This window comes from Nothobranchius furzeri, chromosome 6 (genome assembly GCF_043380555.1).
Source record: "Nothobranchius furzeri strain GRZ-AD chromosome 6, NfurGRZ-RIMD1, whole genome shotgun sequence".
NCBI lineage: Eukaryota > Metazoa > Chordata > Actinopteri > Cyprinodontiformes > Nothobranchiidae > Nothobranchius > Nothobranchius furzeri.
This window is the reverse complement of record NC_091746.1, coordinates 35,571,359-35,637,179: the sequence shown is the minus strand read 5'-3', so window position 1 is coordinate 35,637,179 and position 65,821 is coordinate 35,571,359. Positions and strand designations below refer to the sequence as shown.

Genomic DNA, 65,821 nt, shown 5'->3' with positions numbered 1-65,821 from the left:
TTGGGGAGCGGTAGTTGACTTGCCCCATTCGACACTCACCCTGGGAATGCTGACGGTGGAACTCCAACCTGGTCAAAAAAAGAAAAGACCAAGAGTGCGAAAGTGCCCAAGTCGCTCCGACCCAGCCACCAGATCGGCCCCAACCATCTCCTGGAACCAAGAGTGTATTGCCAGCGGCCCCATCAACGGAGACAGCAGAAGCCATTTGGGAGCTTTGGTGGTGAAGCTGTGAAGGCCTGGATCAAGTCCAAAGTGACCAAGTTAAGTCCCTGCTAGGCAGATATGTGAACATATTTGCTGCCAAGGATAAGGACTGTACCCAGACGGCTCTGGTGCAACACCCGATTGATGCCGACTGCAGCTCCTATCTGCCTGCGACCTCACCAGCTGGCAATGGCTAAGAGACAGGCGGCAGCAGAGATGGTTCAACAGATGTTGAGCACTGGAATCATCGAGAGAGTCTGACAGCCCCTGGGCAGTGCTGGTTGTCCTGGTCCGAAAGAAGTCGGGTGGATGGAGGTTTTTTGTGGACTATCGTCGCCTTAATGCAGTCACAAATAAGGGCTCTTACCCACTTCTCCGCATCGACGATGCATTGGATTACATCAGCGGCTCCAGCTGGTTTAGCTCCCTCGACCTACGCAGCGGATACTGGCAGGTGGAGCTGCACCCTGATGCAAGGCCCAAGACAACATTCACCTTTGGACGAGGGCTGTGGCAGTCTAACATAACAATGACCCGCACTTGTATAGCGTCTCTCAGAGTAAGGACTCCAAAGCGCTTTACACTACAGTGTATCATTCATCCATTCACACACACATTCACACACTGATGGTGATGAGCTACGATTGTAGCCACAGCAGCCCTGGGGCACACTGACAGAGACAAAGTTGCAAAGCACAGGCACCACCGGTCCCTCCGACCACCACCAGCAGGCAAGGTGGGTTAAGTGTCTTGCCCAAGGACACAACAGCAGAAATCTCTGTCCGGAGCCAGGATCGAACCTGCAACCTTCCGATTGCTGGACAACCCGCTCAACCTGTTGAGTTACTGCTGCACCAATATAGTTTTCATTTTCTCTCACTAATAATAATAACAGTAATAAAGAATATTGCATGAATATTTGCATGAAGAAACTGAAAGTGAATCCTCCGGTGCTGTAATGGCATCAACTGCTTAGAGGAGGGAAGATGTACTGTTTGGCGGGTTCGTGAGTCATCAAAATAATCGTAGTGGTGTGTGTGTGTGTCTGAAGTTTGTAGTGGGTGTGTGATGTGTGTAGGATGTGTTTGCCTAAATGTATTATTGTGAAAAAGCACAAGAAAAAGCCGAAAGTCCAGGACACTACAAAGAACTACAATTTGCGGGAAAATGACGTCAAAGCAGGTGATTGGGTGAGTGATAATCATGTGACAGTTCACGCTGGCAACGTGATGACGTTTATTCTAGCGTGCGAAACCCTGTGAGCTGCAGATCTGAGCTAGTGATAGAAATTCCGGCTCTTAAGGGTTGAATCAAACAGGAATGTTCTGGAATTTCTGCTGAAAGGTTTGTGAAATTGTGTAGTCTTTTATGGGTGATGATATTTTTGCCTGTGGGTGCATTCAGTCCTCCAACCCTCAACCCATTCCCACCTTCTCAGCTCAGCATCTGTTATATGTTATAGTGTTGTGTGTGCTTGAAGGATTATAACTTCAATGGTTAAATTATTCATTATAGTCATTTCCTCTGTTCCTCATGGGCCTATCATAGGTGTAAAACCTGGTTTAAATGCTTACATTTATTTGTTAAAGCCCATTCGTTAACTTTTATTTTTACTTACTATTTCACTACAGTCAAGCACAATTCTCTTTGACCACATCCAGCATACATTCAGTTTTGAGGGGTTGTTTTTTAGACAGCTCCATCTCCATCTGAATGTCTTTGAACAACTGATCCACCTCTTTATTTCCTGCAGACTCGATTACTGTGGGCTTGAACTGCCATCCATTCATCAACTACAGCTGCCCTTTGAGTCCCAGAAAGGTTGGAGTCCTAGCACTTGCTTCCTGTGTTTTAATGGTTAATGAAATCTAGAATCTTTCTAAAAGACTAAGATAGAAATTATAACTATTGAAACCCATCATTGGTCTGAATGTGAAACAAATGATGCTAAAATCTATTGAGTTTATAAACAACAAAACCCTAGAAAAGTGAACACAACAAAGGACATTTACAAAGATATTCCAGATGTTGGTCACTGGCTGCAGCTGCTCCCTCCTGGGCTGCTGGACGCTGCAACAGAAAGATAAGAATACCATCAGTTCTGGGACTTTTAAAGGAAACACTTAGCTTCTACAGCCTTTTTTTTCCAGAACTGTGCTGCTCTGGGTGGCTGCATGTTGGAGTAGCTCTGTTGACTATATGTAAGTTTTGCATTTTCTTGGGCATTTTTTCTTCTAGTTTGTCAAGAAAAACTGTATTTTTTTGGACACTTTACTTTTCTGTTTCTGGTGCTGTGAAGCTTGGAGGATTTTTACTGCTATTTTTAAGCTTTTCTCACTGTTTGAGCATTTGTTATTATGCGTAACCATGGCAACAGTCTGGTTTACAATCGGGAGCTGCTGATTAACATTGGAAAGGCTGAAATGATACCTCAGCTGAAGCCACAAATCCCAAATGAGCTAAAACGCAAAAAGCGTGGATGCAGAGCGGGAGCAAAACGGAGATAGAGAAAGAGGAAATTCAAACCATCGTTTCCATCGATCATAATGGGCAATGTGAGATCACTGGCCAACAAGATGGAGGAACTCCAAGCCCTTTCAAGGACTCAGCCAGAGTTTCGGCAGTTTCGGAACCACTGGAGGAGATAATGCAAAGATGGATTCTCCAGAGAATCAAGAAAATGATGGACAACCCTGAGCATTCTCTTCACAAGACTATCCGACAACAGAAGAGTGTCTTCAGTCAGAGGGTTCTTCAGTTTCGCTGCAACACTGACCGCTACTGGAGATCCTGCCAACAGCCATTGTAATATACAATAACTCTTTGATGACTTGATTATTATTATTATTCTGAGCTACTACAGCAATCAATTTCCCTCTGGGATTAATAAAGTATTTTTGAATTGAATTGAATTGAATAAAACCAACACAAACATTCACATTAAGCATATGATCACACCTGTAAAGTTCATCTAAATCCATTCAATAATCAAGCTGTGGTGACATCATCACATCTAATCATCCACAGAAATGTTTCTTACCTGCAGAGCTGGCGGCCGGCTCCTTCTTAACGCGTTTTACCTTCTGGCCCCAAAAACACACACAAGACTTTGATATCAGTAAGTGTTCATTAGCTCCAGGTGTGTGAGGTCATGGTGTCTGAGCAGAAGGTACGTACGCGGTTGTAGTTGGGGACCCAGCCCGGATGCTGCTGCTCGTGGAGCCTCTGTTCCTTGTGAGCCTGGTCGAAGTAGACGTTCTGCTGCTCAGGAGACCTCTCCCTCCACTGTGAACAGAAGACAGTGAGACAAGCTGTTGGTGAACAATAATCCAAGGAAGCAAAACCATCATCAGTCTGTAGCAAACACACTTACCCTATGGCCCACGATGGCGTTGACAGCAGCGCTGTCTGTCACCAATGACAGACTGTCAAAAGCTATGGAATCTTGCGTTACCATAGTTACAGCTCAGGTGCATTGTTTAAAAAGCTTTATTATTGAGGCTAGAACCTTTCAGACTTCAGTATAAGTTCTATCTCGAGTGAGTAGGACCTTTTCTCTGCGGTCTCTGTGTTTGCTGACTTTAGTCTTCCAGAGAGCAGTTCTAGCAGGTAATAAAACTACCCACAAACAACCCAGCCCAACATCTGACATGTTTAGACTTTCAGATTTATCTGAAGTGTTTCCTGTGCTTTACTGGGAGACTTTAACATCCCTCAAGGTAAACTGGTTTTATCATTTATATAAAATACACCTGCTGGAAATAAACAACAACCCCTTAAGCAGGTCAGATTACAGATGAACAGTCAAGATAAAACTAATTTGAATCTGAAATATGAGTTATAAACGTACATTTCTATAACTAGATCTACATGCTATCTGCCATGTACAGTAGTGGTGTCTGGAGAAGAGACTGATCTTTATTTCTGCACCAGTTTGTCAGAATATAAATAAATGCCACTTTTTCATCAGTGAATAAGTTATAACTTTAATAACATTAAGTGAACAAACTATTTTGACTTGTTTACATTTAAAAATGGATCCATCAGCTAATAGAAGAGTCATTTGGCTTGATTAGCAAACAGAAAAGTCAAGAGGCTCAACTGCAGGTTATCTTTATGTATGTATTTAACTTCAAAGTAACTTATTGTTTTTGTCACATTGCTCTTTGATTAAACACAACCAGGAAAACTGAAATCTCTGTTCATATTTATAATCTTTACTGCTATATGAGCATCAAGACCAAAGAGAAATTTATTTGATGTCAAACGGTTTGTTATTTATCTGAAGAGGATTGTATCATCTTCTTTAAGTTCTGATATCTTTTTATTAAATATATTTCTACATCATCAAACATCTGGTCTGTGATCCGATCATTATTATGCATAAGAGGTACACCTGATGATGGCTCCTTTTATGTTAAATCATGTTTAGAGGGACAGGATGACAGAATTTAAAATGCAAACAAAAAATAAATATTTTAAAAAGTAATGAAGTTATTGAATATAATGTAATATGTAAAGCTTTCTTTATTTGTACTTTACTTATTTTCTTCAGGTGTACTTTTTACTTTTACTTCACTAATTGTTAAAGCCACTATCTGTACTTCCTACTTCACTACAATAGGGAGCCTCTCTTCCCTTCCCGGTCGGCTCATGGGTCCCTGGAAGAACGAAAACATGAATGCAAGTCAATGGGGCTAAACAAGCTATTTTCTAATCCGCTTTGCCTTACGTCCTGGATCATGCATATGTTGTACTTCAATTTAAATGTAATCCAACGATGGGTGTTTCAATTACGCCAGTCACGTACTTTGAAATTTAACATCTTGTAAAAGTTCGATGTTAGCATGACTACAAATCCGACATCGGCACGTTGCACCACAGAATCTGCCTTTTCTCTTCTTCCTTCTGTTTTTCTCCATGTCTGCTTCGACCAGACACCACTACTGTACAGGGCAGATAGTATGTAGGTCTAGTTATAAAAATGTACGTTTATAACTCATATTTCAGATTCAAATGAGTTTCATCTTGACTGTTTATCTGTAATCTGACCTGCTTAAGGGGTTGTTGGTTTGGTTCTAGCCTTGATAATAAAGCATTTTAAACGATGCACCTGAGCTGTAACTATGGTAACGCAAGATTCCATAGCTTTACCATAGCGACAGTCTGTCCTAGATGACATTCTAGCCTTGATAATAAAGCATTTTAAACGATGCACCTGAGCTGTAACTATGGTAACGCAAGATTCCATAGCTTTACCATAGCGACAGTCTGTCCTAGATGACAGACAGCGCTCCATAGGGAGCCTAAGTCACGCCCAGATCCTTTTGGGACCGCGGGTCCCCAGAAAAAAAAATGAATGCAAGTCAACGGTGCTAAAGATGCTATTTTCTAATTCTGCTTGTTATGTGTCATGGTCATGGATTTCACATATGATGTCCGTGAAGATGCATTTTAATACCAAGAACGCGCTTATTTTCGAAAGGAGGGGGGGGGGGGGGGGAACGTTATTTTAAGTTTTGTGTTATAAGTCCAGGACTACAAATGCGCTTTATGAAAGTAATATTATTCAAATTCAGTTCAAATTCAAAAATACTTCATTAATCCCAGAGGGAAATTGATTGCTGTTATAGCTCATAATAACAATAATAATCAAGTCATCAAAGAGTTATTGTATATTACAATCAAGCCCCACAATGCGGCTCTAAAATTGGTCCCAACCCGGAAGTACCAAAAATTGCAGTTCCACCCTCATCCGCTGGGGGCTGGTGTCAGAAGCGAGCAAATCCTCAATGACTCCCATGTTAAAAATACCAATTTCACAGCAGAAATAAGCATGTTTACAGCCTGGTATCAAAACATGTATTTGTTTAAATGATCTAGTTTACACTCATGACAACTCTGAGGGGGTTGAATTTTTTTTCTTACTCTTCTGTTTAAGTGTATTAAAAGCCTAAAATTCTGGATAATTAATGAGCATCCGACCCACGTGACCACAAAGCTAGCTCAGTGGAAAGGCCTCAGTAGAGCCTCGGTCTGGCCTGGAAACTGCTTCGGGATTTTGAGTCTCTGTGTTTGTGTATTCTTGTTTGGATATTATTTGTGCAATTGTTGGACAAATTGACTTGCTGTGGCATTAATTGCACTAATAGAGCATCCAAGGAGTCTCCACTTCATTTTTTTCAGTAAGTAAAATTATATTTATGTATTTTATGTCACAGCCGAGCTGAGCTTAGATTTTAACATGTACTGTTTAACCATGAAATTTAAATGTAATAGGGTAAAACCCAGTGCATTTAACATATTGCTGCACATTAGAAAATGGGTTGAAATATAACATGTTGGTGGAGCTGGGTTCCGACTATCGGCTTGTGGAGCTCTCGGGAGACCTCTGTTTTCCACCTGGAATGCCGGCTGCTTCTCCCCGCAGCCCGGTCCATCTCTGTCTGATCGCGACTTCAGTCAGCTGCGCGGGCTGACAGCTGGTTCTTATGGCAAGCCAGAACTGCCAAAATACGCCACTTCTCCCAGCAGCTCAGCGCATCTGTCTGATCGCGGCTTCTGTGTGCTGCGGCGGGCTGACGGCTTGTGAGCTCTGGGATGGAAACCTTTCCACCCGGTTCTCCCCAGCGGCAGCTCTGCGCAGCGGCACTTGTCTGCTGTGCAGCTGCCGGCTTGTGGAGGTCTTGGAGACCTCTGTGTTCCACCCGGTTTTACCCAGCGGTCAGCCCGGCGTATCTCTGACTCAGAAGCTCTGGTGTTGTGCACAGTTAACTCCGGTTGTAGCTAGGTTGCTACCTCCGTTAGCTTAGCTCCCACCTCCGTGTTAGCTTTGGGTTAGCTTCAGGTTAGCTTGTAGCTAGTTCGACCGGGTGTCGTCAGTTGATCCCAGCCTTACAGCCCCACCCTCAGCTCCTCCTCTCTTCCCTTTTATGGAATTGTCTGGGCTTGACGGAACCTGTGACACGGTCAAAATGGCGGTGGTGGCCACCTCCCATTTTAGCACAAAAACTTGTTATTGGAGCCTATGGAAACCCATTGTCCATATATTAATGTCGATGATTAATTCAACTCAATTCAATTCAAAAATACTTTATTAATCCCAGAGGGAAATTGATTAAAATTACAATGGCTGTTGGCAGGAAGGATCTCCAGTAGCGGTCAGTGTTGCAGTGAAACTGAAGAAGCCTCTGACTGAAGACACTCTTCTGTTGTCGGACAGTCTTGTGAAGAGAATGCTCAGGGTTATCCATAATTTTCTTGATTCTCTGGAGAATCCTTCTTTGCATTATCTCCTCCAGTGGTTCTACAGTCGTCCCCAGAACAGAACCAGCCTTTGTTATTAGGCTGTTGAGCCTTTTCAGGTCCCTGCTTCTGATGATGCTACCCCAACAGACGATGGCTGAAGAGATTACACTCTCAACAACAGACTTGTAGAAGATCTGCAGCATCTTGCTACAGACATTGAAGGACCTAAGCATCCTCAAGAAGTGCAGTCTGCTGTGTCCCTTCTTGTAAACGGCTTCGCTGTTCTTTCTCCAGTCCAGTCTGTTGTCCAGGTGAACTCCAAGGTATTTGTATTCCTCAACCACCTCCACTTCTTCTCCCATGATGGGAACAGTGTTTGACTCCACCCTGTTTCTTCTGAAGTCTAAAATCATCTCCTTTGTTTTGTTCACGTTCAAGGTCAGATGATTGTTTCCACACCATGCCACAAAGCGCTCCACCATCTCTCTGTACTCAGCTTCCTGTCCATCTCTGATACACCCGACAACTGCAGAGTCATCTGAGTATTTCTGTAGATGACAGGTCTCTGATTTGTACTGGAAGTCTGAGGTGTACAGGGTGAAAAGAAATGGTGAGAGTACAGTCCCCTGTGGTGCTCCAATGTTACTGATTGCCTGGTTTGATGTGCAGTTCTTCAGCCTCACAAACTGTGGTCTGTTTGTCAGGTAGTCTTTAATCCAGGCGATAGTTGAGGCCCCCACCTGTGTCTCCTGGAGTTTCTGGCAAAGTGCATCAGGCTGGATTGTGTTAAATGCACTGGAGAAAACCCTAAAGTCTCCACCTAATAATAAGTAAGCATTAGGATATCTGGTTGTCCAAAGAAGTATTTTTTCTTCAAAATTTTCTAGTAAATTATTGTTATCAGAAGTAGCATTAAACCCATAGATATTAACGATTATAAAAATGTTATTGCATAAAACCATTACCTGACAGATACAATGACCATTTGAACCACTATCTGTATGCAGAACTCGTCCTGTAAATAGATTCTTGAATGTACATACCCCAACTGAGCATTGAGAAGCAAGAAAAAAAAAACATCATTACCCCACCGAGTTTTCCAGAAAGACATATCTTCAGCAACAGAATGAGTTTCCTGGAAAAAGCTGTAATGGAATGAAATGACTGTTTTCCACCAAAAGTCATTTTCCCCCTCCCCTCTGACACGGAACTAGTCTGCATGAGATACGGCCTCAAGGTCTCATGCATTTGCTTATAAACGGCTTCTTTCCAGCTCAAGAGAAGAATGAAGAAAGGACTCTCTCCTTTTAATAAATCAAAGAACTTGAAAGCTAATCAAACAAAGTGTTAGTCAATAATAAGATGTGACCAATCTGTGAAATCAAAGTATTAATTACTTTCTTATAATCCTATAGAATATAATAAGTAATATGACTTTAAATGTTTCCACTAGGACTGATCTCACATAGCGTTAAAAGACATGACACATTACTTTTACTGATCCAATCAGAATCTGCCAGATCTGGCGGAGGCGTGGTTTTGGTGGTGTTTGGTAAATCTTTCATCTTTTCATTCGACCATAAACCAAAACAACCGAAGTATAAAACTATGCCCACGCCATCTTTAACGCCAGTTCAAAGTGTTCTAGAGAAATTGTCGGAGTGGCCAATCCGTAACTTTCCTCTTCAGCCAAAAGAACCAACGACAAGCTGGATAAAATCTGTTGCAGAAATGCTTATCCAAAATCAATATATTTCTGACTTAAGACGGCGTTCACTAGTTTTAGTTTTGTTCAACTTCTTATCAACTTAACGAACAATGGATGTAACAATTTCTAATTTTTATGCTGAAAAAGATTTTGTTTTCAAGTCCTAATAACTAACCTCCTGAATCATTTCTTAGAGTGTAGGTCCATGACTCCAGACTCCTACAGCAGCTGGTTTATGTCAGCAGGATGGAACAATTATTCATAATTTGGATACAAATAATTACCAATTAGAAGAAAACAAAAACTTTCTCGAAAGACAATTGTCATCTCCTTTCCTAAATGAGAAAAGATCAAACAGAGAAAAAGAAACAAGACTCTAATCTAAAATAAAAACTAGCTAGGACACTAAATAAGTGAACACCATTTAAAACACAGACTTTTGTAGAAGCAGTTCCGTATCAGTGTCTCTGATTTCATCAGTGGACCTGTTGGAGTTCCTTTCATTTCCTTTTTGTTACCTGAGTTCCATAAAAAGTCCTGAGTAAGACCAGGAAACCCGCCGGCTGAGTCAGAAGGCTGCTGTTGATTAATTGTGACAAGCTAAAAGTTATAGATTACTCAGGTATTTCTGAGTACGTTCAGGAACTTCCATCACGCTGACGCCTGAGAGGGGATGTCCATACACGGACTCGGGTGTGACGAGAGCAATGTGACAGGTGGAGGTGTGTGGTGCTTGATCAGGAGGTGAAGCTTGGGAGGATTTCTGAGAGGAGTCAGACAGTTCATCTGCTTCTTAAGTAAACCAAAATCACACTGAATACACAAATAAAAGCACCGGTCAGACTCGTTGTACCTCCATGATTGTCTAAAAAAATAACAGAAATCTCTTCAGACTCAGGAACAAAAGTTAAAAATACTCCCTACCCGTCTAAAACTCAGAGATCTATCAGATAGCTCCAAACAAAATAAAAACAAGACAAGATTCGAAAAGTTGATTATTGAATTAACACATTTATCGTTGTTTTTAGACATTGTTTTATTCAAGAGTTTTATTTAGAAAATAGTGAAAATGTTATAAATAAATAAATGAGAAACAATAAAAAAACAACAACAATGCTTCCCTGCAAAAGGTTATGAACAAAATCAACAACAGAATAAAAAAAAACACTATTTAAAATAAATGTGCAGCTGGGGAAGCATGTTAACCCCCTGGAGGCAGGCGTTGCAGATTTGCAACGTTAAAACTTGCCTACCTGGTTACTCCACATACGTATTTCATGAGCATTTTTTAACTCAAAAGTACCCCTGAAGGACTTAGTTTTTCATCCTTTTATCAACACTAAATTTGAGCCTGAGAGGGTTAAAGTGTAATGGGAAAGCACCTCAGGTACAGAGAATAATTGTGTCCTCTTAAGTCTATTTAAGGTAAAGATAGCATAATAACTAAACCATGTATTTAACTTTTACAAACTAAATTATAAGTGAATAAAGTGGGAAAATATTCTGATTAAAGATCAATTTAAAAACATCAGATGCAATACAAACAACAAGTAAAGTATACTTGGAGCCTGACAAAGAAAAATAAACATTTTTACACAGAGAGGCTTTAAAGAAGGCTGCTGAAGACCTCAGTGGGATAAAAACACGTCTGATAAATACCAACGAAGCCTTACCAGGTGGGGTGTGATTGTTCAGCAGGAAGCGGAAGCTTGTGTTTCCTCCCTTTGACGCCTTCTGATCTTTATGTGATGAGACCTTTACCCTGAATCAGATAGGCTTGTCTTTTCGGGCTCTGTCTATTTCCTGGCTGGATCAGAGCCAGGTTCCATAGATGTCTGGACTCTAGGGCTGTTCACTTACAGAAACTGATGTTAAGCAGTTTCAGGTTTAATCATCTCTTGATCCACTTTCACTTTAAAGTCTGACTTGTTTTGGTGGGTACATAGTTTAGAACTCCGTCATGATGAAGCATAAGAATGTGTTTTCCTCCACTTTTGGCTGCTTTTATTTCTGTTACATTTATTTGATGTTCCAGGAACACCCAGACTAGCTGAGAGTTTTTCCTGGGATGTATCTTTGAAAGGATAAGGACAGAGACTGATTTGGTTTTGAATATTCTAGTGTTGCATTGTTTCTGTCTAAAATCTTCACTTTACGGTTCCCTCTTGTGCTCGGTTATAAGGAAAGACGTGTCTTCTAGTTCGGTTCTTAGGAAACGTTTCCTATAGCAGGAAGCACTTTGTGATTAATGCTGTTCTTTAGTTGTGAGGTAATCTCTGAGGTAATGAGCAATGTAAGTCTAAAGGCTTGTGCTTTATAATGTCCAGATTCTTGTGCTCCTTCATAATGTAGAGCAACATGTAAAAAGTTAGTTTCCAGTAAAAAAAAGGGGGGGGGGGGGGGGTTAAGATTGTGCATGCATCAGTAAATATTACATGGTCGAATAAAAAGCCCACATTTAAATATAACATGTAGAATACATTAAATACAGCTTAATAACAGCATTTCTGCAGAATGGGTCATGGGATGTTTGGCCCTTCACCCGTCTACATTCCAGCTGATAATGACTATGTTCCCAAACATCAGTCACAAGCTTGAGTGTTGCACCAACTGATCCATAAGATAAGTCTCTGCTCTGACATCCGCTATGCCAAGGTGGCCGAAACTCCTGCAGCCCCTCCATCTCTCCCCGATGCTGCAAACGGAAACACTTCCCTGGTCAGTCGTGTCAGCAGACACGGCATCTCCTTCATCCCGTCAAAAGCACCCTTGGCCTGGAAGCCGAAGGCGATGCTGTGAGAGATGCGAGTCATGAAGCGAATTAGCTCCATGTTGCGATGCTTCTCATCATCTAATAAAGTGCAGAAGGTCTGTAGGAAGATGGACCCAGAAGCTTTGGTGAAAGCAACATACCCTGAAAAAGAGGACAAGAGTCTTTATGTCCGTGTGTTCATAACTGAGAATATGTGTAAGATTTATAGTTATTTACTTTAATTCTTAATGGCCATTAAGATGCTTGTTTGGTTCTACAGATGTTTGGCGATCACTAGAAGGAAGTTATACTCACTGGTGAACGTCAGGTGGGGGTTTCATAGTTAATTAGAACTATTTTATTTTTAAGGAGAAAAGAAATAACCTGTTCAAATGTTCTTGATGGCTTTAGTTAGTTGGGATGGTGATAAAAGAAGATAGCTCCAAGGATTTTTGATACCTACCAAGGTGGTGTTCAGACATCACACGAGCTGTGTGGCTCACAGCTCTTACTGCTGCTGCTCAACTTCTCTTTTATGACGTGTTCAAATGCTTAAAAACACCATGATTGTGAGTAAGTAGGACTCTCAGCTCCATATCCTGAGTGCTCACCCTCTGGTTCCCAACATGGTGGCACCAGTAAGCAGCATCTTGTGTTCAAGGATGGGGAGAAGTTTGGCTTATCTCTATGGGTTCAGCTGCGAGTTGAAGGTGCTGCTCAGGTCTGGACTTTCACAGGCATGATTTAAAATTTTGTTGGTTGTGGCAGAGGTTCCAGGTGTTATGATGGAGTGTTTTTTGTTGTTAAAGAGATAAACTGGGATGTCTAACAGGCATCATGGTGTTTTCAGAAGCTCAGCAGGTAAATCAGAAGATACCTGTGCTCTATGGTGGTTTACCTGGTGAGGTGGCGTACATGACAGCGGAGTCCACTGGTACAGACAGAGCCTGTGAGAAGCTGCTGTCTGTGGGACTATCGGATGAGTCCACATCTACTCCACCATCCAGACCCTCTCCTCGACACGCCTGCAGAGAGAACAAGCACTTCTGTCTCATCTCAAACTAAACTCAAGTTTCAAAGGCAGGACAGGGATTCTAAGCTAGGAGTGTGCTGCTGTGGTGATGGTGACCTGTATAAGAAACAGCTTGGTCTTTTTCTCCATGTATTCATTGTCAAAACATGTGAAGATAGTAGCCAGTCGAACAGGTTTCCCGTCAGATCCGAACACGCAGCCCTCCTCCCCGTGAGATGACAGCACAGCCAGGAAACAGTCCTTCACCGGCTTCTTGCTTTCTGCAGCAGACAGGAGATCAGACAGAGCCAGTCATTTGCACGTCGTTGACGAGAGGCAGCAGGACACGCAACAAGCACGTCTGAACACGGTGAACAGAACATCAGGTAATTATGCACATGCTGCACCTTTGTGCACCACAAAGTGTGCATTTAATCATGAAGGAGTTGCCTGTTCACAGGTGACCTGTTCTGTTTGTTTGGGTTTCTAAAGCCGTTTATCAGACGTTAACCAGGACCTGGGCTGGGTCATGTGACTCTAATGTTACGTTCATCAGAGATAAAAGGCTATAAAACGCCTTCTGAACTCTGAGTCTATTTGATCTCAATCCTGCTGACGTCTGATGTCACAGAGAGAGTCTTCTCTCTACACACCAACCTCCTTCATGCAGGTGTTTCTCAATATTTTTTTAATTTAACATTTTTTTAAACCAATTTTACTATTTGTTACAGTGCTCGTGAAGCACCTTGTGATTTCTGTCTCAGCCAGCTGCTGCAGGACTCACACGATTTCCTGTTTTTGATCTAAAGCTCATTAGAACAAATGTTTTATTCACTGGACAGTCCGACACAAACAGAGATGAAAACGTAGCAACAAAAACATTTGGTCTAAATAAATGAGCTGCTGACGTGGGTCCTAAACCTCATTCATCTTTCACTTTAACCTCTAAATTTTCAAACTAATGGCTCAAATATATGGAATAAATAAACGAGTGCTAGTTTTAAATCAGGCTGAGCTATGGGAATCATGCTCGTGATCTTTATTTTATTTTATTTTGTTTTATTTTATGCCAGAGAGCTTCTGAGTTTTTGAGGTCTTTGAGGACATGTTTGGATCAAATCTTCTGTCTTTACAGACACTTTCTGAACATCTTGCCCCACTCCAGCATGGACAGTCTCCAGTCAATCACAAGGACACACAACCAGTCACACACACACTCATTCATAGGGACGATTTGGAGCCTCCACTAAAGTTAACATGCAGCCAGAGCACCTGGAGAAAACCCACACGCGCATGGGGAGAATAAGCTAACTCCTCCACACACAAATGCTACAGCAGGGACTTGAACCAGCGAACATCTTGCTGGAAGGCAACAGTACTGCCTGCTTCGTCCCCGTGCAGCCTGGTTCTGATTTAAATTAAATAGTCTCCCTATCTTCACATTACTGATCAGCACCATGAAGCGGCTTCTTTTAACTTAAAATCAGATCCAGAATCAGATGTGTGGACCTCCCTAGCTGGAGCAGTAACACAGAATCCTCTGATGGACTAATAAAGCAGGTTACCTTCCAGAAACAGCTGGTAGATCTCCTCGCTGCTCAGATCGGTGTGGATTTTCACCTCAAAGCCCCGTTTCATGAGGGTTTTGTGGAGTTTTTGGGCATCCTGGTGGGCTCCAGGCCTCTTTCCCAGCTGCACTCCAAAGTCAAAGTCGGCAACACTCACCAGCACTGCCCTGTTACACTCCCTCTTTCCAGCCATGAGTCGTCTTCTCTGCAGCAGCGATGGTCAAGTGTCTGCAGGAAGTTCGGTCTGGAGCCACGTATCTGTTAAACTTTGACTCTATCCTGATTTAAAGATCTCTGAACACTGCAATAAAGCTGTGACCACACCTTTTTCTGAACCTTTTATGGCATTTTCCTTTGAGATCACATGATGAGAAATCACTGATGCAGGAGTGGGAAAAACCCATCTTACTCTAGTGAGCATAGGTGCTACCTGTCTGTCTGTCTTCCAAAAAGGTCAGCGCATCAAAAATGAATCATCATAAATCATTTCTGTGTAAATGTCTGCAATTTTATGATTAAACCATTTTGTAATTCAGTCTATTCACTTTGTCTTTTTCACCTGTAATGTTAGAAGCAGAGAATGACAAATATTTGGATGTTGATGGCAGATATTTGGGACATTTTTCCACAGAGATCTCTGAATTCTTGAGAATCCTCTGAGTCATGTGACTTAACCTGTAAATCAAAGTTTTTGAAGCCAAAATCTCCTAACTGATCTGTCAAAGCCAGTCGACAATCAGTTTTAGGAGCCTATTAGTGATGGCACAGCAGATCTGAGGAATCCTGATTTTCTTGACTGTAACACCTGATTCAAAACCTGTATCACAAGGTATAAAATAAAAAATGACAGCTGATTAAGAATATCTCAAAACCAAATGTCGCACACTGAAATCCATTTGTACAGGGATTAAAAGGTCATCGTTTCCTGTGGATGTGACCCTTCCTTATTTACACACGTCAATCAAAAAGATGACATCTCAGAGTGAAACTTGTCTATGAAGTAGTCATTTATGTTTTTTTATTATCTGAAACTTCAGCTTACTGTCATCTGCTCAATTTGTATTATGTCCTAATTAGTTATCCAATCCTAGGTGAGTGATTAGGGGCAGTTCTCTTTGGTTGGCACAATGAGGTGGTGGTCCCCCCATTGAAAAACGGGACTGTGCTCCAACTACAGAGGGATCGTACTCCTAAGCCTCCCTAGTGAAGTCTATTCAGTGGTTCTGGAGGAGGGTCTGTTGGATAGTCAAATCTCAGATCAAGGAGGAGCATTGTGGTTTTCATCCTGGCCTTTGAACACTGGACCAGCTCACAGTGGTTCCCAAACTGGGGTCCCCATTTTCTGTGAGCTGAGGTTGTAAGGTTACCAAGATAATATCTGTAAAAATTACATTTATAAAATCCAGATCACACACCAATAGTACAATCAACTATGTAGGAGGCACATCTCTGCATACCTGTATATAGGTTGTAATTATTCACTTTTCACTGTGTGCATGTGGATGGGAGTTGGGGGGAGCTGCCCTGGTTTGTCTTGGACACAGGAAATTTCTTGTGAAAAAAGGCTGGGAACCACGTCTCCTAGAGGGTGTGTGGGAGGATGTGTTTTGTGAACTTGGCTGTGTTCAGCTGCTTCCCTCTATCTTTAGTCGGTACATAAATAAAATCGTATCTGTACAGATTATTATATTATAAAAAATGCTTATCTACATTTACATATTTGATTTTTTTTTATTATGCTGCATCAGCTACTCTAAATCTGAACAAGCAAACATTGTCATACATTTTACCCAAAAGTTGGTCACATTTCTTAAATATTATTTGTAGTTGGTAACAAGTGTTGTCAATTTGATATATTAGTTCGTTTTTATTCGTGTTTTCTTTTTAAAATAAATGTAAAAGAATGTTAGCTGTAATACCCAAATCTTACCACTAGGCGGAAAGAAGAGCTCGAATTGTGTTTCTGACGTCATCTTCGTGCGCCTGCTGTCGGCGGTTTCCGCTTCATTACGTGGACGGTTTCTCCGAAAAGTCCAAATATTGGAACAGATATGGTTTTAATAATCTTTACGTTTTTCTGAGTGTTGGTTGTTGAATTGGTAGCGTCCGGACAAGCTCAAACCACTTTCAGACAGCGCGTGCGTCCATGCGGGAACCCTCAGCTTTGGGAGATTTCAGTAACAAAACAAACACGAGGGGTTTTGAAAATGTCGAGCTACAAGAAGAAGGACATCCCGGACAGGTGAGCTTGAATTTAAAACCGAAAGCAAACACACCTAAATCGTTGCTGAAGACGACAACAAAGAGCTCGTTGACAACAAGCTACAATGATGTTTCACTGATGTGGCTCCATGTTGGTTATGTAGCCAGGCCAGGTGTATTTAAACTGGCGCCTTTAAAAAGTGAAAAGGTTCAATAATTGGTACCTCGTTTCAAAAAGTAAGACTACATAGAGTCACGCACAGTTTTTCCATGTCTTTCTAGCAGGGACGAAATTTTGATTTCAGAAGTGGGGGGGACACAGCAGGCTTGTGCGGATTTGGGGTGGGGGGTGTTATGTAAAGACCCCTTGACACGTCACGTGCCCATCTCAATAATTTTTTCATCCTCATATATATCAAAGTTAAAAAATGTACAACTCTATTATTATTTTTATTTATTATCATTATTGAAGTGCAGTTTTGGCTGTTGACAATGGATAGGCCATTGTATTTATTGTTTTGGGTCTTTTTTATTGTTTTTGGTGCAACATTTTCTAACAGGGAGTGAGATACCTTTTTTATTCAATTTTTGTTTGTTATTTTTATTCAATTAGAAGTTCTGGTTCTGGACATTTCAATGTTAAATGAAGGTTTATTTGTTGCATTTTAAAGGGTGTACTTGCATTATTATGATATATTAACATTATATTAGTGGTTATTTTGGTCTAGATAATGTTGACAATATCGTTTATCATCAACAATTTGTTGGACAAAATATCGTCCAGCAAAATTTGTTACTTTCCCAGGCCTAGTCAAAAGTATAAAAATTATTTATACATAAACGGTCCCTCCTGAGATCTGGCCGTTTGTTCATTTGCTGTGTTAGAGGACATGCTGAACTAATGTTTTACACATGATCATCACCCTAACATTTGAGTGTATAAAAACATATTAAATATGTTTTCCCCTTAAAAGTGTTTAAACAGTTGTTGCATTTCAACACACAAAAAATAAATGGAAAAAATAAGATAAATCTAATGAAAAGTGTACATCTTTGACATTAAGCTTAAAAAAATCTGTTGACGATGATACTGTTCATTTTTCAGAGCTTTTTAATGTGAACATATACATTGCAATAGATAAGTTTACAATAAAGTTAAATGATAAAAGTTTTGAAGTTACACTTCTACTACTACTAGTAATAATAATTATGATGATAATAGTAATAATAATAAAACAATAATTATAATAATACGAATAAATTGTGTCTGGGGAGTCAGTTATGTGGAGGAGATGAGTTTGTAAAAGTTAGTTTTGAGTATGTTTGTGAAGGAGGAGGTGAGTCTGAGCTTAATGCAGGGGTGTCACATGTCCAACTTACGTTTTGACTTTGAAAGAAGTCTCTTATCCACTTTTCGTTTTCTTGACATGCTGCCTCCTGGCTGTGCCTAACTACCAAAGACTGACAAATGAACAGTTGTTCAAATGTTATGTAATGGAAGCTGAGCTGAGCTGATATTACACAGCGTCTAGTTGACGATGTGACTCAGTACCGGTGTTCCCTAGCGGCTCCAAACTAGCAAAACAACGTGAGCACGTTCGGACTGTTTCCAACTTGAGTGACAGCAGCAACAGCCAATAATACGTTAGCAAGTATCAGCAGAGCCAATAGATTAGCTTTTGGGCGGGTCTAATAGTAAACCGGTTTCCGTTTCGGTCCTAGTGCTCAACCAAATCCATTTAATGGAGCGTAACATTGTTTTTGGACGGAAAAAAGTGCAGGGGACCAAAACTGCCTTTTGAAAAAGTGGGGGGGACATGTCCCACCCGTCCCCCCCCAAAATTACGTCCCAGCTTTCTAGTATGAATCAGATAAAAGTGCTCATTTCTATAAACTCCGAACCTGACTGGGCCACATGAATTACTGCACTAATGTGGCTCTGCTGAGGTACTAAAGCCTTTTCTGAACACACCTTTTCCTTCTACTCAATCTCTATGGACATGCATGGATGCAACACTCCATCAATAACAAGCAGCTTCTTTAGCAACGGCCCTTTGTGGAGGACGTCAATGGCTGTCTTCTGGACATCTGTCCAGTCAGTTGTCCTCATGCTTGAGCAGCCTACTGAGCCAGACAGATCATTGAGAGCAGGTGTGTCCAATCCTGGTCATCGAGATCCCCAACCCAGGATGTTTTTGTTGTTTCTCTGCTCCAACACACTTGATTTTAATTTGAATTACTAACAGGCTTTAATAGAGCTTGTCGAGCTGCTGAACAGGTGAGTCAACCATTAAATCAGGTGTGTTGAAGCAGGGTTAAAACCAAAACATGGTGGATACCGACCCTTAATAGCCCTCCACTAAAACATGCTGTGTATGTGGCCCTAGAGCAGTGATCCCGAACATCCTTCCCCATAGATGGGATGTGTCCAGCATGTTCAAGTTGTTTCCCTAATCTACCACATGTGATTCACCTGTTCAGCAGCTCATCAAGCTCTGCAGAAGCCTGTCAATCACCTGCTGATTAGAATCAGGAGTGTTGAAGCAGGGAACACAGTGAAGCATGCTGGATACTGGCCCTCGAGGAAGGCAGTTGGGGATCAGTGCCCTAGAGCAGTGTTTCCCAACCCTGGACCTCAGGGCACACTGTCCTGCATGTTATCCTTCAAACATCAGTGTTTCGCTGCTGCAACACACCTGACTAGACTGAGTGATTAACAGGCATCTGCAGCACTTGATGTCCTCTTGAGCCAATATAAATCAGGTGTGCTGAAGCAGAGACATGGAAAACATGCAGGACAGTGTGCCCTGAGGACCAGGGTTGGACACCCCTGATTTAGAGGTTCAGGAAACCTTTTTAGGTGTTCTGAGTTAACTGGCTGATTAGGGTGGGACACATTGAGTTTCCACTGTTTTACTTAAAGAGCAAGTAATGCCTAAATTAACTTTTTTTTTGCTGATAACCTGTATAGTCCTTAAGTCCTTGTTTAAAACTCATTTATTCAACCTGGCTTTTATGTAGGATGATTTTATTTTGTCATTGTAATTCTTTCTCATTTTTATTGATTTTATAATTGTGTGATGTAATGTTGTTTTTATCCTAACTTGCAGATTTTTATAGTTTTTAGTTATAGTTGTTTGCAATTTTATCTTCTGTGTTGTACAGCACTTTGGGTTGCGGAAGCAATAATAAGTGTGCTTTAGAAATAAATGTGACCTTGACCTATAGATGAGTGACTAATTGTGCTGTACACATGTGTAATCATTAGTGTGGCAGTTTAGTGCTACTTACTTTAAATTTAATATTTCAGCCCAAAACCGTAATTCTATCTCCATCTTCAGGTTAAAAACTCTGCTCCACATTTATGTAGAACCAGCTGTGGTTGATGGCTAAGCTGAAAAACGTGACATTATCAGCAAATCACTATGTGGCTGCACCGTAATGGTGTCCAGGTGAGGCAGCCGCACCTCCACCTGGCTCAGCCACTCACCTGCCGATTTGACACATTAGCGCTCTGAGCCTTCTTCTTCTTCTTCTGTTGAAATTATTGGCAGTTGGCCACCAGTTCTGGGGCATTACCTCCACATACCAAACCGGAGTAATACTCATCAATAAAATGATCAGAGCAAATTTAACATTGAACAACACTAACCTATCAATTCCAGCTAATTAATCAATACTTTTAAATTTGAAAAAATAGTTTAGTACCCATCAAATATTGCATCAACACTTTCCTAATTAATATGCTTCAGTCTCCCAAAAGGGTACAAAGTGATAACACTTTGTTCTCTTTATCCTTGATTAACTTAAGTCCAATTCTCTGTTCCGCATATTGCTGACATTCTATAGCGCTCTGAGCTGCTCACCTCCTTGAAAAAAATGCCCCCTTTCCCTTTTTCATCTAATGGTCGCATTTAACAGGAAATCCTCCAGAATGCTGCAGAATCTGTTTGCTTTTCTCCTAAGCGGTAAGTCTTGTATGAGTGCGTGCTTGTGTGCACGCGCTCGTTAACAACTCAATTTTAGATTGAGAAACTCTGACAGCACACGTGGGGGGGTTGAGGGGGTTGCGGTCTGCCCAAGCCCCCACAATGCGGGTCTGAATGTGAGGCCAATGTGGAAATGAAATAAATTGCAGTTCCACCCTCATCCACTAGGGGCTGGTGTCAGAAGCAAGCAAATCCTCATTGACTCCCATGTTAAAAATACCAATTTCACAGTAGAAATAAACATGTTTACAGCCTGGTACCAAAACATGTTTTTGGTTTAAATGATCTAGTTTACACTCATGACAACTCTGAAGGGGTGAATTTTTTGTCACTCTTCTGTTCAAGTGTATTAAAAGCCTAAAATTCTGTATAATTAATGAGCATCAGACCCACGTGACCACAGCTAGCTCGGTGGAAAGGCCTCAGTAGAGCCTCAGTCTGAGCCTCAGTCTCACCTGAAAACTGTTCTTTTCAGTCCCTCAATTTAGACCATTAGTTGTAGCGTTTGTGTATTCTTTTTTGGATATTTTTTGTGCAATTGTTGGACAAAATGACTTGCTGTGGCGTTAATTGCACTAATAGAGCATCCAAGGAGTCTCCACTTCATTTTTTCGGTAAGTTAAATTATATTTATGTATTTTAGGTCACTGCCGAGCTGAGCTTAGATTTTAACATGTACTGTTAAACCATGAAATTTAAATTAAATAGGGTAAAACCCAGTGCATTTAATATAACGCTGCACTTTAGAAAATGGGTTGAAATATAACACGTTGATCGAGCTGGGTTCCGACTATTGGTATGGACCCCTCCCCGCAGTTGTTTGCTGCGCGGGCTGCCGGCTTGCGGAGCTCTCGGATGGAAACCGATGTTTTCCACCCGGTTCTCCCCAGCGGCAGCTCTGCGCATCTCAGATCACAGCGGCGCTTGTCTGCTGTGTGGCTGCCGGCTTGTGAAGCTCTCGGGAGACCTCTGTGTTCCACCCGGTTTTACCCAGCGGTCAGCCGGGCGTATCTCTGACTCAGAAGCTCTGGTGTTGTGCACAGTTAACTCTGGTTGTAGCTAGTTGCTACCTCCGTTAGCTTAGCTCCCACCTCCGCATTAGCTTTGGGTTAGTTTCAGGTTAGCTTGTAGCTACATTAGCTTCAGTTTGACGGGTGTCGTCATTTGATCCCAGCCTTACAGCCCCACCCTCAGCTCCACCTCTCTTCCCTTTTGTGGAATTGTCTGGGCTTGACGGAACCTGTGACACGGTCAAAATGGCGGTGGTGGCCACCTCCCATTTTTCCTCAAAAACGTGTTATTGGAGCCTATGGAAACCCATTTTATATATATATATCTATATCTATATCTCTCTCTCTCTCTCTCTATATATATATATATATATATATATATATATATATATATAATGTCGATGGGTCTGCCACTGCCTCAGTGCCGCTCTCTCGGTCCGCCAGGAGACGCCTCTTTCAGAAGCCTTTTCCTAACAGGAAATGTGGATGAAATACATCACCCAGGCATTGACCCTCACTGTAAAAAAATAAAACTTTTTCACAATATTCAAAACATTAGAGACAACATTTTGGATCTTTAACTGTAAGACTGTCATCCAACACTAGACATGACTAGAAATAAAGACAAGAAATATGAAAGAATAATTACAGAAGAGACTATTTAAAAGATGTTCTGAATTTATATTATTTATTCTGGCATTTTCGTATCAGCTTAGTAAAACACTAAGATGGAAAACACGAACCTCGCTTTGAGACTTGGAACGTTTTGTATAATGTTGGTCTGCTGTGACATTGTTCTCCTTTCCTTCTCAAGAAAAAAACTCAAATGTTGGAATCAAAAATCTAATACCATGATGAATTGATTTGCTACAGAGATGAGCACAGTGGTTGGCTAAAGAAAAGCAGCGTCTTCATTTCTGCCTTAAACCACGTGTTCTTTCTCACCAATAGCATTCATTCACTTTAAGGGAATTTCTTTTCCTGATGCAGCAGGGATCTTAGCTGAAGGAGGGATTTTCAGACCGGGCTCCATCAGGTTTTTGTTGGAGTTTTAAAGTTGTCTGTCACGTCAGACACCCAAATATTTATTCTAAAATATTACAGTTAGATTTTTTTAAGGTCCGACCGATATGCTTTTTTTGAAGCCGATACCGATATAAAACTTTTATCAAAGGCCAATAGCCGATATAGTGGCCAATAAATCTCCCTCACAAAAAAAAATAAATAAAAAATGTCTTAAGCTTAAACCCTTCATTCTCTGCAAGCTTATTTCTCTATTACACACCAAAGAACTGTCTCAATAACTCACTAGGGTTTCCAACTAATGCAAATAAGATTTATTTAGCAGATCTCAAAAACAACAGAACACACAAACTCAGTCAAAGCATAAATCTAACATTCAAGTTTTTTCTTGTAAACTGTGGTTTCCACAAATACATTTTAACTTAAAGGAATATTCCACCGCTCAGTAAAATTGTGTCTTGTTAGGATTCCCCAGAGTTAGACAAGTCAGAAAAAGTATTTTATAAACAGCCCAATATGATGTGGCAGCAGTTGGTTTTCTTAGTTTAGCATAAAACAATGTAAGTGAATTCACATACATTGTAGTGTTTTTAATGTAGGTGAATGAGAGCCTGCCCTTCCATTGCTTTATGCTAAAACAACTGGTTACAAAATGTTTTTTCTGACTTAGCTAACTCTGGGGAATCTAACAGCACACACAAGTTTAGGGACAGAAGATCCCTATAAGAATATTAAAATAATAAAAATGCAGCAATAAATAAAACATAATACTTGTGCTTTGTAACAAAGTAACACTCTGTGGAAGTTAACTTGGTGAACTTATTCACCCTGGACAGGAAATAATTCAACATGAGAAACATAAATAAGAATAAATAAAAAAAAAGTTCCAAAACAATAATTTGTGTTCAAAGTTCAAAGGAGTGGAGCCACACAACATGAGTTCATAAAGCTGGCGCCATCTGCTGGATAGGTAGCACAATATCGGCCGTCTTTTTGGCCGATAACCGATACTGTTTAATGACCCCAATATCGGCCGGGCCCAAATTTTTTCAGCTTCAGACCCACAACGTAGCAGACATGTGACCCCAGATTTCTCCGGTTTGATGATACAAACATGTTTAAAGATGTAAATATTTCAGGGCGTGAAGCAAATCGCCTCAGCTCATGTTCACATGTATTTATTTATGACAATTTAGTTGAATTTTTGTTACCTGTCAGCAATCAGTTTTAGGAGCCTATTAGTGATCCTCCATGCTGGGTATGTGGCCCTAGAGCACTGATCCTGAACTCCCTTCCCAGAGGTGGTGGTCCCCCCCCCCATTCATAAAGGGGACCGCAGGGTTTGTTCCAAAAATACAGCTTCCATATCATCTATTAGCACTCTTGAGATTTCACTGAAATGCAAAGTGCATTACGAATAAAATATGTTATTATTATTATTATTATTATTATTATTACAGTAAATCCTCTAATATTAGCCTGTATTTAATTAACTGCTGGGTATCATATTTTGGCCGGTGTCGGAGTCGGCGGAGGTGAATAATGGCCGGTTTTTTATTGTGGCCGGGTGGAATGTGGTAACAAGCAAGTACGGGGGGCGGTTGTGTCATCCGTCTCACTTTTGATTTGCCAGTGATAGACCGCGAGGGTAACTTTAACCGTGCGGAGACGAAGAGGGGGCGAAAATTTGATATCAAGTTCAAAGAGAACGTGCTGATTATGCTGCAGAACACTCTGGGGAGCAGTAGCAGGGGTTGTATGAACTAGTCACTAGTCGACTTCACCGCTCTATAGTGACTTTTTATGCCTGTCATCGACTAGTCACTGTCACGTGATAATGACCGGCAAGATACAGTCCTCGGAAAAGACAGCAGCCTGCTGTCAGCAGGTGACAAGCTTCTGCGTGTCGGGAGGCAACGCACTGTGCCAGAACGTCGGTACTGACACCCGCTGTAAAACGGACATTTAACCAAATTGTGATGTTTACCCACTTGCAATTTAACATTCCCCTCACCCCCATCCTAACCTTAACCAGCTTGCGCATGCAAAGCTCTGATTGTTGACGCGCTCCAGACATCTGCGTCCTGAGCACGGCCACATTAACAGTATCAAATCAGGTGTCGCCACCTCAAAAACTAATTTAACACGCGATCGTTCATGTCGGCTCATTTCCTTTTATGTTTTCTGTCTTTTATTCTTTTATTTGTGCCTGATGCCTTTCGCTGCTGTGGATCAGGGCGCATCACCTGTTTTGTCCTCGGTGACGCACCTAACTGGTGTGGCCAGCAAGCACTCCGCTGTTTTTGCGGTTGGTAGATCTTTTTGAACTGCAGTTAAAAGGTAACTCATAAGGTGAATATATGTGAACCCAGGTAGCAGTTTTTCTTTAGGATTGAGAGGAAATTCAGGAAGATACAGTGGGGCAAAAAAGTATTTAGTCAGCAGCCACTGATTGTGCAAGTTCTCCCACTTAAAATTATGACAGAGGTCAGTAATTTACATCATAGGTACACTTCAACTGTGAGAGACAGAATGTGAAAAAAAATCCATGAATTCACATGGCAGGATTTTTAAAGAATTTATTTGTAAATCAGGGTGGAAAATAAGTATTTGGTCACTTCAAACAAGGAAAATCTCTGCCTCTCACAGACCTGAAACGTCTTCTCTAAGAAGCTTTTCTGTCCTCCACTCGTTACTTGTATTAATGGCACCTGTTTGAACACATTATCTGTATAAAAGACACCTGTCCACAGCCTCAAACAGTCAGACTCCAAACTCCACTATGGCCAAGTCCAAAGAGCTTTCGAAGGACACCAGGAAAAGAATTGTAGACCTGCACCAGACTGGGAAGAGTGAATCTACAATAGGCAAGCAGCTTGGTGTGAAAAAATCAACTGTGGGAGCAATTATCAGAAAATGGAAGACATACAAGACCACTGATAATCTCCCTCGATCTGGGGCTCCACGCAAGATCTCATCCCGTGGGGTCAAAATGATCATGAGAACGGTGAGCAAGAATCCTAGAACCACACGGGGGGACCTGGTGAATGACCTGCAGAGAGCTGGGACCACAGTAACAAAGGTCACCATCAGTAACCCACTACAACGGCAGGGAATCAAATCCTGCAGTGCCAGACGTGTTCCGCTGCTGAAGCCAGTGCATGTCCAGGCCCGTCTGAAGTTTACCAGAGAGCACATGGATGATACAGCAGAGGATTGGGAGAATGTCATGTGGTCAGATGAAACCAAAGTAGAACTTTTTGGTTTAAACTCAACTCGTCGTGTTTGGAGGAAGAAGAATACTGAGTTGCATCCCAAGAACACCATACCTACTGTGAAGCATGGAGGTGGGAACATCATGCTTTGGGGCTGTTTTTCTGCTAAGGGGACAGGACGACTGATCCGTGTTAAGGAAAGAATGAATGGGGCCATGTATCGTGAGATTCTGAGCCTAAACCTCCTTCCATAAGTGAGAGCTTTGAAGATGAAACATGGCTGGGTCTTCCAACACGACAATGATCCCAAACACACCGCCCGGGCAACAACGGAGTGGCTCCGTAAGAAGCATTTGAAAGTCCTGGAGTGGCCTAGCCAGTCTCCAGACCTGAACCCCATAGAAAATCTGTGGAGGGAGTTGAAAGTCCGTGTTGCTCAGCGACAGCCCCAAAACATCACTGCTCTCGAGAAGATCTGCATGGAGGAATGGGCCAAAATACCAGCTACTGTGTATGCAAACCTGGTAAAGACCTATAGTTATCGTTTGACCTCTGTTATTGCCAACAAAGGTTATGTTACAAAGTATTGAATTTTTGTTATTGACCAAATACTTATTTTCCACCCTGATGTACAAATAAATTCTTTAAAAATCCTGCCATTTGAATTCAAGGATTTTTTTTTCACATTCTGTCTCTCACAGTTGAGGTGTACCTATGATGTAAATTACTGACCTCTGTCATCATTTTAAGTGGGAGAACTTGCACAATCGGTGGCTGACTAAATACTTTTTTGCCCCACTGTAATAAACATGCAGGACAGAAAAAAAGTCAAATAAAAACAAGTTAGTTTTTGTACCTGGTGGTTGCAACAAACAGACACTATTGAAGGTAATCAGAAGTGAGGAACAGAAAATGAAATAATTATTTTAATGTTTAGAGCAGCAGGAACTCCGAGAGGCTGCAGGCGCATCAGTGAGTATGCGGCCGCTGCGCAGGGGGGGGGGGGGGGGATGGCTGAAGCAGAAACTACCGTTGTTAAAAGAAATGTGTTTAACTTTGAAAATGTGGGCGCAATTTTAATTGTCAAAAACTCCAGCGAACCATTAGTTCATTTTGCTCAAATAGAAATTGAGGCCTGCCTCTAATTCCGGTCCTCCTTCCAAAAAAGGCCTGGAGCTTGGTGAGCTTGAGTCAAATACAGGCCCGGGCCTGTATTTGAGGATTTACGGTATTATTGTTATTTCACAACCCCACATTGGAGCCCTGACCCCAACTCTGTGAACCACTGACCTAGAGTCGTGCTGTCATGAGGCTGAAGCAGCTTTTTAACAGTCATAAAAAGTATTGTTCCTTTTAGTATGAATCCCACACAAAAATCAGTGGGTTGAATTTATTTTTGTGTACCTCAGATGGTTGGACTACTCAGCTGTTGGACAGAGACTTGATGGGACTCGTTTCATTGCCTTCAAAGTGCCACTGAAACAGGTCAGCAGCATGTCCATCTGCTGTTAGTGTTCATAAGAGTCTGTCTGATTTTCTTCATGTTTGATTCCTTTCAGGCTCTGACCCAGAAGCTCCGGTGTTCTGAGGTGTTTGGGCCCTGGGATCTGCTAGACCGTCTGAGCAAACCAAACCAAGAGCTTGGACTGATCATAGATCTTACTTTTACCACACGTTACTACCAGCTGCAGGTAAACACCCACTTATCATTCACAAGGATGCCTTTGGAAAGGGCCCAGTTTAATCACCTCACACATAACGGTTATCACCTTCAACCATCCATCCATTTTCATCCACTAATCCGGGGTCGGGTCATGGAGGCAGCAGCCTAAGCAGAGAGGACCAGACTTGCCTTTCTTCAGCCACCTGGGCCAGCTTCGCAGGGGAATCCCAAGGCATAGTCCCGCCTAGGGCTGTCACGGTAACCGCAAAAATGAAATATCGCAATATGAAGAAACCCACCGCGCTGCATCATGCGCCATTGCGATTACTGAACTTGATTCAACTCAATGATGCATGTTGAGAAGGATGGCTGCACTGGTATCAAAACGAAACGTTACTTCGCTCCTTTGGGAGCACTTTGGTTTTCAGTACGTCAGCTGCTGCGCAGCCAGAGTCCTTGGCCGAGACAGAGCTGCCACCAGCGGCAAAAAATAATAATAAACACTCGGAGACCTGCTGAAGTCCCGGACAAGCACTGCTTCTGCAACCGTCCTGAAGAGAGTTTGAGTCAGTAAAGTGTTCTAAAAGAAGGCATGGCAATTTTTAACCTTTTTTAAATGTGTAAACATTATGTTTAGGTAATACTGCAATAAAAAAAGTGCTGCAATATTATCGCACACCGCAATATTAAGCCACCCTGAATCACCGCAGGGGGAATTCCTCAACTGCGACAGCCCTAAACACACACACACACACACACACACACACACACACACACACACACACACACAAAACTTTATTTTTTGTCTCCTTTGACCATGTTATTTTGCTTTTCATGATCTGATAGTCCTTCAAGGGCCTTTTAGTAAACTTCAAGCAGGCTGTCATTAAAAAATGAGTGGCTTCTGTCTTGCCAATCTACCATGCAGGCCTGACTGGATTGCTGCAGATATCATTGTTCTTCTCCAAAGAAGAACACTGGAGCTCAGACGGAGGAGCATCAGGTTTTTCCTGACTAAGGCCCTTTTCCCCTGATCGCTCAGTTTAGATGGCCAGCTAGCTTTAACAAGCGTCTTAAGCAGGGGTATTCAATTCCGGGCCTGGAGGGCCGTTATCCAGCACATTTTAGTTGTTTCTCTGCTCCAACACACTTGATTCAGTGGTAGATTGACCCGTAAAGCATCAGACTGGGCTCTTCAGAAGCCTGTTAATTACCTGCTGATTAAAAACAAGTGTGATAGGAAAAAAAAAAAAAACCTAAAACATGCTGGCCCTCCAGACCCGGAATTGAACACCCCTAGTCTTAAGGATGATGGAGGCCACTGAGCTCACAGGGATCTTACCAGCAGCAGAAATGTTTCTGTAAACTTCCCCAAGGGTGTGCGTTTGACAATAATGTCTCGGATGTCCACAGACAATTCCTGGGTTGAGCTGAGGGACCTCATTTAGACAGGTGTGTGCCTTTCCCAATCATGTTGGATCAACTGGATTTACCACAGGTGGACTTTAAGCTGCAGAAACATCTCAGGAACTATCAGTGGAAACTGTTGCACCTGAGCTCAAGTTTGAGTTTCAGGGAAAAGGCTGTGAATACCTGGAATTTTCATTTTTTTTCTATTTTAGCTAAAAAAAAAAAGAAAAAGTAAATCACATTGTCATTTGTGTGTGTTGTGTTGTGCTCAGAATTCTGGAGAAAAGAAAATAAGACTAGAATGAGACCAACATAACAACATGTGAATAAAGTGATGAATACTTTTCAGGTGCACTGTAAAAGTGTCTGCTCCTATATCTTATGAGAGCTTTAAAAATATGAAAATTTCAAGTTAAGGAACATTATCTAATTCATTAATTGGATGGATGGATGCACAAAAAGTGTGGGTTGACAGCCCTAATAAATAATGCAACATGTTTTCTGCCTGTGTGCCTGCAGGACGTTCCACAGTCTCTCCTGTTTGTGAAGATCTTTACAGCTGGCCATGACGTTCCCAGTGACCAGACGATTCTGAGCTTTAAGCGCGCTGTGCACAGATTTCTCAGAGACAACAGAGATAATGGTGAGAGCAAAGGATCATGATCTAATGTTACTTATTAAAACACACACACACAAAAACACACACACACACACACACATACACACCTTTTTGTTCTAGTTTGTCAATTTTGGCTAAAGGCTGATCCAATAACCATCTACCTCACAAAAAGAAATAATTGGATTTATTTTTCTTATTCAACTGTTTTGAAGGCCCAGTGTTCAATACTTTAGCTTGTTTATCATGAAATTCTGCATATCCCATTCATAAACATATCCTGTTTAATTCATATTTTTCACCAACATTTATTGTAAGTTTACCTGTTGGCTTTAATTTTTACATTTTTATATCCATAAACTGGTCGACGCTCAATAGCCATGTGAGATCTTGAAATACAGTAGCTGTTTAAGGACATACAACATGTAATGGTCTGTGTTCTGTGACTTGGGCAAGTGTATTACCCACAATCCATTGCTGCGTGGAAATTTTGAGAAGAGGGTGGAACAATGGCTCAAGTGCCTTTTCTGAAAATATGTATTTTAAAAGATGATTAATATTAATTCATTAGACTAAGACTTAATGTGAACAGCAATGAATGTAAATTGTGTCAGTTGTTTGTTTGAAAGATAGTAATAAAGATTTTTTTTTAAGTAGCACAAACTGCAACTGGCATCCTGGCATGTGTCTACCAGTCACTGTCCCATATCGGCAATTATTTGCACACTTGTGTACTACACACTCAAAGCCTTACTGCACACTTCCTCCAAGTGCACACTTCATAGAAGACCGTAGGACACAATGTGAGTATTACAATTGGGCCTTACTGTACTGTGAATAACATTGGTGACACGTTGCCTTTTCTGATGCTTGTGGGCTACCGTAGCTGCAATACCTGCTCTGAACTGTGTGGTGCCAAAGAGTGTATTTTTTCCACACACTGGGCCTTTGACAGTTTAAAAATGTTTATCGTGATTTATTGTGACACCCTTCAGCCACGTGCTTCTTCATTCATAAATGTAGTGCTGAGCAGCGGGCGGCGGCTCCACCTTTGCCTTTTTAAAGCCCCAACATCTCTTTCAGACAAGCTGATCGGAGTCCACTGCACCCACGGAGTTAACCGCACGGGCTACTTGATCTGCAGGTATGTACAGGGAGCACCTGCAGCACCTGCAGGATGAGGTGGAGATGTGGGTGGAGTCTAATGACTGTGTGACCTGCAGGTATCTGATTGACGTGGATGGGATGGACCCTGAAAAGGCAGTTAAGCGTGGGTCTTTCAGTTTAACTTCTCAAGCAGCATCTAAGCATGATCATGAAGCTCCTAAATTTGTGTTCCGTTCACAGTGTTCAACTCGTCCCGGGGTCACGCAATTGAGAGACAGAACTACCTGAAAGATCTTAAACATGGACCAAGGAGGAGGTGATGTCAGCTATCGCTATTTCCAGAGGGAGTTTTCAAGATGCCTCTACAGGGCGTCCGCTGGTCCTTAAAAAGTCTTAAATTAGCTTTTCCAAATTTAAGGCCTTAAAAATCCTTAAAAATTACAAATAATCCTTAATTGCAGTTTCCAAAGGTCTTAAATTTTCAAAGACCCAATAAACAAGATTCTTTTATTTCTATAAAATTTTCGTGACTTTCTAGTTAGTGTTCAGCATTTTTTGTGTACGATGTTGGCATGAGCGGAACCGTACACATTCAGTTGGTTGTGAAAGGGGGGCTATTTTTAGATGAGCACATTAGCTGGTTAAACTAGTGGGAGCTTGCTCCATGGGGAAGTGCAAGTTTAATGGTAACTGGATGGTTAATCCCACGTTTGCGACGTGGTTAGCACCGGATCCAGGCAATAGCTGGAAATTAAAGCTTAAATTTAATTTTAAAAATAGCTTAAATTTGGTCTAAGTGGCCTTAAAAAGGTCTTAAAAAGTCTTAAATTTGGCACCCTTAAACCTGCAGATACCCTGCTCTAAACCTTTGTGGGCTTTTTATCTCCATCTGTCGTAGGGCCCCACCGTCTTGTCACCGGTTATCATGAACACAGGTTCACAAAACATTTCCTCCCAACATGGTCTCAGCAGTGTTGCACATGGCTGGAACCCTAGTTTAGTGTCAGAGAGAGTGAGGCATGCAAGATAACATTGAAAAAATATTTTCTGTGCCATTTGCAAATAAAAGCAACAAAACATTAAGAAAATACTTTGACTAAATAGTTACTGGAAATTTTGCACAGCTGTCAAAGTTTATTAGCAGTTTCACCGTGTGTTTCCTTTTCTAAGCCTCAGGCCTGTCGGTTTTCCCTTCGTACACATTACCTACCACAGGGACCCCCTGCAACACACAGCTATTCTCTCATATCAGGAGTTGTCATCAAGAAGCTACAGAAGACCTTTAGGATCTGAAATCTGCTCTGAATCATCTGCAGTGGTCCTGTCTGATGGATCTGCTGCGTGTCGACTTATTCCCTCTGATCTGTTCCAACAGTAATGTGGGAATTGAGGAGTTGGAGCAGGAGCCAGTAAGAGGACAAGCCTCCGGTCGAGAGAGCTCTAATGACCCCAAATATCTCAGGTATTCTTTAAAAAAAGGACACTTTCTGATCTTTTCCATTTAACTTTGAGTTATGACTGAGTTTATATGAATATGTTTTTAGTTATCAGCCAGTGTGCCAGTCCTTCAGATACGTTTAAAGGTGTGGGACACTTGTTTAATCAATACATTTCCAGTGGTCTCTAGTAGGAATGAAAGTTGTAGTAGCTGAATGCCACGTCAGAAGGGAGCCTAACATGGCAGGACTTGGACATCTCATCTCTGATTGAATGACAACAATGTGACTCTACCATTGACTTCATTTGCTTTGCAACATAGATATTTGAGATGAGTGAGTCCATGAATGTTGACGTAGATCTGTCAGAATGTTCTAATCCTAGAGTTTCACCATCTATTTTCTATCAGAACTGATTTTTATGTTCAGCCTGCATGAAAAACTCAGATTGACCAATTATAATCAGAAATAACCATTAAAACATGGTTCTTTGGTGTTCCACACTTTTAAATGTTCAGGCTCAATATGTGTTTCCTGTGTTTCTATGACTTAGAAAAATCTGTGGCCAGTTTTCACTCAGCACCAGTTTAATAATCCAATGGTTCTGACATCAGCGGGTCAGAGATTCAGACATGAAAATCCTCCACCTTTTGGTGAAATTTTCCCTGTTGAATCCAAAGTGCCTCACCTATGTGATTCAAGGAGATTTGATGAGAAAGTATGTGGGGTGGGTGGGGGTGAGGTGATGGGCCTTTACATGACAGCGAGGGTTTCGGAAATTAACTGGGGGGGATTAAAGGAGGATTTTTTTTTAGATGTCCACAACAGTACAATAAATAAATAATTCTGTTGGAACCAGTGATGCATGACTCACACAAACGCAGGTCTACCTTTAGGTTAGGGGCTCTTTCCCATTTATACGACCCGAGTCTCAACCGAGTATGCCTGAGCAGTCAAGTCAGATTTGATTTGGGTCTATTGGATTTTTTAAGCGGACTGAGAGTCGCGCTCTGACGGAGACACTGGACAGAGGAGATGGATGCACCTCAAACCATTGGACACATGGAGGAGTTGAGGAACAGCAACAAGAGTCTTCTTTCGGCTCTTGGAGAGTGCAGACGCTTTTTTCCTCCTCTCCTCCCTATCTTATCCCAAGGCTCTTTGTCTGTCTCTGGGTGTACGGCACTTCTACATTTTTTCTGGAAACTGGAAATGATTAAAAATGGACCTGGTCAGCTGGTCTCAACACGACTGACAACATTTTCTCAAAGATAAGAACGGGAGAAGGGGCTCCCGGGTGCCCCTCTGGGACAGATCTAGTTGGGCATATCATGGACTCCTGGAAACAGTGGAACCTGATATGCTTATCTCAACGGTCTGTAGAGGATTCTGAAGATGTATGGATATTCGTGGTGTTGGTGTCAGGTTTCCTGCCTTTTGGCCTGGGAGGAAGTCTGTTGAGGAATATTGGCTCTTTCGCGGAGCTCAGGGATGGATTACACCGCGCTGTGAATGCACAGACTCGTATAATTGTCGAGATGAGTCGTAAGCTTCATGCATTGGCACCAAAGATGGATGCGATCAAGGAGCGAGTGGATGAATCAGCACGGATTGGGATAGATTAATTTACGCCATTAGTGGATTTTGAGAGGTTGAGGACCAGCGGAACTTTAAGACAGAGAAGAAATTATCTCTTGTATGGCCCCAAAACAATTTCTTATCTGAATCTGGTGCCATTGAGCCTGTGAGGCTGAAACGCAGCTATCTTTAAATCCTAATACAGCTCACATCCTTCTGCTGGTTTTATTATTATTATTATTATTATTAGCAAATACAAAATAAACACCTGACATTTGTATTAGAAGTTTAGGATTCTTTGTAGTTTGTGTTTTTAGCAGCAGAGCCTGGCTGTGCTGGTGGTGCTCTCACCTTTTTCACCGATGTCATGTCTGCGGATTACAGCAGTGGTTCTCAGTCAGTGGAATGTGAGGTGCGAGCAGGAGGGGGGCTGTCTTACTGGCAGAGAGATTTATTCCTACTGTTGTTCTTTCTGCAGGTCATATCCTCCTGAAAGATCAAACTTCCAACCTCCTCATCGTGGTTTCTTCACACAATCCCCATTACTCCACTCTCCTCCTCGCCGTCCTGTCTCTTCATCCCATTATCAGTCATACAGATGGACGCCCACACACCCCGACAGTCAGTATAGGAGACCCCCTCGATCAGCGGACAGCTGGTCCAGGCACCCTCAGAATTCAGCGCATGAGGACAGAAGAAGACTCCCGCGATACCCTGACCAGTGGACTTCTCTACCCGATGACGAAGAAGCAGCACAGGACTGGGGCTGGCACAAACCCAGGACCTCCGACTGGCACACCGGCAGACATCGCACTAACAGATATGATGATTACTAGTTTGGGTGATAGAGTAGCTGGTCCCAGAACAGCATAGACAGTATCATGTCTAATTTGTTTATTTGGTTTTATTGCAGATTCGTGGTTCTAATGGCTTTTAGGCAGGTTTTAATGACAACACCGAGAGTTGCTGGTGTTTTACTTTTATATTTATCTTTGAACCAGTCCTGTTCTGGTGAAGCAAACAACGATCTGTCTGGGTGCAGGAAATGAGTGAGGTTCTTCTCCCGTTGTGCAATTCACGTTTTTATAATTGTAGTATGACTACATCTGTTTATGCATCGGGGTCGACAGGAAGAGAGGACAAACAGGACAAAACAACAGTGGGACTATCCAAGCCAACAACAGCACCAATAAATAGTTCATGATAAAATACTGTGTGTGTGTATGTATACTTTGTTTGCACTACATTTTGGGGACAGTTTTACATGTAACATGGAGATATTTTGAAACAGTGGGGAACATTAAATTTTAAATTACATAAACTTATGTGGACAGAAGTCATGATTGGGTGTAATAAACATAAAAAAGGAAACAATCCCCCAAAACAAATTGTGTATTATGAAAATAGGAAAAAAATACATTGATTAAAATATATTCCTAATGGTTTTGATTTACGAGATCATTTTCAGACGATGCGGCTGCAGCAGGCTGCGCATGCGCCGTGACAGTCACGACTCAGACCCTGCTGCAGCTGTTTCAGGTGGAAACATGGCGATGAAGGCGCTCAGAGGGATGGTGAACGGAGCCATGAGCGAGCTCTCTTCGGCCGTCAGCGGCAGCAGACCGACAGCCGCCGCTCCGGTGTCCGCCGGGAGCACCGCCGCCTCCCGGGAGCACGCCCTGGCCGTCAGCCGAGATTACATCTCACAGCCTCGCCTGAGTGAGTCTGCAAATGTATGTTGAGGTCCGAGAGGCAGGGCTCCATCCTGTCAAGGTGTTTATCAGAGATCCGTCAGGAAGACTAGAGTCAGTCCAGAACTTTCTTTAGATCCTGCCAGTCAGACAGAAGGTTCTGATGGAGTTCTGTTTGTGGTTCTGTTGGTTCCTCACCACCAAAACCATCTCAGTGTTCTCTGACTAATGTGACATCATTCCCACTGGGACTCAGAAATTAGCTTTAATCCACTGAAATAACTCAATCTGTGGTAACCAACTCGGATATTAAACATTTTTATTTCAGTAAAATAGTTTAGTCAGGTGGATAGAGCTGTATTCTGTTTTTTGAACCAGTCCTATTTATCTAGTTTAGAAGCAGAATTTATGCTGATGCCTGAGGACAATCAGTGTAGTTTCTAAACCATGCAGCTGTTTCAAGAACAAGAAAATCTTTATGCCAGGCAGTTCAGCTCCGGAGCAACACCTGGACATCAGGCGAGTACCCTCAGCTTGCCCCTCTGACCATCAACAATGCTGCTGATCCACATATAGAGAAGTTGTCCAGCACCAAATTCCTGATAATGTGCATCTCTGACAACCAGTCATGGAGCCCCAACACTATCACTGGCTGGAAAAGACCAACAAGTCCCTCCAATAACTAAAGAGTGGGAGAGCGCCTTCTACAGAGGCACCACGATGGCCACATGTCCTGCTGCGTGAACCTGCAGTGCATAGAAAGAGCAGCTCCCCCACCCACCCTTCCAGGACATGGAGGAATCTGCTTCACCCATAAAACTCTGACCCCTTGCACCCTTCTCCCAGCCTCTTAGCCTGCTGCCATCATGAAGGAGGCTGCAACGCCTCTGAGCCAGAACCTGCAGGCAAAACAACAGCTTCATCCTCCACTCTGCTGAAACTCTACTCAACACTCCTTTCCCAAAATGAACTCTGGGCCTTCACCCCCCTCTCTCCTTCTCAACCACAAAGATGCCATCATCTCCAGTGTTTAAAGTAACTGCACCTAATGAGTCTTTCTCTGGTCTTCCTACTATATAACTAGGGGTGACCCAGTCTCTTAATGTTTATTTCTTATGTCGATTCTTGTTTGTTGCTTTCATGATTTCTTTTTAATGGAGGTTGTTTTTTATTTATTTCTTTGTTCACTGCATGTAGCACCAGGGGTCAGCGAGGATTAAAATTTCATTTTGGGCGTATGTCAGGCAGCTACAGGTGAAAGTCAAAAAACAAGAATATGGTCTAGAAGTCCATTTATATCAGTGAGCCAGTTTAGACTGAGAGACCATCTAAAGGCTCAGCAACCCTTTGCAGGTGTTCTGGATTCATTAGCTGATTAGAGGGTGACACTTTGAGTCTAGAATAATGAACCTTTTCACAATATTCTGATTGTCTGAGATCAGCTGTAAGCCATAATCATCACAATTAGAACAAATAAAGACTTTGCATGTAATGAGTCCGTCTAATTTATTACTGTAGTTTCACCTTTTAAGATGAATTACTGACATAAATGATCTTTTGCACAATATTCAAATGTTTTGAGTTTCTTCATATAAAGCAACGAAACAGTAAAGCTGTGTTTGATCTTTAACCCCCAGAAACCCAAATTTAGAAAACAACTGCAAAATCTTTTTTTAACCTTTCACATGTTGTTCTAGGAGGCCAGATAAACGGGCCTATTTACACATTTTAACAGCCAATAGTGTTGCAGAACTGAACAATAGGACCTATTAGCAATGTAAATGTGGTTTTAAAAAGAAAAAAAAAATAGGGAAGGTTTATTTTTGTAGACTTAAATCTGATGTAATATTACAACCGTGGGTCTCTGGGGGTTAAGATGGAGCTGGATCTTTGAGAGGTTTTCTTAATGTATTTTCTTCTTCTCTGCATCTTTAGCCTATAAAACTGTGTCTGGAGTCAACGGTCCTCTGGTGATTTTGGATCAAGTGAAGGTAAAGAACCACCTCTGTGGTTGTGTTTTACAGATTATAGAAGGTCTTTCACCTGCTGAAGCACCACACCAAAGAGGGAAAGTCACCTTTTCTTTTTCTAACAGTTCAAACAAGCAAAACTTGACCAAAAGGTTTTACCTAAAACGCAACTATGTGTTTGATCAACCAGTCTTGAAACGTCTAAGAACATTTTAAAGAATAACAACCAAATACTAAAGCATTCTCCTTTATGATGGGTGAGACATGCATCCTGATCTATTTTCATTTAAATAACCATGGTAGGATCAGTAAAGGCTTGGCCTCCACTATCCTGACACCTAATTCAGTTGAGTTTATAAGCTGTGTGACTAACATCTTTGGTCCTGCTGCTATTGAACAGTTCCCAAAGTACGCTGAGATTGTCCACCTCACCCTACCTGATGGTACCAAACGGAGCGGACAGGTTTTGGAGGTCACTGGATCCAAGGCTGTGGTTCAGGTACTCAGACTGGCTTTTAGCTTTCTATATCCAGAACTTTGTGTTTCTGATGAAGCGTAATGTGCTAACAGACCAAACCGGTGATGGTGAACAATATCTACATAATTCCTGACAAACATTCTTGTTTTAGGATTGTTGCGGTTTCCTAATATGTTTTATAACCACTTATTATATCTAGTTTTGCCAATCTCTCATAACAAACCAAAATATAAAGTAGGGTAGTCTTCAATTTCAGAGCAGTTAAAGCGATTAACTTGATCTTTCTACTTGGTTATGTTCAAGTGAACAAAGCTCAGCAAGTTGTTATGAATTTCATATGGATGCTGCGTCAGACTCTGGGGGTTAGAAAAGGTGATGCTGATGCTGCTGAACAAATGCTGAACATAACACTCATGCATATTATGCGCTCTGACCTGTATGCTGTCTTTGGGGATAGGGTAAGAGTTAGGGTGCAGGGTCAGTCTGACATACCTGGCCTGTCAGACTAGCATGCGCTGTAATGTGGGCATGCCAATCTGAAAAAGACAGAACACTGGCTCCGCTCCACTTCACTCCACGCAGTCAGGTCCAGCCCGCCCCTGCCTGGCCGGGTTGATTACACACATCCTTAGGAATGCAAACGTGGGCAGTCTCCAAAATTTACCCGAATATTTCAGTGATGTCATGAGCGCATCTCTGAGCTCGTGGGCGGGGCAAAAGATGCGCAAAGTCCACGGTAAACAAAAGAGGCAGCCGTGAGCAGTGTTGCTTTTGGAGACTGACTCTGATATTGCATCTTGCTCTGCTGCGTCCTCCCGTGGGGCAGCTCAAGTCTCGCAGCGCTGTATGTGTGTGTGTGTGTGTGTGTGTGTGCTCACAGCAGAGACAGCTTCAGTCAGAGGCTCATTTCCTCCTCAGTATCCAGAATGATAATGAATTGTGAATGCGGGAAACCCCCATTTACTGATTCTATCTGCCAATTAGAGGCTCCCCCTAACGGTAGGCCTGACTTTGAGCTGGCCAGTCAGTTGGCAGTGGGTGTGTTGGACCAGTTCATCCCAAAGCAGACTGCTTTGTGAAAAGGGTTGAAAAATCAACCTGTTGCACACAGAAAAAAAAAATCCAGGCTAGCCAGATGTGAACACTCTACCCAGGCAAGGCGGAGTAGAGCTGATTCCCTGGAACGACTTTAGTGGCAGAAGTTCTTCTTGTAGGTTGTTTTCATGTAGCTCTTTGTTCATGACTAATAGGCCATTCCCATCTGTACCGGGTCGGCCCGGGCCGGGTAGCGTAGGTTGTTTACATATCTGGGTGGCCTGGTATTTTTCCGGGCCAAACAAGGCTCATTCTCAGCCCTCTTCTCGAGGGGGTCTGCTTCAGGCCGACCAGGGCCAACACACCCACTGCTGACAGCAAATTCACACCTTCCATTAGAGCAAGCCTCTGATTGGTGGGTGGAATCAGGCCACATGGGCTTAAGGCAAGGATGTGTGGAATCAACCGGGCCAGGCTGGGGCCGACTGGGGCTACCAGGCCCGGGCCGACCCGGTACAGATGGGAATGGCCCATATGTTTTTGAGCAGAGACGTGGGAGAGCATTAACAACTCTTCAATAAACTGTTTAGATGTTCTGACGTCCACCTACTCTGCTCTGGTGTCCTCATGACTCTTAAGTGTCCTCCCCATGGACATCCTGAAACCTTATTCACTGCAGCTGAGCCTCTCGCCTAGATGTTTTTGAATATCCAGAAATCATTTCTTTCAGCTTAGCAAAAACTTTCAACATATCTGGTTATTTCTGATGCAAAGTAGTGATGGCTCTTTAAAAGAAGAAGACATCGGCGCCTTCTGCACATGCCCTCTTCTTTTATAGTAACGATCAGTTTAGTTGATTTATGACAAAACTAATGAATGATGATAGCTGATTATTTTGTGTCAGGGAGGAAAATACTTAGGAAAAGGGTTTTGGTTGTAAACGTGTAAAATAGTAATTATTAACAATAACTCATTGTGTGTTACATCATTCTGCTAAAATCAATGTGAGTCATCATTTAATAAGAGAAAACAGGATCCAAGGGTAGAAGGACAATACAACAAAGTACTTTAACCCAGAAGTCCTGAACACCGGCACATTCCCGTACAACAAGAGTAAATGAGCCCAGAGTCCCAGGGGACAAAACGAGTAAAGAGGGTTTTAACAGTTTGTGTCAAACAAGCTCTATGACAAAGTTTCTTCTGTAAATATTGATGATTGGGGTTTTTAGAGGCAGGAGTTTTTAAGTTCTGAGAGCGTGACCTTGGAACTGAGAGAAAATATTTGATTTTTATATGTTAACATTTTATTTTGCTCAGTTAAGAGCTTTGAGATCCCAACAATCAAAATGTGGAGGGAACGAATGATCGGGAATGCACTGTGTGAAAAAATGCTGGGAAGATTAAATGGGAGTGATGAGACTCTTAACAGAACAAGAAAGGGACAGCATATGCTCATATGTGACTTCTACCTTGTGAAGGTGTTATTAGCAGACTGGACTGTGGTGCTCTGAATGCACAACGTAGGATTAGCAATCTGTAACATCACTGCCTCAACTTTTTTCGTTTTTTCTTCATTTTGTTCTAGTTTATTTTATCATGATATTGTACAGAGGAAAAGAAAACTAATACAAATTTGAATTATAAACAATAAAAATTAAGGGCTTTGAATGATTGTAAATTGTCTACAGGTTTTTGAGGGGACAGCTGGCATCGATGCCAAGAAGACTAGCTGTGAGTTCACTGGAGACATCTTACGGACACCAGTTTCTGAGGACATGTTGGGTACGTTACCACTTACACACACACACACACACACACACACACACACACACACACACACACACACACACACACACACACACACACACACACACACACACACACACACACACACACACACACACACACACACACACACACACACACACACACACATTTTAAATGGACTGTTTTGCAAGATAAAGCTACTGTGGTTGTATTGGTTAAAAATGTGTGTGTGTGTGTGTGTGTGTGTGTGTGTGCGCGCGCGCGTGTGTGTGTGTGTGTGTGTGTGTGTGTGTGTGTGTGTTTAGGCCGTGTGTTTAATGGATCTGGTAAACCTATTGACAGAGGACCAGCAGTCCTGGCTGAAGACTTCCTGGACATCATGGGTATGTTCCCACCAGCTTTTGTCCTTTTATGCAGAATTCACTGTGAAATTAAGCCATAGGGAGTAAAGGCTGCTCCTTGGGCCTTCTGGCTTACCTGTGACTGTGTCTCTAAGCCCATCTTCCTGTGTGTTTTCCCACAGGCCAGCCTATCAACCCTCAGTGTCGTATTTACCCCGAGGAGATGATCCAGACTGGGATTTCTGCCATTGATGGCATGAACAGCATCGCTAGAGGGCAGAAAATACCCATCTTTTCTGCAGCAGGACTGCCACACAATGAGGTTTACAAAAAACACACATATTCTCTACTCATTTACCCTGAACTTCAACATGTCACCTGACAATCAGACACATACACATTTTGTTCAAGTTTTAATGAAACGTTTGCAAAAAGTTTTCATCATATAATACAGACACACATCTCCTTATACACACCAAAACACGGAGGACGTTTGACTTGTAACGTCCAGAAATGGTCAGTTTTCACCTACATATTGACCTACACAATGTCTGGTCATCTACAGACATAATTCCACTATCTGAGTGGAGTTTCTATCCTGTCTTCTAAAGCCCAGAAGATTCTGCAGCCCTAGTTGACATTTCAGGGGGAACAAGATGTCAGCCTATGTTCCCAAACAAAGCCTTCTTTTGATAAGACCGCAGGATTGTACACTCTCATGAAAGATGAACTTTTACAACTCATAAGATAAATAATCATTAAAAATAATATGGTTGAATGAACAAATATTATATGAATACTAATATTAATGTTTGAATAATCTGTGCTTAAATTACTGTGGTTGAAATGAATATTATTATGATCAGTTAAGTTAGATTTAACAAGTGAATCACTATCTACTGACAGCTCACACACTCAGACATGTGATGATGACAAGGTCAAGCTAATATCCTGACACGTTGCTTTCTGTTCCACCAATCAGAACTTCTGTATCTGACGCGAGGCGTGTTTTCTGAGGTTTGTTGATAAAACTCTATTTACTTGTCAAATTCTGATTTGTTAGTAAATCAAAATATGACGATCATTAAAACAGAGCTCACTTCACCATGAGTCAGTTCTTGTGAGTTCTTGAGAAAGCTTCGGACCGGCCATCCGGAGCAAAACCTCTTTAACCCACAGCATCTTTTGACAAGCTGTCAAAACCTGTTGCACGCTACAGCTGACCGCAAACGGTTCCTTCAGAATAAAGCTGAACCAACTTCAACTCCTTAAGAGTTATTCCTAAGACGCAAACAACTGTGGTGACCTGGAGACATCTCGAGACCGGTCTGGTCGTACTGCGGTTTGTCCTACGGACTTCGGTACACCTGACTACCTGACAGTCCGGATCTACAACAGGGGTCTCCGACGAAGGGTACGCAGGCTCACAGATTGCGTCTGATGTGGTTTTATAAACCATCAATTATAGTTACAGCAAACCAAATTCACTCTCACTCAGAACTCAGTTTCTTCAGATACGAGAGCTTCTGATAACATCACATTCACACATCATCACACCTCACATTCCATCCACTTAGATTCATTCATCACATAAAGTGTTCCTAGTTGTCATGTTTTTAATTGTTTAGAAAATCAAGTTCTTACTTTTTATAAACTTGACTCTCTTCTTGAATTAATACGAAGTGTGTTTGATCGCTGAAAAAGTAAAGATTTCTAGAATCTTCTGATTAAACATTCAAAGACTAATAAGGTTGATATCTTATATTTATATAGAATATCACAGCTTATCTGTCATAAGTAAAGGTAATATATGAAGCTTAAAAGCAACAATATTTATCCTTCTACAGACTACTGGTTTTGCAGCTCAAAGCAAATAAACATAAATATGATAAAAATAAATAAGATAAAATAGTATTTGGACACGTTTTGCCTTTGGTGAAACGTTGCTTTATGGCAGTAAATTTTAATCTTCAAAAGTCATCTTTACTACAAGGTAGAACCTGTAAAGCCTGAGCTCCTGTGGAATGAGCAACACAGTGGTAGTAAATGTGTGGGCGGCACCTTCTCAATCAAATTGAAGTCAAACTGAACTTGTGCTATTTGGCCAGTATAAAAGCACAAGTTGAGTTACATGTAGTGAATTAAAGTTAAATTTTATTTTGTTGGCTGCACAGTGGTGCAGTGGTTAGAGCTGTTGCCTTGCAGCAAGAAGGTCCTGGGTTCTCTTCCCGGCCTGGGATCTTTCTGCATGGAGTTTGCATGTTCTCCCTGTGCATGTGTGGGTTCTCTCCGGGTGCTCCGGCTTCCTCCCACAGTCCAAAAACATGACTGTTAGATTAATTGGTCTGTCTAAACTGTCCTTAGGTGTGAGTGTGTGTGTGTGTATGATTGTTTGTCCTGTGTGTCTCTGTGTTGCTCTGCGACGGACTGGCTCTCTGTCCAGGGTGTACCCCGCCTGATTGCCCATTGACCGCTGGAGATAGGCACCAGCCCCCCGCGACCCTACGTGGACAAGCGGGTTCAGACAATGGATGGAGGGATTTTATTTTGTTTAAAAACGACTACTTTGCTGGAACCTTCCAATAGAACATAATAACCTGCATATTAAAGAGCGAGTAACACCTATAACACCTACTTTTTATTTTCTGATAACCTGAATAGATGAGTGTCTAATAGTGCTGTAGAAATGTGTAATCATTATTTTGGCAGTTTAGTGCAACTTTCTCTAAATTTAATATTTCATCCCAAAACCGTAACTATATCTCCATCTTCAGGTTAAAACTCTGCTCCACCTTGATTAAGAATCAGCCACAGCTGTAGAGCTGCAGGGTGACGTTGTCTGTACCGCACTATGTGGCTGCACTGCACTGGTTGTTGAAATAAGTCTCTACCCATGGTGTTATTCCCACTTGAAACACTCTGCATTGGTGCTACAATGTTTGAATTAAAGGGGATATATTACACAAACCTACCTTTTGCATCCTTTTTGCTGCCATGTGGGTCTCTACTGCCGATATGAACACTCTAAACCTGAAAAAAAGCCCATCCATTTGTTTTTGTTTTTGTCTGCATTTAGTTTTAGGAATTATCAGCCTAAAATTAGTTGTTTTAAAAAGTCCTTTTTTGTGATGTCACAAACTGGGAATTTGGCATAGAACCACCTCTCTCCTCTCCAGACTGGAGAAGGAGTTGCTTTAATCGGAGACCATTCCAGATGTTGGAGCTATTCAGCTTATAGCAGCCTGAGTGTGGATGGGTGGGCGTGGCCAATTTCAGCATTTTTTTTCTTAAAGTGACAGAGCGTTGAAAAGGTTTTTTCTGGAAGGTAGCGAAAATGTCAAGAATAAAACTGCTGAGGTCACTTTGTGTGAGATGAATTTTTTTGTAAAGAACTTCATACAGATGTTTTGCATTGATCATAGGACTATTATAACTAGGACTATTATAACATTTTACAATAGGCCTCCTTTAAAACCGTAAACCTTAATTAAACTGTGAAGGAGTCAAATCTTTTTTCTGTTTCCAGCTAGACCTTTACAGGTGCGGTCTAATCACTGGTGGCTTTGAACTGGAATAAAGGCAGTTAATTTCCTGTCTGTTCATTTCTGTATGATTAAAAAGGCTCATCTTGATGAAACCTAATGAATAATTCAGTGTGTCATTTCTTTTGAACTCATCTGATTTCATTAATATGAAGACAATTTTAGGTTTCATCTTTAATTAGGGAAAATGACTGCCCAGATGTTTTAAGGAGTTTGTGTAACATCTCAGATTTCCCTCCATCTTTCAGATAGCAGCTCAGATCTGTCGGCAGGCCGGTCTGGTGAAGAAGTCCAAGGATGTGATGGACTACAGCGCAGACAACTTTGCTATTGTTTTTGCAGCCATGGGGGTAAGAACCAGCCTCACACCGTCACACTGACTCAGTTCAAATGTTTTAATGCATTCATTTGTAATCTGTTTTTCTGTTAACTTCCATGATGTGACATTTTTTTTTTCAATTTAAATTTGAACCACATTTAGCAGCAACAGCTCTCAGTACCTCGATGGATTGTCATCAGTCAACAATGTTCTGTTGTTTCCTTTAAATTGCTTTTTGAACTCCCTTTCAGCTTTACTATCAGCTATCACCGGAAAGATACTCTGTAGAAGTTTTTCTGACCAGCTTGGACAACATTTCTTTCCTCTGCCTCCTAATTGTGGAGTTCCTCAAGGCTCCAGCTTTGGTCCCTTTCTTTTCTCATTATGCCTGCTTCTACTGGGATTCTTTTTCAGAAAACACATCACTGATAAACCTCAAATCTGTATGTCTATTCCAGCAATGACCAGCATCTATTTAGATGCTCAAACAAAGATGAAGATAAATGTCATCAATCAGATAAAACAAGAGCTATTATTTCATGTCCTCCGTTGGTATTAAACGATCAATGACAAATGATCTGCACTTGTTTTGTACTTTTCTGAGTCAGATTACTCCAAGATACTTTACACTAGCCAGTTATTCACCCATTCACACACTGATGGTGATGAGCTACATTGTAGCCACAGCTGCCCTGGGGTGCACCGGCAGCAGCGAGGCTAACGTACACACGCACCACTAGTCCCTCCGACCACCACCCACAGGCAAGTAGGTTGAAGTGTCTTGCCCAAGGACACTACTAATATGGACAGAGCCTGGGTTAGATGGCAGGAACCCACTGATCACAGGGCAGACTCTTAACCTCTGGTTCACTGTTGCTCTAACACTTGGTGTTAAAGCACTGTTAGTCATTTTTGTGCCTTTAAAGTGACAGTGAGCAATTTTTACCATTGATATCTGGAAATATCTATCAAAATGTTGTTGAAAATGGATTAAATGATGCTCAGTTGTTGAAAAATATTGGCAGGTTTGTAACACAGAACCATAAAAATCAGGTCTAAAGTACATGGAAGCAGGTCTAAAGCCTAGTTTATGCTTCTGTGCCAGCTCCACGAGGGAGAGACTCACACACATGGATGGAGACATTTTGCTCTCGAACTTCTCCGTCTCCTGGGGAGTGTTGCAAAGCAATTCCCCACCAGGACAACAGAGGGTGTAGCTGTGTTCTGTGGTACCCTGTCATGTATCCGGTCAGAGACTTTTTAACCTGGACAAATTTGCCCTTCATGCTCCTCCACCTCTTCATGCACTAGCCACCTCTAAACCTGCGTTTCCCATCATTTCCATGCACAAATAAAACACCTGCTGCATATCTATTTACTCATCCAGTCACTGGTGAATAAAACATTCCTATTTTTAGTGTTTTTCCATGAGTTATTCTTCAAGCTGCTCTCTGTCTCACGCTAGATATCTTGGGCTCTTTTATGTTTTTGAGGGCGCAATGGCGGTGCTATTCTGAATGCGATGTCCTGACCAATCACAAGCTTGCGTTCTCTGTCTCATTGGATGGATGTTTGGTAAAAGTGGGCTTGACTCCGTCTGTCCTTGTGAGCCTGCTGGAGAGCCCTCGCAAGGTCGAATAATGGCGTTGCGCATCTCTGTACCGATGTAGAAACAGAAGCATAAACTAGGCTTAAGTCTTGTGGCGACGCCATGTTTCCTTCTACTGGAGCTTGTGAGGACAAAACGCATTTACTGATTTGAAACAAGTGGTTATAAAACTTTCACATTTACCTCTTCGCTTGTTGCCAGTGATGAAAGGGAGTCTGATGTTCTTCTCATTTAGCTGGAGTTTGAACGATCTGACAAAGTGCTTGTTAAAAATTGCGCTCCCAGGGATTTTGACCCTAATTGCCATCCGTTGGTAAGGTCTTACTCAAACACAAAAATACTGCTTGCTTGCAATGATTTTAGGTATGTACTGCCCCCTATTCCCTGGGAAAATACACACTGTCACAATAAATTTAGTAAACAGACGAGTTCATTAAGATGAGCTTTTTCCAGCTAAAACATCTCAGTAAAACTAAGCCCATCTGACCTGGTATACACAGTATTTCATGCTTTGGTCCCATCTCCCCTGGAGTTCTGAGCGGGTCTCAACCAGCCTTCTGTCAAGCTATTCAAAGTGCAGGTGCTCTCCTTCTGCCAGGGACAACAAAGAGCATCACATCCATTCGTCCTGTCCAGTTCAGGATCCAGTTTGAACTTTTGCTGCTTGTTTTTTAAAGTAGTAATGTTATAGTGGCCTCCAACAGACCAGCCAACTGTGAGCTTTAAATCACAGTTTCACTGGCCTTTATTTCAGGTTATGCAGGGCATCATGTTAATGAATGTGATTTTTGTGATAATCTACTGGATTATTTTTTGGTTTGATGTTGTATTTTATAGCAATCTCTGATATCATATATTCCAAATAGCTGTTTTTTTGCATCTTCTTTCTCTGTCCTCAGGTTAACATGGAGACGGCTCGGTTCTTTAAGTCGGACTTTGAGGAGAACGGATCCATGGACAATGTGTGTCTATTCCTTAACCTGGCCAATGACCCCACGTATGACTTGCAGGCTCTTTTATTAACATTAGTAGATGTCAGTATTTCCCCACTTTTTTAAGTTGTTCATTAGATTATTTAAAAAAATGTTTAAAGATGCATCTAAATGTTTTAAAAGTAAGATATTAAGAGACTCGTCTAGATAGACACAATATTTTAACGTATTTTAGTATTTTTAAGGCTTTGTCCTCATAAGACTGAGATGATTGAATTCCGATCTTCAGACCATCAGATTCAATAGCTTTTCATGTTATGAAACGTTACAATAGACAAGTGGAAATAAACAGATTCTAATCCTTTTCTTCATGCAGCATTGAGCGCATCATCACACCTCGTTTGGCTCTGACATCAGCAGAGTATCTGGCCTATCAATGCGAGAAGCACGTCCTCGTTATCCTCACGGACATGAGCTCCTATGCAGAGGCTCTTCGGGAGGTCAGCCACGTTGTTTTTGCATTTATTCCAAGTGAATTCAGAAGATCGGAGATGAATTATTAGTTTGTCTTGCTCAGGTGTCTGCAGCCAGAGAGGAGGTGCCAGGTCGTCGAGGTTTCCCCGGCTACATGTACACAGATTTGGCTACCATCTATGAAAGAGCAGGCAGAGTAGAGGGGCGCAGTGGTTCCATCACCCAGATCCCCATCCTCACCATGCCCAATGATGGTACCAACCAAACCCACATGAGCTCCTCATGCTCATGGCTGTAGCATTGTTTTTATTTGCAGGGTGCTTTTTGTCTTCCAGACATCACTCATCCTATTCCTGACCTAACTGGTTACATCACTGAGGGACAGATTTATGTGGACAGACAGCTTCACAACAGACAGGTAGTGAAGAGCAGCCGGACACACATGGAGAAGACTTTCAGCCTCTAGAGCAGGGGTACTAAATCCTGTTCCTGGAAGGCAGAATGTTTATGTTGTTCTGCTCCAGCACGCTTAATTCAGTGGTTTAATAACTTGTTCAGCAGCTCATCAGGCTTTGCGGATGCCTGCTAATCACCTGCCTCTTGAAATCAGGCGATGTAGAAGTGGGGAACAACTAAAATGTGCTGGATACCAGCCCTCCAGGAACAGGATTGAGAACCTCTGACTTAGAGGGTGGGTTAAAACTACAATGGCAAATTTTGAAATCAAGTCAGCTTAAAACATTTTTCATGCCTCTCAACAACATTCCAACATAGTATAGGCCTAGCTATAAATAAATTGTGGAGATAAAATAAACATAATAATAATAGTAATAATAATAATAATAATAATAATAATAATAATAATAATAAAGTGGTTATCTTGTATTTGTCTGAAAACCTCCACCAGTAACACATTTAGGACCGAAATCAACTATTGGACCATCTTGTTGTTGGTCTCACAGAACCGCAGCACTTCCCTGGGTCCTCCACTCATCGCACACTCATGTATTCAGCACCAGAACACCACTGGTGGGAGAGCTTCTCCTCTCAGTAATATCAGAGGAGGAGAAACAGCCAGCTGCTACCACTTCAGCTTTAGGACAAACTACCAGAGTCCCAAAAAGAAAATCACCATTTAAGTCACGGACAACAAAAGACGTGTGGACCTAGAAAACGGCAACTGGTGTTTAGCATGATCTTGTTTCCTCTGGCAACGTGGGTTTCTGGATCCAGTAGAAGCATCTGAGGGCAGATACCCAAGGGGAGGTGTGATTGTGTTTGCGTTCAAAAGTTAGCTTGTTCTGTATATTCACTATAGCGTCATTAGGAGGACAGCTGTTGATTCTATCATTCTTTATGTTATGTTTAATTTATGAGTTTGTTTTTTAAATCTCTGACCCCTAAAAACACAACAGCAGTGTGGCACGGTGGGACACAATGGTTCTAAATAAATAAATAATCAAACAAATAACTTTCCACTCCAAGTTGTTTACTACAACTTTTGTTATTGTTATTAAGGGACTTGCTGCTTTGCCAGCAGGGCCCTTATTGTTATTCGCCGGAGGATTTTTTCTCTTTCATTTTATTATTCTTACATGGACGTTAATGTGACTCGGCCGTGGGAGTTCTGCTATTACTTTTCTAAGCGTTTTGATTTACGATGGTGAAATTATTACCAAAAACTTCAATTTTTTTTTCATTTTGGGTGTGTGCCACTCAAAATTTGCATAATAATAAATTAAATATGCACATAATTAATTTGATGGCTGGCCAACTAAACAGGCATTTTTACATAAGTGGGCAGTCCCTTTTAAAATTTCCTCAGGAATTCCCCACACACATTACATCAAAACGACCGGCCCAGCCATGGGAAGTGTGGTGTGTCGTGTTTTTGTGTTGTTCACCCCAATGTCACCCAAACATCCTGATTTTTGCGGTGGTCAACTCAACTTCACCCAAACATCACTACTTTGCCTCTACAGCACGTGGCCACCATCTTGTGCCAGGTGGCAGGTCCTTTTTTAAAATTTCTTCTGGACTTTTCTAGTTATTATTATTTAATCAAAATGAAACAGCTTTAAGTGTATTAATTACAGGGAATTTTTTAATGAAGGAGCTTTTGCCTTTTCCTGGTCAGATATATCCACCCATCAACGTGCTACCGTCTCTCTCTCGACTGATGAAGTCGGCCATTGGGGAGGGAATGACCCGCAGAGACCACTCTGATGTGTCAAACCAGCTTGTAAGTACAAGCTGTCATTCATAGACCTTTACTACTGATCTATAACAAGTTGTGTGTGTGTGTGTGTGTGTGTGTGTGTGTGTGTGTGTGTGCGTGTGTGTGTGTGTGTAGTACGCATGTTACGCCATAGGAAAGGATGTTCAGGCCATGAAGGCGGTGGTGGGAGAGGAGGCTCTAACTGCTGATGATCTGCTCTATCTGGAGTTCCTCACGAAGTTTGAGAAGAACTTCATCTCTCAAGGTACAGTCTTCTTGCCACTACATACAGGACATCTGTCTGTAGCTAGACAGGGAAGAAGGGTAGTGTTTTATTTATTTTTTATTGTCTTTACTTTGTCTCCATGAGTCCTGAATAACATCTAGGGCTATGGTATAAACAAAACTGGCATTCCAAGTTTGGCTTCACATGATTTCAGTTTGCAAGCATGCTCTTATTTTGTAAGTTATTCCTAACAATGTGCACTTTCTCCTGTTCAGAAAGCTAAACTCCAGTACATCTTGTGTTTAAACAGTCAGTGCAAGTGCATATGGGGGAACACACCAGCCCAGTAAGCACATCAAAATATTAGTTTTCATTCTAATCATGACCTCATATGCTCTGTGATGTGGCCTCCAGTTGAAAAAAACACTCATACTTATGCACTTTAACTAGTTGGTATCTGCTTGTGTTTTATCTAATTTATAAATGTTAAAAAGTTATTTATTTCATTCATGTCTTATTCTTAAATATCTGTTCATTTTTATTGTAGTCTGTATGGATTCTGACATGATAACAGTAATTATCATCTAACAATACATTTTTATCACCTCTAAGCAGCTCGAATCGGCCCCCTGCTGGTGTAAGTTGATGTCCATTATCTTCATGGAGCTCAGGATAGTTAGATCCAACTCAATGACTAAGTGTGTTAAACAACTGTGATTATGATATTTTCCATATTAAGCAGCTCTACTAACTTCAGGATTAATATTTCACAATAAAACCAAAACCTATAATTAAATTACAGTCTTAGAAGAAGAGGAAGCAACAATCTTTTATATAACTCCTCTCAAGATAAAACATGAGGTGCTTCACATGAACAAAAATAGGAAAAATAGAAAACAAATTTGTTTAAAAACAAATGATTAAAAATATAAAAAAATTGATAAAATTGTTTAAAGTGTAAATAAAAATGTGAGGAAAGGGGAAAACATGATGAAGAAAGATGAAAGGCAGAATTGGTAAAAAGAGCTGAATGAGGAGAGGGTGGTGTTGAAAGCAAAATCCAACCTGAACCAGTGAGTTTCAGCTGCTTTTTAAAGGAGACCACTGAGTCCACTGATCTCAGACTCAGGGGGAGAGAGTTCCAGAGTCTGGGGGCCACAGCAGCAAATGATCTGTCACCTTTGGTCTTTAGTCTGGTGTGCTGCACAACCAGTAGGCTTTGATCACTGGACCTCAGGGACCTGCTGGGGGTGTAGGGACTGAGAAGATCACCAATGTATGATGGTGCTTGTCCATGTAAGGCCTTAAAGACCAGAACCAGGATCTTGAAATGAACCCTGAAGTTGACTGGCAGCCAGTGAAGCTGGAGGAGAAGCGGGGTGATGTGGGTGTATTTGGAGGACTTGGTCAGAAGCCGAGCACAGGCATTCTGAACCACCTGTAGACGGTTCAGGGAGGTTCTGCTCAGACATGTGAAAAGAGAGTTACAGTAGTCTAAATAAAGCCTAATTTACACTTCTCCATCTGCATCGATGTGGAGACACACATTGCCATTATGTGTCAGCGCAACGGCTCTCCAACAGGCTCACAGAGAGTGATGGAGACATGCCAAAATTTTTAAACATCTGTCGAAAGTGATGGAGAATGCTAGCTAGTGATTGGTCAGGATGCTGCTTCCTGTAAATTCGTAAACAGCACCGCCATTGCCCCGTCAAAAGGTAACAAGATATTTAGCGGCAGACCCGGAATGGATTGGAGAACGCGTCATGGAAAAAGTCCGAAAATATGAACGTTTGCTCCCCCATGACTGAAGGAGTACAATAATACGGAGCAAACATTTTATTCGTGGACAGAAATGATGAGAAACGTGCGTTTAGAGCATGTTTTAGAGGGAGCAACCGTATGAAGAGGAGGAGGAGAATAAAGGACATATATGTCCGTGTTATAAAGTCTTGGATACATGAGTGTTATGTTGGCATTATACCACAGTAAAGTGTTGCGCCCTCTGTTGTTCTGGCAGAGAATTGCTTTGTAACACTCCCTGGGTGACGGTCCAAGAGCAAAACGTCTCTGTCAATGCATTTGTGTCTCTTTCTTTCAGAACTGATGGAGAAGTATAAATCAGGCTTAAGAATGAGGAGATGAAGGTGTGGATAACAATCTCAATTTCAGAGCATGACTGCATGATACATAGCTCAGCAATGTTTCTGAGATGAAAGGATGAAGAGCGAACAAGAAAACTGATATGAGAATCCAGGGTGAGAGCTGGGTCAAAGGTCATACCAAGATTCCTGACAGAAGGTTTGGTGTGAGAAGCAAGTTGACCAAGAGAACTCTACATTTCCTGGGGCTTAAAGGAGATGTACAGTTGGATGCCATTTGCATAAGGATGGTAGGAGCTCAGGATGTGCTGAAGAGGAGGCAGATAGAGGACGAAGAGTAGAGGCCCTGCACAGAACCTTGTGGGACACCGTGGGTGAGGGAGGCAGTGGAAGACTAAAACTTGGAGATGGCCACAAGGAAGGAGATCCCACTCTGCCCACAGTGGATGCCTGGGATCAGCCATAATGACCTTTGCTCTATTTAGAGATCTGGTGATGAAGAAATCACTGAGACAGCTATTTTACTGCAGACAGTTCTTGTTCCTGACTCGTACCAACAGATCAAAGAAAAGATCAGAGCAGACTCAATAAAACTAGATTAAAACTTGTTCTCTGTCTTGGCCCCTCAACTGCGAAATGAACCTTTACTCGAGGTCGGACAAGCACTTGCACTGCCGGTTTTTAAAAGTTGGATGATGACTCACTTTTGTACTGCGGCGTTCCTTCAGCTGGCTTTTAGCCTTTTTTTTTTTTTAGATAATTGAGCTTTCTTTTTATCCCGTTGTTTTAGTTTTACCTTTAGCTTTTTTCTCTTGTTTTTATGTATATCTTTGTTGGCCTTTGCAAGGCCATTGATGTTTTAATTCTTTTTTATGCGTGTACAGCACTTTGGTTCGTCTCCTCGTCAGTGGAAAGTGCTTTAGAAATAAAGTTGATGATGAAAACACTTCCAGATAAACAGAACTAACACCAAAAGCATGACGTTTCTGATAAAAGTGCATACACTAGTTCGGTCTATCATCAATGAGACATGCAAAATATTCTGTTGTGACATGACCTCAACTGTCTGGTTGTTGATCATTACTGAGGTGATCAGACAAGGATTGTTAAAATCAGTACACATTTCCTTTATCTTAGCCACATTCATGTATAAGGAAGAGTCTTCACACCATTGTGTGTGTGTCTTTATCCAGGTGCCTATGAGAACCGGAGTGTGTTTGAGACTCTTGACATTGGATGGCAGCTGATGAGAATCTTCCCCAAAGAGATGCTGAAGAGGATCCCTCAGAACACTTTAGCAGATTTTTACCCACGAGAGGCCAAACATTAGCTGAACACACACTGCGCCCACCTGTCTGCTAGAGACCTCGCTGCGTACATACACCGTAGTGTTGTGATACTGTAAAATGTCCACACACTTGTGGCTTTCATGTGGCCTTTACAGCAAACCTACCCTCCAAAGACAGAAATGAAGAGAGACTGAAAAGTGTTCATGAGTTTGTTTACTGTGTGGATAAAAAACTTTCTGCTGCAAATGTATGAAGATTATTTAGTTCATCAGATGTTTATATGATGATGATGATGGTGATAGTGATGGTCATGATGGGGATGATGATGATGATGATGATAGTGATGATCATGATGGGGATGATGATGATGGTGATAGTGATGGTCATGATGGGAATGATGATGATGACGATGATGGTGACAATGGTGATAATGATGATTATGGTAATGGTGATAGTGATGATCATGATGGGGATGATGGTGATGATGATGATGACGATGATGGTGATGATGATGATGATGATGACGATGATGGTGACAATGGTGATAATGATGATTATGGTGATGGTGATAGTGATGATCATGATGGGGATGATGGTGATGATGATGATGATGACGATGATGGTGACGATGGTGATGATGATGATGATGATGACGATGATGGTGACAATGGTGATAATGATGATTATGGTGATGGTGATAGTGATGATGATGATGGGGATGATGGTGATGATGATGATGATGACGATGATGGTGACGATGGTGATGATGATGATGACGATGATGGTGATAATGATGGTGATGGTGATAGTGATGATCATGATGGGGATGATGATGATGAGGATGATGACGATGATGGTGACGATGGTGATGATGATGATGATGGGGATGGTGATAGTGATGATCATGATGGGGATGATGATGATGATGACGATGATGGTGACGATGGTGATGATGATGATGACGATGATGGTGATAATGATGGTGATGGTGATAGTGATGATCATGATGGGGATGATGATGATGAGGATGATGATGGTGACGATGGTGATGATGATGATGATGGGGATGGTGATAGTGATGATCATGATGGGGATGATGATGATGATGACGATGATGGTGACGATGGTGATGATGGGGATGGTGATAGTGATGATCATGATGGGGATGATGATGAGGATGACATTTGGTCTTTATTTTCAAATGACAAAACATCTAAAATAGTTAGGATGAGAGAGTGTTGAAGAATTAGAAGATCTTCCAACTTTTAGAATGATCCTGAAGATCATACATCATTCAGTTTTCATTGCATGAAGTTGTTTATGTGGTTGGTGTATTTTTAACAGTGATGATCAGACGGAACATCTACCTTTAGAGGCGAGACTAATGACACAAAGCTAAGTGATTGTGCTCAACAACCCTTGTTTAATAAAGCTGCATACACATTGAGTGAAGATATCCAGATGTTAAAGGTTGGGTTTGTTAGAATTCTACCGAGTCTGTTTTCAGTTTGTCACACTGTTTATGAAAACTTAACCAGTGGTTGTTTGTGTGGATTCCTGTTTGTGAACGATGGTGAAGCTTTTCTTTGCACACACATTTAAGTTATAACAATGTGCTTCCACTGGAATGATCTTCAGATTGGCCTTTGATGGTGAACCTTGTTTCTGGGTTGTTATCGACCCAGAATTCAAAGCAAACTGTGATGCTTTCCCAATATGTGTGTGTGGTGGGATTTTTAATGGTGTTTGACAGGAGTTGTACCCAGACTCGTCTACATCACTGATGAGATGCCTACTTTTAATGTGGTCTACTTTTCTGTCCCATCCTGATGAACCCAGACTAGGCTAAGATGAGTTTGTTTCTTTGTCATTAAGTAAAGGAAGAAAAGCTTGGCTTTTAGTGTCAGTCGGGGGCAGGAGAAGAACAGGTGTCTTCTGGGTTTCTTCAGACAAAAAGCCAAAAAAATGGTGCAGCTTCTTCATAAAGACTTGTTTTTTTTCTGTAGCTCAGCCAAAGTTTGAGATGAACAACATTGATCTTTTTAGAGCAAATGAAACATTACACAGCAAGCATTCCACATTAGACAACTCCACATCACACGATCCAATCACTTTGACTGGGTTAATTGGGCCAGTCAGACTGTAAAAGGAGGATCTGTGTGGTTAGGAGGATCTGTGTGGTTACATTGAAAAAGTATTTTATCATTCAAACCTGTTTGGGGATCCTGTGTTTTCTTACAACTTGATGGTGTTGTGTATTTGTAGATTTTTGTGCCAAAAGCTTGAATCTGTCTTGTTTATTTTCTTAGGTGTTGGCTTAAAACCACTCATCTGCCTTGAAAAACCTGCTAAACTGTTACTGTTTAAGCCGTTTCTTGCTTATTCTCTGGGTAACGAAATGCATGCTTTGCTGTTAAATGTTTACTGTTGGTGCCTCATGTCACATATGATAAAATAAAGACCGCTGCCTCATTATTTCAGCTCAGTTTTTTTTACTTAAGCCTTTTGCTTTCAGAAGACATTTTCCCTCTGTATCTGTATCTTATTTTCTTGACCAAAAATTGAGCAATCTGTATCTAGGACTCACACTTCTGCTGTGCTTGAGGGGATGAAGCCCTCCTGTATGTTATTCTATGTCTGATTTATTCTAGTTTTAATTCATAAATAAGAAAAATAGTTATATATTTCTTACTTGAAGAAAAGTGTTCTTCATCACTTTGTTAGTTAAAGAGCAAGTCACCCCCAAATAAACTTTTTTTTGCTGATAAACTAAATAAATGTGTGTCTAATCGTGCTGCAGACATGTGTAGTCAATAATTTGGCACTTCAGTGCATCTTAGTTAAAATTTAAATATTCTGCCTAAAACTGGCAGTGTTGTGCCGTTGTCAGGTAAAAACTCTGCACTGTATTTTACTTTAAATCTGCCACCACTATTGGCTAAAAGGTATGCTATGATGTAAACTGGTACATTATGATGTCACAATGCTGTCCTGAGCCTGTGTGTGTGTATTTGTTAGCAGCTCCGCCTTCTCGGTCTGCCAGGCAACAGCATTTGTTGCATTTTTCAAACATGAAGTGGGAGTGAAGTTAGACTCTGGTAGGGGGTGACTTGCTCTTTAAAGGGACTTTACGGAGTTTTGAATTTTTATGCTCACGGTTGCCCCCTCTGGCCAAAAGCGTAACGGCAGCTTCAATAGTAGGCTCGTGCACGAGGCGTGCATGCTGTACGTGCACACTCCTTAACGAAAATAACAGCTGAGACGAAGCTCTGTGCAGCTGAGCTCTGAGAGCTGACAGTCCCTTGTGTGTGTGTGTGTGTGTGTGTGTGTGTGTGTGTGTGTGTGTGTGTGATGCTGTGGGCATCTTACTGTAAAAAAATATACCATTAAAGTAAAAAAGAAACTCTAAAAAAACTGTGTTCTAACCCAGGTCTCTTGCACGAGAGACCGTCGTCTATCTAGAAGAGCTAAACCACCACTGACATTTGTGGTATTTGTAATATTTATATCCTTGATTACAGCTAAAACAACGTTCGAAGAACGGTTCAGAGCGAAAATGGCAATTTTGTTGCTAATTTGCAGGAAATATCTGGAAGAACGTAGCTAAGGGTCCTCAGAAATGTAGCTAGGTTCATCACTAGGCGTTAGGAACAGCGACAAAGTCGCTGAGTTGGCACTACCTCTCTCTCTGCTGCTAAAGCTACGGATAGCAAAAGCTATCTTTTCAGCCTCCTGCCCTCTGGAAAGAGATACAGAAGTCTCCGCTCCCACACTACCAGGCTGACCAACAGCTACATCCACCAGGCTGTGAGACTGCTGAACTCTCTTCCCTCACAGATCCCAGCCAGCAGAATCACCAGGGTGACAGGAGTATAGGATGGCAGACTGGACCCCCCCCCCCCCCCCCTTACATACACACACACACACACACACATACATGCACATTATACAAAAAGGAAATAGTGGTTGAACCAAGAACGGGGGAAACATTTCTGATTGTAAACAACTACCTCTGCATTGCAATTGCACACACCTGCTGCTATAAGTTTTGTATATTATTAGCGATATTTATCTGTTTAATGTTATCTTATTGTTAGGGATGTTTTTTGTTTTTGTTATTGTTGTGCATCTGCACTTTATGTTAATGTCTACGCACGGGACAGTGTGAAACGTAATTTCAATTCCTTTGTATGGCAAGCACATTCGAAGAAATTGACAAATAAAATATTCTATTCTATTCTATTTAGTTATTCATTGTTACTTGTTACCCTCATTGACACCACATGTGTGTGGATAAAGGAACATTATTGCCCCACAGCAAGGAAGTTGCAGGTTAAAATCCTGGCATTTTTTTGCATGGAGTTGACAAGTTCATAGCATGCATGTATGGCTTTTCTCCTGGTACTCCGGTGTTCTTCCAGATACCAAAATAATGCATGTCAGGTTCATTGGCAACTTTAAGTTGTTTCTGGGTGAGTGTGTTACTGGTTGTCTCTGTTGGCTTTTGATGGAGAGCTGTCCAAGGCATCCCCAACCCCCAACTTAGGCCCAATGACTGCTAGACTTAGACACCAGCTGTCTGTGATTCTACTGAAGAAAAAGCAGTTAGAAAACCAAAAAGAGGGAGAATACAAGATAACGTAACTGTTTTCCTCATTGTGCAGTACTTTCAGTGACCACAGAGAGGTGCTGCTGCTCTGTGGTAGTTCATTGGAGCTGAGACTGGTGTGTTAAACTCAACATCTGTCACGAACTAGCAAAGTGTGTGTGAGTGTGTGTGTGTGTGTGTGTGTGTGTGTGTGTGTGTGTGTGTGTGTGTGTGTGGCCCGGAGGACAGAGGGCAGGAGAACGCGCAGCTAATTAATTAAATAATTTGGTTCTGTACCTTTTCTCTTCAGCACAGCTGACAAAGTTTGATGATGGGTCAGTCTTCCTGCATGCTCAGATCATTCCCTTGCTTGAAAAATTGTTCCAAAATGAAAGTTGAACCCGCATCTTTTTTATCTGTGAATTCAATGCCGTTCGGTGAGTCTCAAAAATTTGGGCATCTTACTGTAAAAAAATGTACGATTAATGTAAAAGAGAAACTCTAAAAAAATTGTGTTGTCACCCAGAATCAAACCCAGGCCTCCTGCACAAGAGCCCGACGTCTTACTAGAAGAGCTGAACCACCACTGACATTTATGGTATCTGTAATATTTATATCCTTGATTACAGCTAAAACAACGTTCAAAGAACGGTTCAGAGCGAAAATGGCAATTTTGTTGCTAATTTGCAGGAAATATCTAGAAGAAAGTATAAGGGTCCTCAGAAATGTAGCTAGGTTCATCACTAGGCGTTAGGAACAGCGACAAAGTCGCTGAGTTGGCACTACCTCACTCTCTGCTGCTAAAGCTACGGATAGCAAAAGCTACGGGCTATGCCTGAGCGTGAACGCGCATGAAGCAGCCTGCTCAACCCGAGCAGCTCAGCTCTAGTCTCTTTTTCTGTGATTTTATAGAAAAACAGGCAATCACAGTAAAAATGCCAGGGCTCATTCTACAGGACCAGGGCATTGCAGGATAATGTATGAAGAAGAAATTTATAATTTCTATACATGTTTTGGCTGTTAAACTTCCATAATGCCCCTTTAAACTCAGGCAGGAGCAACCCAAAGTCTGTTTATAAAGGTACTGGGAGGATAAACCTCTCTTTTACCCTCCTGATGAGTTAGTGGTAGCTAATGGGTTCTGTTAGTTCTGGAGAAGAACCACATAAATAACCATCTCAGAAAAAAATCAAATTAGAGTATTTTTAAAATTTCAGCTCCTTAAATTTATGTGTTCATGATTAGTACTTTCAGCATAAGATTATTATTATTTGTGTTGTTTGTAACATTATTGAAGGGGTAGGTACTGTTTTGCCAGTTCATAATATTTTACCACAATGAGCCACTTAAACATCGCAGTCATACAGTTCGAGTGTTTGATAAGCAGCAACACAATTCTGATCCTATTATTTATTTAATATCGTTAATCTATAGTTTTAAACCGTGACTTACCCTAAAAATAAAATATATCTGCAGAGCAAAATCTTTTCGGCTACTACTGCTGCGGTTTGTCAAGATTTCCAGGATATTGATTAGAAGTCTGGCTCTGCGCATGCGCGGTAAGTGAAGCGGCGGGTGAAGCAGAGCGGTTGCTGCTGCAGCGTCGCAGACGTGACCGACGCAGCCGCCAAAGCACGTGATTTGCATGTGCCCGTTAAGTCTTTGTGACGTCATCACAGGAGCCGTATTGAGACAGCACATATACACATTCCACCGCAGTCACGCGACAAGCAACAGCTGAAGAGACTTAGAGGACCTATTTTAAAACCAGAAATGTCTTCAGTGGAGGAAGTTAAAGTGGAAACGATTGTTTCCATCGGGAAAAACGTCCTTTTGCCAATAATAGTGAAGCATTTGTATGGCATCTCAACAAAAGACTGGAGAATAATGATGACCGGACTGGACAAGTTGAGAATAGACGTTTCGTTAGCACACATGCTTAATGAAATGTATCGGGTTGCCTCATCCCAGGTTTTATGCATTATATTGCCCAGAATCTGTACATACAGGAAAACTTTGGGGAAATATGAGTACACTGTAACTGCTAGAATGCAAGACAAAATCAGTGAATGTGTCTCAGACTCACTGAGGATGCCATTTCAGAAAACCAGCAGCGCCACGACTTTAAAAGGTGTTCTGGAGAAGGAGATCTCAAAAAATGTGAGTAATGTTGCGTCTTCCATTGTTAATAACAGGCTTATTCCTACAGTGCCATCAGATTATGTCAAAGACTTTACACTTTGTCCTGACGTACTACGATACACAACACTATTGTTATTCATGGTTGTTAGAAAATATGCTCTGGAAATGAAAGAACCGTTTGTTCAACGTTGGAAAATACAAGATGAGAACCTTCTCGATTGGGACAAAGTCATCGATTACAAGGGTAGCGACGGCGTTATGGTTGTCAAGACAGATTATAGTTGGCCCAAACCAGACATAGGAGAAAAATGTAAAGACAGAAAGCCATCTTTTATTTTAGAGGATATCAAGAAATCATCCTTTGACATAGAAAACCGTAGAGACGACCAGTTGCCTGGCCAAGATTGTCAGACAGAAAACAGACTCTCTGTCGACATATCAGAAGATGCAGATTTTAATACGCAGACCGAAGAAAGAAATTTGGCAGAATTACCAAGAGAATCCAGTGACCAGATCCAAGTCACGCAAAATAACCCAATGCCAAATCAAGAAACTGATAACGAGAAGACCAACGGTCTTGACTTGATCCCTGAGAAAACGGCAGGTTCTTTACTTTCAAGTCTATTTATCAGATTTATGCTAAAATCATCAAATGAATTTGTCGGACAACTAGACAGAGAAAGAATAGACGAGGTAATGAAATGTCTGAAACAGAAAATTCTACCTTTTCTAAAGCATATTTCAGAAAAACTGGACGATGAAGACATGGAGCTCTATGTTAAAAAGATGGTTACACATTTGTGTAAGACATTTCACAAACCTGAACTAATGTTTAAAGCTGCAATGGAACCAGGGGGTGACGAGTTTGCTAATGCTTTATGTGAATATTTGAAAACACATCCACCCAGTCAGGCTAATTTCTTTGTCAGGTTCTGTTCAGCAGTGAGAAAGTTTTTCAAGAGGCGCTGTATATGAGCAAAGGGGCGAATTTCCATATATAAACATTACAAAAGAGCAAATCTCTAGGTGATTTAGAAGCCTCTAACATTCAACACCATCTTTCAGTAAACCACGTACAGTTTTAGTACACTGGACCCATACAATTAAAAGAACCCATGGATAGAACAGGAACAATAATATTTGTTTGTGATTTAACCAATCAGCTCATGTAATTGTCAGACTCGAAGACTGGGTTCGGGAGTAAGAGCGTTTATTATACAGATGATGGGCTGAAAGCGGTGCTGGAACGGCTGACGGATGAGGTCTGAGGAGGAAAGGTGGAGGTTTAGCTGTAGTAGCTTTGGAAATACTCTGATCATGGATCACGGTGGAACGTTGACTGAGTGAAGAGCCGGTGTAGCGTCTTCCATATATAGACATGGATGACGCAGGTGAAACGTGGAGGGAATCCCCGCGAGGGGCATGCTGGGTAATGTGGTCCAAGACGGAAGCCGGTCAGCTGGGAGAGCCCGGCCTGGGGGCTTGGACTCTGACAGGACCCCCCGGTCCAGGGACAGCTCCAGAAGTCCCCGGGCCACCTCGGTGGGCCCAGAAGTCCGAGATGAGGGCAGGGTCCAAGATGGAGCGGGCCGGCTCCCAGGAGCGTTCCTCGGGGCCGTAGTCCGCCCAATCTACAAGGTACTGCCAGCCCCGACCCCGGCGGCGAGCGTCCAGAATGCGCCGGACTGTGTAGATGGGCTCACCGTCGAGGAAGCGGGCCGGCGGAGGTGCTGGAGCCTGAGGTGGCAGGAGGGGGGATTCCACGTAAGCAGTGCTGGACTGACCATAGGGCATAGCGGGCAACTGCCCGCTGGGCTGACCCTTTCATCTTTTATGGGCCGGTGTCTGTTTTTTTTTTTTTTTTTTCCTGGCCTCTAGTTGTTGCGGACAACTTGCCCGCGCCGCCGCACGCGACGCCTCGTAAAAGTTGGTGGATTGGCCAATTGGTAATAATACACTCTGGGCTGGACCAATAGCCAGAGGTCTGATGCACCCGCCAGTTGTTTGTGAATCTCAGTAAACAGACAGACGAGCTTAACAAAATGGAGAACAAAAAACGGAAAGGAGAAGCGGAGAAAATTCGACTAAAAAAGAAACTGGCCCTTCAGGCTGATGCTGGCACATGTGTTAAAATCTCACAGTTGTTTGGTAGTGAAGGTTCAAGTAAAATCAATTTAGGAAGTGATGGAGCCTCAGCCCAGCGACAGGTTGGAGAAGAAAAGAGGGAGGAGGAGGAGAAACCCGAGCCGGTGTTGTGCCATAAATTGACTCGCTGCCAAAAAATGATTAGCCACCGCGGGATCGCGCACGGTTAGGCAATTGCATTTCTAGACAAAATTCCCCAGGATTTCGCCCTAAAACTCAGCATATCTAGCAATATGGACATTCAGAAAGCAAAGATAACTTCTTCCGGTACTTAAACAGATGTTTATCGCGGATATTAGTGTGGCAGTGTTTGTGGCAGCCTGCGCGGGAGCACGAGGACGTGCTTGTGGAAAGAGGGAGGAAGATGTGGCAGTGTGGTGAGCATCCACAATGTCCCGATTGATCATGCGCCCTGGCTAATGGTCCAAGGAGATTCCCCTTTGGCTGACTGGTTAGAGCGTATGACTCTCACCCGGGAGTCTGGGCATCGAATCCCGCCCGAGCACTCCTTTCTGCACCTTGCCACATTAGTTTTTCCAGTTCTGAAGTTGTTTTAAGTGTTGCTATTTGTCTTAAACGTTCACAATGAGGATATATTAATCCTTTTTGCAATATTTGCGATTGAAAGATGTTTTGTGCCACAAACTTTGTGGTAAGAACTGGCTTTCTTTATGTTACAGCCTTGATACTAAAAAAATAAATAAACAATGTAAAATGGCACCCTGTATTGTATGTAAACGTTGTATAAATGGAAATAAACAATTCTCCAGCGATTTAATTTTTTCCCCTTCCTTTCTTTAGTCCACTTGACATGGAGCCACAATTAACTAGTTTGGGGCACATTTTTACTTGAAAAAAAGTATTTAAAATGATCAAGCTTTGGCTTTACAATGACACTGTGTAGGTTGCTACGTTGCTCTATTTAAAAGTAACAAGATAAAAGCACTTCAGCACATAAAATTAAGATTGTCACTTGCCAAATAGACTACACCCTCCCGTTTACCTATAAGAAATGCCTCAAAATATCTTTAAATTCTTTATTGATGATTTAATTGTAGACAACTAAAATGACATTTTACTTGCCAAAAAGTGATTGAATCGCTAAGATTTTCATGGAGGCTAAAATTGACCAAATAAGGGTTTTATGTATTATCTGTTGATGTTACTGTACTCATACTGCCTACTGTGTCATCAAAAACACCCCAAAAATGGCACAAAAAAAAAAAAAGAAGATAATTTCCCTTGCCAAAAATTGATTACAGTGTCCTGGTCACCTGTAAAGGGTTACATTTACCTAAATATTACTTTATTTATTATCTCTTGATGTTATTAGTGCCATCACAGGATGCCGGTGTCTTTCACATTCATAAACACCTCAAAAATGGCAACAAATGATCATTTCCCTTGCCAAAAATTGATTACAGTGTCCTGGTCATGTGTAAAGGGTTAAATTGACCTAAATATTACCTTATTTATTATCTCTTGATGTTATTAGTGCCATCACAGGATGCTGGGTGTCTTCCACATTCATAAACACAGAGTCCTGGTCACCCATAAAGGCTTAAATTGGCATAAATATTACTTCATTTATTATGATGCTGGGTGTGTTCCACAATCATATTCGAATAAACGTGAAAATACTCTGTCCGAATATCTGTTTCTTGTTATAAATATAACAGCTAGAAGGATTTACAGTTAAAATAGGAGAAACACGTGACTCCCCAGGAAGGGTCGTAACACCACTTGCCTCATGCACATAAGTGAACAAAACAAAGCAGCATGGAGACACTCCGTCTCCAACCACCTCTCAGGCAGCAGCCTGCACTCCCAAGTTCTACACGTCACCAGAACATAACCAACTGCAACACAATAAAAGCAGTGTTATACAAAATGGAAGGCCTGTAGTGTTTATTCTCTTACAGTAACAACTTATCAATTTTTTGGAGGAATTTATTTGAGAATTTTTTGGTTTTTATTAATTGTGCAATAGAAAAGTAATCGCTAGATTAATCATCTAAATAGTCATTAGAATAGTCGACTATTCGATAAAATAATCGTCAGAATAATCATTTAAAAAATAATCAGTTACCCCCAACCCTACTTTTTAGAATACCAGGATAGGAAGGATGGTGTAGGTTTACGTTTATTAGATTGATACATAAATACTACCAATAAGAAAGTGTACGTTGGTGTGTGTCAGAAACAGCATAAGGCTTAATGTCTTTTCCAAAAAAAAAAACAGGTGATGGGCCGGTCTCCAGTCAAAATGCCCGGGCTGAATTTTTGTCCCAGTCCAGCCCTGCACGTAAGGCTTGAGCTGGGAGGTGTGGAAGGTAGGATGGACGCGAAGGCTTGTAGGCAGCCGCAGCCGGTACGTGACCGGGTTGATGACCTCCTGCACGGGGTAGGGCCCGAGGAACCGGGGAGCGAGCTTCCTGGAACCGGCGCGGACCCGGAGGCCTGCCGTGGACACCCAGACCTTGTCCCCTGGAGCATAGGAGGGACCCGGGCGGTGCCTGCGGAGGTGTTGGTGTGAGTAACGGGCGTTGGCCCGGGTAATGGAGGCCCGCGCCTTGATCCATGCGTTCTTGCAACGCCTCACCAGGGATTGAGCGGCTGGCCCCGCGACTTCGGGTTCCTGGTGGGCGAAGACTGGGGGCTGGTAGCCATAGCAGACCTCGAAAGGGGACATCTGAGTGGCCGAGGAGGTGTGAAGATTATGGGACAGCTCCACCCAGAGGAGGTACTTAGGCCACTGCGAGGGCTGGGCCGAGACAAAGCAGCGGAGGTACCGGCCCAACTGTTGGTTCGCCCGCTCCGATTGACCGTTGGTCTGTGGGTGGTAGCCCGAAGACAGGCTGACAGAAGCTCCCACTAGATGGCAGAAGGCTTTCCAGAAACGGGCCGTGAACTGGGAACCACGATCTGAGACCACGTCGACCGGGAACCCGTGGAGACGCACCACATTCTCCAGAAACAGTTCTGCAGTGCGTCGGGCCGAGGGAAGGCCCGGGAGGGCGATGAAGTGAACAGCTTTGGAAAACCGGTCAGTGACCGTTAGGATGGTGTCGAGGTCGTTGACCGGCGGGAGACCTGTGACGAAGTCCAGCCCCACATGGGACCAGGGGCGGCTGGGCACCTGAAGAGGTCTGAGGGTGCCAACCGGAGCCTGGGTGGATGCCTTAGAGCAGGCACAGACGTCACAGGCACTC

General features: G+C 42.0%; 3 protein-coding genes across 3 annotated transcripts; 2 read left to right on the top strand and 1 right to left on the bottom strand.

Moving 5' to 3' along the window:
• Window positions 1-9,536: 9,536 nt before the first annotated feature.
• casp17 (caspase 17, apoptosis-related cysteine peptidase) lies at window positions 9,537-14,910 on the bottom strand. Its single transcript, XM_015974631.3, has 4 exons — window positions 14,490-14,910; window positions 13,042-13,205; window positions 12,811-12,937; window positions 9,537-12,074 (listed from the first exon to the last, which is right to left on the bottom strand). The coding sequence occupies exons 1-4, from the start codon at window positions 14,683-14,685 to the stop codon at window positions 11,806-11,808; spliced, it is 756 nt and encodes a 251-aa protein (XP_015830117.3). The 5' UTR covers window positions 14,686-14,910; the 3' UTR covers window positions 9,537-11,805.
• A 1,542-nt stretch (window positions 14,911-16,452) lies between these two features.
• On the top strand, window positions 16,453-34,952 carry LOC107395294 (RNA/RNP complex-1-interacting phosphatase). Its single transcript, XM_070552154.1, has 9 exons — window positions 16,453-16,734; window positions 27,341-27,416; window positions 27,491-27,622; window positions 29,524-29,647; window positions 30,704-30,764; window positions 30,844-30,890; window positions 30,968-31,043; window positions 32,103-32,189; window positions 34,220-34,952. Exons 1-9 carry the CDS (start codon window positions 16,700-16,702, stop codon window positions 34,575-34,577), a joined length of 996 nt encoding a protein of 331 aa, XP_070408255.1. The 5' UTR covers window positions 16,453-16,699; the 3' UTR covers window positions 34,578-34,952.
• A 267-nt stretch (window positions 34,953-35,219) lies between these two features.
• Window positions 35,220-56,209, top strand: atp6v1b2 (ATPase H+ transporting V1 subunit B2). The gene is made up of 14 exons (XM_015974640.3): window positions 35,220-35,460; window positions 37,368-37,423; window positions 37,803-37,901; window positions 40,604-40,697; window positions 40,988-41,065; window positions 41,206-41,345; window positions 44,814-44,915; window positions 47,393-47,490; window positions 47,802-47,925; window positions 48,003-48,153; window positions 48,235-48,317; window positions 50,037-50,141; window positions 50,253-50,382; window positions 53,639-56,209. Exons 1-14 carry the CDS (start codon window positions 35,235-35,237, stop codon window positions 53,773-53,775), a joined length of 1,623 nt encoding a protein of 540 aa, XP_015830126.3. The 5' UTR covers window positions 35,220-35,234; the 3' UTR covers window positions 53,776-56,209.
• The last annotated feature ends 9,612 nt before the right edge of the window (window positions 56,210-65,821 follow it).

Excerpts from the sequence above, each read along its gene's own strand:
- casp17 (XM_015974631.3), bottom strand. The coding sequence starts at position 14,685 with ATGGCTGGAAAGAGGGAGTGTAACAGGGCAGTGCTGGTGAGTGTTGCC. Across the intron at positions 12,938-13,041 it reads CCAAGCTGTTTCTTATACAG|GCGTGTCGAGGAGAGGGTCT; the intron begins GTCACCATCACC and ends TTCTCTCTGCAG. Across the intron at positions 12,075-12,810 it reads CATGTACGCCACCTCACCAG|GGTATGTTGCTTTCACCAAA; the intron begins GTAAACCACCAT and ends CCTCTTTTTCAG.
- LOC107395294 (XM_070552154.1), top strand. The coding sequence starts at position 16,700 with ATGTCGAGCTACAAGAAGAAGGACATCCCGGACAG. Across the intron at positions 27,623-29,523 it reads CACGTTACTACCAGCTGCAG|GACGTTCCACAGTCTCTCCT; the intron begins GTAAACACCCAC and ends GTGTGCCTGCAG. Across the intron at positions 30,891-30,967 it reads CCCTGAAAAGGCAGTTAAGC|TGTTCAACTCGTCCCGGGGT; the intron begins GTGGGTCTTTCA and ends TTCCGTTCACAG.
- atp6v1b2 (XM_015974640.3), top strand. The coding sequence starts at position 35,235 with ATGCGCCGTGACAGTCACGACTCAGACCCTGCTGCAGCTGTTTCAGGT. Across the intron at positions 41,346-44,813 it reads CAGGACTGCCACACAATGAG|ATAGCAGCTCAGATCTGTCG; the intron begins GTTTACAAAAAA and ends TCCATCTTTCAG. Across the intron at positions 50,383-53,638 it reads GAAGAACTTCATCTCTCAAG|GTGCCTATGAGAACCGGAGT; the intron begins GTACAGTCTTCT and ends GTCTTTATCCAG.